The following is a 72,089-nucleotide window of genomic DNA, read 5'->3' as shown; positions in this document are numbered from 1 at the left end:
TTCTGTCATAAAAATAACAGAAAAAGATATGCTAAGAGCATGATCAACATGTGGCCTGAAATACTTCGAGAAGATCTACAAAACTCTGTTCCTAACGTGACGATCTCTTGTTTTACGTATTGAAACAAATAAAGAAGCGCGAGCGCGGGGGTCGTGGCCCTCAGAATCTCACGCCGCTAACCTGCGCCGATATCCAACGAATGTCAGGAGAGAAATGGACCTTCCACAATCATCAGGCAGAGAAGGTAAGTAAATCCTAGTTTTTCAGTGAAGTATATCTGAAAAGTTAATTAAATCTATTAAAACCCTTCTAGGCATATAATTTCGAACATAATAGGTATTGACACACTTTGTATTCTGCACTATAAAATGTTACCCGGAAGGAAACGACACGCATGTTGCATGCCGATATCCTATCTCGATGTCAGGTCCAAGAAGCCGCTGGCTGGACTCCATCGACGTGCATATAAATGCAGCATGTGTCTATGAAAGAACACCCTTATAATGTGCCTGTTGCAGTAAATGGTTCGTAAATCGTTTACTTCAGGTTTTTTTTTGCTTTACTTATGTACTTAACTATTTTTAGTTAATTAACGAAAATCACTCAGATTGAATCGTTTAATTTAATCCAGGTGTGCCTGGTAGGAATCGTTAGGTCCTACGACACAACAGCCATGCGTGTTACTTTGGTAATCGATGATCGCCTTGGACCACCCGTCATTTGCCAGTCAATGGACGTTAACGATCAAGAACTTGAACGGATTTCTGACGGAATGTATGTTAAGGTAAGCAGGAAACCATCAGATTTCAGTTATAGTGTAGAACGCACTCCTTAAGTTTTTCGTAGCTATCTTTGTGGATGAACTTTTCATTACGTCAATATCTATCATAATTTTTCGGACGTTTAATTTAGAGGCTACAAGGCTTTTCATTATCTAAACTAATGGAAGCCCACTTAGAGCAATCTTGCGTATTCAACTTCTAGTAATCCTTCATTTTCTCATACACAGATATTCGGCCATCTGCGCAAGCAATCTGTGAACAAAGAAGAGGACATGAAGGTGATGATTACGGTAATCAAGATCCGAGCCTTGTCCTCAATAAATGAAGTGTTTAAACACTCACTCGAATGTACCCATGCTAAGCTTTCATATCTTACAGTTGACAAACGTTCAGAACAAATCCTCAGCAAAGGTTCGTCATCAAACCAGCGTGAGTAACCTAATTGCATGCGAACAGTGAGGGTCTTTAATTTGCTAAATTACTAATTAATTATTAATTAATAATTTCACTCCTAAATAGAGGTAGACTCAATTATAAAAAGTATTCTGTAATTTTTCCTATTTGACAGTTAAAACGACTTGTTGACAATTACGTGTAATTGTATTTTAGGGCGAGTCCTATATGACACATTCGGTAGGCGGCTCTCAGATTCGGCTCTCATTTTGGCCACTGTGTTTTTCTTAAAGACAATTACCAAAGACGCATCAATATCCTATTTCTCTTTTTATTTTTGTTGTAGTTGCAATAGGAGGTCAAAGGATTGGCGCTGGAGGCACTGCAGCCAGTGTATCAACTATCGACCTGAGTTCCATTGGATCCAGTGGAGTGAGTGGCTTGAATCGGAACCAAGAGATGGTCTATTGCGCCATTCGTGAGGGCGGACCTCTCGGAATTAACATTGAAAAAGTACGTCTCCCGCAAAAACTAAAAATTTTTTTATAGAATGATGCAAGCATCATACTTTTTAGTACCATACTACTTCACGAAATATATTTGTTTTATTTCAAGTGAATACTAGTTAACTAGCTGTAAAAGGATTAGGAAAGACCCATACTAGAGCAACATAAAGCAAGCAAGTACAAACTTTATCATTTAGATACTTATTTAATATCTACAATTACGTCCAAATCCGCTCTTAATTGCTTGCGATAGGTTGCTACGAACTTGGCTGCTCACGGCCTTAAGTCTCGTGAAGTGCGTGACGCCGTTGAGTTCTTGGCTAACGAAGGTCATGTATACACGACTATCGACGATGAAACGTATGCAACCGTCGATAACGAATAAGTTCGTGCTCCACTAAAGGGATAATGGAACAAAAAAAGTGAGAAGCTGCGATTACCTCGATGACACCTCGTAGAGAGTGGCCGCCGATTTGTTAAATGTTGAAATATGAATAAAGCGAAATAACATGGTATTCCGGTGTCTGTCTATACTTGTGACTAGAGATTATATATTACCGATTGAATTAATCTAGTTCCTGTTGAATGCGCGAATTTCGGCGTATAAATATCTGTGTGCGAAATATCCCGGCACTGATAATATTTTTAAAAAAGGACAAGGTTTTTAAAAAAGACCTACGAACGAAGAAGCTTGTCGATGCAGCCAAATGGAGAGTTCGTTTTTCTTCAACCGAAAGACAACAAATGCATTGAAACCTGAGTTCTTCGACACTGCCAATGAGTCAGCCCTAGCGCTAATCTTTCACTCTGCAGGTATCCTTAACAAACAGGTGTTCCAACGAAGTGGTAACTAACTGAGCTATCGAAGCCAATAAAGCAGGAACAGTTTATGATCAAAAGGATCCTAAGAAATTTTGTTTCCTAAGTTCAGTTGTAATATCGATGTGCTAAACCGGTGAGAACGTGCTTACCACGGCTTTTTCTTTAAGACGGACTCCTGTATATGAAATGCAAGTTAATTATGAGAAAGATAAGGAACTTTGTTCATATGATTAATTTAGCGATTACTATACCTTAAGATTAGAGATATGATAAATTTGTTGCAAAAACGAGTAGCTATAGTACATCTATTGAAGTACGTTTCATGTTCGCTGGCAGTCGTTTTTAAGATATGAATTTATAATCCTAATTCTTTCTGCAGTGAGTCGAATCAGCCTAAAAGTTTCGGGCGGCCCGTTCTTAAACCTATAATCCTGCAAGGCTAATGCTACCAGCAAATACTGTCTGGATCGTTGTCCACGCTTTTTTTAGCCACTTGCTTTTCTGATTAGATGTGGCACCTCATTTAATGGTACATTTGTTTGCAGTTGTCCTACGGCGAACACGTATTATTTGATTGCACAACCACTTTGCATCGTCCTGTCAATTTGGATAAAACCATTATACACCGTAACAAATCATGATACTCATTAGTGGTAGGAAAATCCAAATGAAGGACGTGATTTTCATATTCGGCCTTTTCTAGCAATCCATGTCGGCGCACTGCTGTGATGCGCAGCATTTTATCTTGAGAATAAGAAAACGTTTGAAGACGAGTCGGTCATGTCCAGGTGAATAAAACCAGAAAATGAATTTGACAGTGGCCGCGGTATACGTTAGTATATTCAAATGGTACGCTATTCATGGTAGTTACAAGATTTGCTAAATATTCACTTAGAAGCAACTAAGAAGAATAAAAAGAAACGCGATTTAAACCTTAACATTTTAATGTTTGCTTTATTCAAAACAAACAAAAAATATTTATAGACTACTGTTACTAAAAAGTCAACATTTATCTGAACATGTAATCACTAACATTGAGCAGTAACATAAATGTAGGAACGTAACAAAAACGCCAGTTAGATTATACACCTAAGTACAATGTTATTTTTTATAATAACATTGTACCTAGGTGTATAAAAAGAGTGAACATTTTGAGAATGTTCACGCTTTTTATAAAGAGTTAACTTTTTGAGTGGGACATACGAAGCTACGAAAATAAGTTGGAACGATATTGCTAGATGATGATCATCCTTGAGGAGCAACATGTCCTTTGCTACTTGGCATGGCACATGTTTTGCAGACAGTTGTACAGAATTGTTTCAATTCAAGTTTGTCTCACAAAATAAATACACACACAGAATACATAGAGTATACTTACAATGCAGTCAGCAGCCGAGGTGGGTAAATTAGCATTCGTTATATTCGTTGATCTATCTATATGTTGTTCTTAACCCTGGTAGACGTACTACTAATGCAAATGTCTACCTCTGTACCTTGCATCTAATCTTAAAAGTTACACGACATACCCCTTATATTTTCTTTGTCCACAAAACGTATGTATACTACGAGACGGATATTTATAATTAAGTAGAAACGATGCAATCTAAACAGCTTCACATTACGTGCTTAAATTTCTGCCTAATTTAGACATCTGTTATTTAGTAACAACAATGAAAAACGGTCGGTTTCATTTCGATTAAATTAGGACGAAACTGTTTGTGCATTACTAGGCTCTTCCCACAAGGCTGACAACTTAGCTTGAACACATTTAACTAAAAACTGATAAGAATAATAATGGTAAAAACTATATATTCATTTTGTTTAGTAATATTGCCTTGTATCAACATTATAGTAACAACGTGTTGGACTGGGATGGATGCTAACATCTTGTTAAATTAGGGCGAGGGAATTAGCTGAGACGCTCAACAGTCGCTCACTTCATACCTTAACGAACTACAGTTTTCTGTTAATCCTCACCGGTGACAGTAAGTTAAGACTTCTTGTTAATATTAGTCGAAGCTCGAGCTCAAATGTTACCGTTTCATGGACCGGTGTATTATTTTGAGTCTACCTAGTATGTCTTCATTGTAGGGTTTAAGCTGATATTGTTTTGCGCATTCGAAGATTTTGTCTTCGCACGAAAAATTTTTTTCAAAGGAAGACTTTACCGAAATGGGCTCAACAACGGTGTTCGCATCTCTAATATAAAATCATGTATGTAGCTTGAAACTGCTTTCTGCACTTTCCGCGAGAATATGTACTTCAGATTTCAAGCCGTACACATACTGCACACCCTTCGTATTACAAAGCGTTGAAAGATCTCAGTGTCTTGTTGCGTAACTGCAATAGGCAAAAACGCGCCCGTATTTATCGACCTGTTTGCGCGTATCTTGGATATGAATCATACTAATATTATAATATCTCCAACAATTATTGTTACCTAGACCTTTAGTTGTTAATCATTACACAACAATAATTCTTGATCTATTCACGTTGGAGCATACACACACATTCTCAAAAATCCCTGATCAAGACAAAATAACAATTACTAATCATAGTACCGAATGAGCGAATCCAACTTCCGACTTCGTTTGATATCAGCAGTATAAATTGGATGATATTCGCTCATTCCCTTTTGCCTCTCGTTACCACGATACTAGTCAAAGGGGTAATTAGCTAAGTCAAAAATGGTTTCTTGAGTTACTCATCTCACCTGATTAGTTGTTTGTACTGCTTTCTCATTAACTACATACAGTCTGAACAGTATTGAGAGTCACAGTGAGTGAGACAGTTTTGACATACACGACATGCAAGATGTTGAAAGTGCGTTTCTACGCTGTCCTGAGATGTTTCGATACTCCAAATTAATCATTCAATCAGCTTAGAAAAATCTTTGGGGACCTTGCACGTGTGTATCTGTATTGACTAGTAAGATAGAGGGGAACCTCGCTGAACTGGTCAGCACTGACCCGCCTGAGGTCCGGGAGTAAGCTGTTTAGGTGTCCAGTGACCGTACGCAGCCCTATAGCAAGCAATTTATACAGAGAGGAAAGTCACTGAGTCTTACTACGTATTATCGTATGTATTAGTGATCTCGTGCCAGACACACACGCGCTTATCAGGAGGAGGATAAAACTGACACGTACATATTGAGATAGCATTGGAGAACATCTGCTGGACTTGGGAAACTATTTTTGCTAAGTTAAAAATAGCCCACTTATTTTTTTATACGATAGCACCTATAAAACAAAAATTGACACCTATTTCACAGTTTTAGAATAGATATGGTATAACAAACAAATACACCGATTTACATTACCGCACTACATTAGCCAAAAGCTAAAACGGGTTTATGTCCCTATCTGGACGCGTGTTGGATCTACAATAGGTGTGATGCGTAAGTCATTTTAGGGCAAATTCTATCTCCATAAGCAAAACGTGCGAGCCACCGGCCTTTTTTGAGACATTTCGGTGATAGCCTGACCAATAACAGAACTATTCTGAACGAGGTTTCAAGTATGTTGAAAGGCAAAAAACCCATGTTGAAACCCATGCTTTTTTGCATTTTAACCAGATGAAGTATTTTAATCGACGTTTGGATATGCTGCACCCTAGCGAAAACGTTGCTACAAATGGAAGTCATATGTTGGCTTCCCAGTAACCGTGTAAAGTATAATCTTCAATTTGTTGCATCACAATGTTCTGCCACTTATGTTGCAAGGGGACACAGAAAAAGAATTGCAATTCGAAATGTTCCTAATGGCCCCACACTATTAAAAGTTTAATTTTATCGTTTCACCGCAGCTGCAGCATCAATTGAGGTCGTTACGCATAGAAGTACATCTTCGAAAATCGCAAGTTAAATATTTATGTGTGCTAGTAACTTCGTTATTGTTTAGAGTAAACAATGTATTGACATCTTACTAACAATATAAGGCAATCACAATTATAATACGAAAGCCTAGTAGTGACGAGAAAATTATGTATCTATAACGCTGCACGGGCTTCGTTAAGAAAATGTCTATGACCTCGCTCCAATATGGCAAAAAGTGCCGAAGCTTGCTAGGGAAATGCGAAATGCTAAGCACGTTTGTCTTGTCATCATTTTTGTTAGAAGATGACGATTATAGAACGACCGATGGCTCCTAATTTAGCCTAGTTATAACGTCGTGCGAGTCAAACTCATGAATCCGGTCGAGATTGTCCCACCACTTCTTTAGCGAAGTCGCCAAGATGAGACGAAACCAGGGAGTAAGCTTGTTTCCGTTTTTTTCTAAGTTGTCTGAAAGTACAGCAAGTTGGGATTCGGTAATTAACTGAGATACTGACCTCGGTCTACTTTCAGGCTCACGTCGCTTGAAGTACGTATATCTGTACATCCTGGGATAATTAAAAAAAAAATATATTTTTAACGGCTTAGCCGGTTCGGACCGAAAACTATCTAATGATGCTTATTTTAGATGTTTTACATTAACAGCATCATCAGATAGATGACTTACCCACAAAGATGTCGACGTCTTTTCTCGAGAGGTATAGTGTAGATTTTATTTCGTTGGGATTTGGTTGGATTGTTGTTATGTCCTTCTGCATAAATAAAATGTAGTCGATTTCGTGCTCTCCCCACTGTCTATCCGATTCCGCCTTATACTTCATGCGCGTTACGTAGTGAAAGTCATCAAGCGGAAGCTACAAAGACATCGATCTATATGTGAGCTATAACGATATCAAAATATTTCCCTCTGCACAGACTCTGTAGTTTTCATCGATTACATCAACATATGACATCGTTTAGTACGTAAAACCAAAATATAAGCTGTAACCGTATCAATTTACCGAATTCGGCAATTCCCAATAAGGACATTTTGATTTAGCCTGAATCTCTTCACCGTTTAAAAGATGCTGCATATAACAGAGACATTATTTAGGTCATTTTCATATAATCACTATCATTAAATAGTACGGAGAAATAACTGCACCTCTTCTGGCGGGATTCCTAGCTCAATAAACATTCGACGTTGAGCCGCGTTCTTTACCCCTTCAATGGGGTTTGTGGTGAGCTCCGACGGAGTGGCAAGTGGATGAGAACAACACGAGTTGGTAAAGCACCCAGGAAATGTGATTTTCTCATCGGACCTGTATCAAATAAACGCCACTACAACTATAAACTACAGAAATATCCCAAATGCCTTTACCAAAAATTAACGAAGGAAACTGCAATGTCACCATCTAAAGATGATACTCTCTGACAAGCTGCAATTAGCAGAAATGTATTGGTTCTTTAAAATCCCGAAGCATGTGAAATCGGTATCACTACCTTTTAAAAAAGTAAAAGACGTATTTTATCGATAGCCTTATTAAATCTTTCTGCGCGCGGCCCCTCAACATCAATACTCACGTGGCAAGTCGAATACCTATGGCGCGGTTGTGGATTATTTCGAAGGCTCTACTGGTAGGTAGTTTTACACTTATGCCGTATCAACGTAACTGCTTGGTACTGATACTAACAATTCAAATAACTTGAAAAAATCACTAGATCTCAGCACAAAATCGAATTTAAAGCCTCACGGTTTCGATTCAAACGCTCTATACATCCTGTCAGTGATGTAGTAAATCTCTGAATATTGAGTAACGAAAAATACAAATATTTAATTATTTTAGTGTATTGTACGATGATTACCTTTGCTGGATAAGGAGATCTCCAGAAGAATTAAAAAGGAAGACAGAGAATGCTCGATGAAGAAGGCCTGCAAGCGAAAACACCGTCGGATGTGGATGCACAGATCGTTATTTTGATATTTCCATTCCAATTTCTCGTAAAGATGCTTAACTACAGCGATATACGTAGGAACAGACGTGGACCACGATAGTAATAACTGTACCTTTTTGAATATTGGACATGAGATGACAATCCTTTTTGCTGGCGGCTCCCGTAACACGGTCATTTTCGTCAACCAGGATACACTTCTCATTCATCAATGCGATTTGAGTGGGATCAAGGCCAGCAAATATGTCCGACTGGGGTTCGTTACCAACTGGCGAATAGTCGAGATCTGCATGGTTAGGACGCAACGGACTCGGAGGAGCTGACACGGCTGTCGACATTGCAACGGCTAGGGATCGACCAGCTGTGCGATGAAAAGGTGATCTGCGTTATCACAGTAAAACCAGGAGAATGCAAAAACAAAATCTATGTATAAACATTCATTGTACATTTTTCATAAAATATACACTAACAATTGTTTCAGAATATACGGTTAAAACAGACAGTCCTTCAGGCCTCAGCTGCTTAACGAGTGCGCAACCGGTCTGAATCACTACTCTTTCAATTTTTCGTTCGATTCTCATTCAAGGCGAGTTCGCTGAGAACAGGCACGCCATCGTTAATGATGGCTTAATTAACATGAAATAACAGCAAGGGAAGAATAAATAATACGACATGTACTCAACTCTAGTAAGCTAGTTTGGTACTAATTTGGCCATGTCTGTGTTTATGAAAAATTCCTGAATTCAAAAGGTTCATCGAAAGACTTTCACCTGAACCTGCATTTTTTTTACTGAGGTTTAATTAAAAAAATGCTTGCGGTATTTACTATATATAGTCTGTCTATGTGCTACAGTACTTTGCTATGAAATTAAGTCCGAGCACGATTTGTATTGGTTCCTGTAAGAATGAAACATAGAACAATTGTTTTTCTGGGGACCATCCGAATTCATTTAGGCTGTCCTCGTAATAATCTATTTGCCTGCTAATCTTACCGACACGTTATGGTCTAGGTTCGAACCAGGGACTTCGTTTCATGCTGGGAGCCAGCCATCTGATGGAGTCTGCCTACCACTGATACCGGACGTAAAACTCGAAGCAACTGGATATGGGTAGGAAAATCTACAGCTATATTATATTATTTTTACAGAGCAAAACACGGACGGTACCTAGCACGCTTTAACATAGTTAAGGCTTATATCAAATACAGATACACTTCGTTATCGATTTTATGAAACAATGATAGTTCTGGTTGCCATTTAGTCTCGGTACCGTAGCTTATGCGATAGTCAGAACTTCATTGTAATAAACAAAATTAGCGAACTAATTGACTAATTCTGCGAGCTCGACAGTATGTAAAGGATAAAATTGAAACTGTTAACACATACCCAAACAGATTCCCTTTGCTTGAGGTCGCTACGACTTGCAAAGGTTCCTCCGATTCTCGCCTGGGGAATAATTGACGTCCAGCTATATTCACAATGCGGTTTAGGGCACGACGCATGGTCTCAGTGAACGTAGAATCGGTGCACTATGCCTGGTTGCCAAAATAAATTTGTAGATTATGCAAATAATATATGTAGATTACAATAGATGTATTGTCGATGCATGCATCAATACCGGAACCTTTATTGTACAAGGTGTAGTATTTTATTAGTTGGACAAACAAATTCTGCATTAAATTTGCCAGTTCGACTTAACAAAAAGCATGTTTGTAGATCTTTCTGCTCATAACAAATTTCACCTTTGCATAAAAACCGCTGTCACGGACAAGCCACACAGAAAGCTCCTTTAATTTGAATAGTAGTACACGCATATACAAGCTCGCTGTCAGATATGTGATATCTATTCAACAAAAACGGGAATATTTTGTGTCACGCTGCTGTCTTCTGACGTTGTAAATAAGAAACATGGTGCATATGTAAAAAAACTATGCTAGTAATAAAAGAAAGACAAAGAACACCGACAAAATAGTTTCACCGAATATCGACTTAGCCTTGTGCAGAGTATAGACTGACAATAATTCGCAACGATAAAGATTTAGTCGATTTTCGTTGGCACGACACTTGGAGAACCTTGGGCCTGTAGTCGCCACACAATAGAAGAACTTCGGCCAGTCTTACTCTCGGTACTAAGTCACAGAGTTACAACTGTGGTCCATCCGCTCCGTCAGCCCATTTTGTTGGCACTTTGCAAATTTTCGGGTCGAACGGGAAAGAGTAAGTGAAAGAAGAGAGATGCCATGGGGGTGTCGGATGGCCAACATATACAAATACTGGAATCGATACTGTCGGAGCGCATAGAACATACAGGCATACGGAAAATAAACGAAATGCGCCGTTCCCTACTGTCCATTAGTTAGTGGAAAGGAAATCCTGGCGGTGATACACTATCACTGTCTCGTGTTTTTCTATAGAAGCTGACTGTCTGTCATCCAGATGAATACCAAGAACATTCGAACGTTCACTTATAGCTGAAAAATAGCCACGAGACGAAAGCGTCACGTAATTAGCAGTAATTTGGCACTAATGTTCTGTTCATTTATAATACGTTCATTTATTTAGTAAGAGTACAATAAGAATTTTTTTTAACGCCGCATTGCCTTTGCTTTTTCGCAGTGAATGTAAATTGTCTTTCGGGTGCAGGCGGAGAAAAGTGATACGATAAGCATTTTTGATAGACAGCCGGACAAGATTTCTAGTGAAATAGCCTGGGAGCGACACTGTCGCTGCAACGTGGCGTCCAGCCTTTTTTTTTGTTAAAACCGCACTAAATGAAAAGCGCTATTAAAGCCCCATAAATACCTGCAAGACACTGAAAACACGAGTCTAATGTCAGAAAACTCATAATAAGAACTGCACGTCAATGTGCACCCAAATCCTCCAACCACACAGACCACTACCCCTTGTTCAAACGATGTCACTGGCAAATGATCCTCGATATGGACCCAGATGCAAGTTCTGTGTGATACAGCCACCATTTGAAAAAAGAATCCCTATCGGTAGGATAGTGCAAGTTGACAATAAGTTGATTTCGACGTAAATTATGAACTACACATTAGACCTGTCTTATTTCACCCACCGGTTGTTCCTCCAATGTATCTAGAAAAGCCTTACGCAATTGTATTAACTAATCACGTCACGGAGAGGAAGCAATTCAATATTCCCGTAGAGGGAGACGAAGGCGACGAAACCTGGGCGCCGCCATCTTGAAATGGGGTTCGACTTGGCGCGCAAAATTTGACTTATAGTACATTAAGCGCTCAAATAATGACCGCTGAGCTTTTCGGCATTTTTTACAGAAATTGTTGTCTTTCAAAGAGGATATATTTCCACGGAACAGTGACTTAACACTTAGATTTCGTGTAGACAGGCACAAAACTGCAGGAAGAAATAATGTTTTTATAGAAGAAAGTAGCCGTTAGAACCGCTGTGCAATGTAGGCACTCAGTAGCGATTTAGGATGATTCTGTCGAAAGCCATACGTCTTCTGATACGTTAATATTTAATTAATACAATAATTAGTATTGATTAGTCATATGGTAAGATGACAGTATAGGCGTCCTCGGTTTGTTTTGCCTATTTTGTATTTATTCTCTCATCTTATCTAAATTTCTCACTATGTCAACGACTTTTTTGGGGAAATTTTAGTGATATTGAAATATAGTGTGAGCGTATTGGTTTATGTGTACAATGGATACGCCTATGAATATGTTTGTTGTAATGCGTGCTCATTCACTGAACACTCGCGTTGTTCATATTATAACTTGCCTCTAGGCTGCAACGGTATAAATCAGCGTCGTTCATTTTCACTAACCACAGCCGCGTGAACACCTTTAAATTACTTAGCTTAATAGCTGTTACTAGGATTAGGTTTCCGTGAGAAGTATAACATTATATCAAACTTCCGGATACGTGATCTATCACCAGTGACCTTAGAACGTGATTGCGTTATGTTCAATGAAACGTGAAAAGTGACAAACGTAGCCTCTGAACTATTCAGAATACATATACATTGGTGATCACACATGGCCATTAATAAACCAGAGTCGGTTATACAAGTATGTTCTCCGTATGAACAGTGGTCTCGATAGAGGCTAACCTCTGTATGCGGTCATTTTGGTTGCATTAAACCAGAAGATTTAAAATTTATTTTGAAATGTCAATCCCTAATATCACAGGTGTTAATTGTTTATGTTGTCTGAACAGCGGCGTGTATTTTTGGGAGCATCTCATTTAGAAATTTGCATTTTCGAGCGACTGTTGCCACTCCACATAGAGATTTATCACTAAACGGACACAGCCGTGTTGGGAACAATTCTGCCCCTAAATATGTCCTATCTTAATAGAGTCAAATAAAAAATATGCTTTATTCGTACGTTAATACAGCCAGTAGATCGACCTACCACGTCCATACCTAAAATACTTAACGTTCAATGGCACATAGTAACTAGTGAAGTTAGCGACTTTAACAGAAGAATGCGTAGAACTGTAAAATAATAATAGTAGTAAAAGCAAGTAAATGATAAAAAAGTGAGCGTAGATTAGGACGGTTCATCTCGTTGATCTGTTGAAATAGAGAACGTTGCACCCATGAAGAAAATGATTGACAACTGAAATATTGAATATTCGCGGGCTGATGATTTTTTTGAGAAAATCTGGGAAAGAGATCAAGGCAATGGGAGGTTGATACTCAGAGCCCTGACGTAGCGGTTAGTAATGAAGATTAGGAGCTATAAAAAAAGAGCAATTTTTGAGCATCGGAGGGATATGCGGACCTAGAAAATTCATGCTAAAAATGATGAAAAAGGATCTAGGTAGCAGTTGAGATAAAGGCGAAATTAACGGAGTTAGAAACTATGTGGAGGAATGTGAAGTGAGCGGTAAAGGGAGACAAAGTAGGCATGGGCCGTTTTGCAGTAACTGCATAGCCTTCTAGCATATGCAGTAGGTTTTCCTTCCCATAATCTTCAAGATAGTTCGTCATCAACTCCATTCCGTCGTGCCCGGTATCGTCTCTAGTTTCCGACTGATCATGAAATAGAACATCAAAGAAGAAGCTTTTTCGTCGTTCTTGATAGTGTCATTAAACAGAGTCTCTAGTAAAAGGCAAATTTGCCTCTTAATGCTGAATGAAAAGGAGTCTATTATGTGTTGACAGAGGAAATTACAATTTCTATACTTAGTGCACCTGTTTACACGAAGGCCAATATGAAACAGGATTTTCATAGCTGAATTGATAGACTTCCGAAGGCTCAAACGATTTACAAGTAGTGTCCTTCTACCGCGCTCCAGTGCCCATTTTATTCATAGCCTCTTGCTCCTGGCCGTGTGTCGATGGCGTTACTAACTCTATTTTTGAATACAAGTTGAAGTAGCATTTTAGGTAAGATTTAGTAGAATCTGAAATAAATCTATACTCGAAATTGATCCAGTCGGAAACGTAGATCGAAAGCTTAGGTCGGCGTCTTTAAAAGGTTTGGCTTATTATCTAATTAAGCAAACCCTGTTCTAGCGTCCTAAGAAAAACTTCCATTGTTCAATTTTTAGTGTTTAATGAAATCTTTAGAAATTTGACGGGTCAATATGTTAGCCGAGACCCGAAAATCTATTATATCGAAAATCTATATCAGAGAATCCATGTTAGAAACACATAGTATGAATACTTCAGCGACCAATGTGTGTTATTGTTTGAATTAAATGACGGGAACCAGTGAAGAGGTATTGTTCTTCAAACTCCTTAGGATACAATGGCTAGCCGTCGTCGGCTTCCTTGAAATCTTTAATGCTTTTCATCATTGTTAATTCTTGGATACAACCTTGTAGCCTCCGACTGTTGTGCTTAGAATGCAGGTGCGGACGTTTAAAGTTTAAATTTGGTCGGTGGAAGATTTTTGTTGATTATATCTAAAACAGTAAAATCATTTGTTTTTTTTTTACCAGTTAGGTTTTTCAAGCACATTGATTTTCTATTTTTTTGTTTGAAAAAATATTTGAACAGTTCAGCATGATATAAATAATCGATATTTTTTATGCAAAATAAAAATTCTATAATATGTCCTCTTTGTTTAGGTCAACATATTCGAAGATAAAAATATTTGGAAATCAATATATCCACGTCCAAACCTAACTTACTGAACGAATGCAAGCATTTTTTTTTATCTACTCCTATCACCTACAACAAAGTATTCTAAATTATCTATCATTCATATTCTACGGATCAGAACTATTTATAACTTGCTGCTGCATTATTTTATTATTGATTATTATTATTTAATCAAATTGATTGTTACGTTATCGTTTAATAAGTGTTCAATTTGTGTCGGCTGTAGACCATTATTGTTTTATGTATTATAGTAGTAGTATAGAAGCACTGCGATTCTGTATGAATCATTTTTTCTGCGTAAAGTGCTAAAACTATTTAATGCCACCTTTAATTATTCGAAATGTGACAGACTACACTGGCTTTTGGGCAAATAGTGTGTTTGTTTGAAAATATAGTGCGCAACGTTTATACCCGAGTAGTTGCGTAGGAGGAAATTTATGCGAAAATAGGTAAGTTAAGATACGTTGAAAGTGTCCAAAAGATATGCCATCGAGTCATACAGTAACATTTCTATGTAGACACCCGAACGTAAAGATGCTGTAAGTTATAAAATCTGCCCCATCATCCCAGGGGCGAATTCTACCACATTTGCTAGTTGCAAATTCGAAATATCTAATAGAACAGCTTAGGCTTGTGATTGCCTTTAGGACGTTGTCTCACTACGATATAGCCCGCCATATAAATAACTGAGTAGAGTGAATAGTCTTTTGATGAATGACGATATATTGGCTGATATCACAGTCATGACGAGGTTTGAAACGAGTGTCTATCTACAAGATGGCCGATGGAGTTTAAATTGTTCGCAGATACTTTGATTATCCGGTAAAGTTTGGTTGCTTTGTAGGAATTGCATGATATTTTTTTCGTATGTCATGAATAAATTAGATTGCGTTATTTTTTTTGCTGTTTTTATTTTGGAGATATAGAAAGTCCTGGGCACCTTTTCTGAGTTCTGACAATATTATCTTTTCTGATTTTTTACTGAATTTCGTTTCTAAAATGTTGGATCATCTAACCAAGGTAGTGATCTTTCAAAGTTTGTTTCAATTAAATTTTCCCTTACGAACATTTTCTATTTGATTCATATTCGCTCCATATGAACAGTGTATGTGCTCTAGCTTTGCGTAAACCATTGATTGATTAATCTTTCTACAGTGACTCTTCCTGTTTATCGTGCTTCGATTAAACCTTTCGGGTCGTTGCGAGCTTCTTCGGCTGGCGATCTCAGCTAGATTGATAATACGTACTGGACCAAGCTCATTTTTCGAATTCGGTGAAAATATCGTGTCCAGGGTTTTTTTTCTTTTTTTGTAGAGAAGAGTGAGGTGCTGTCTCCTTCTTCTCTATCATATTTTGTAATGAAAATATAACATATAATGAACAAATAAAGTTGCAAAGTGCCGATGTTTAGGGACGGAATTGTAAAAGGGTATTTATTTACCGAGAAATCGCGTTGTCGGCATTATAGATAATACATACGTAACGATATCGTTGCTGGCAGATGGAAAAAAGATCGATTCCACGGTAACTTGTGCGTATTCAACTATATATGAAATCTCTCATGTACCCGACTCGCCACTGTGGGGTGATCTAATACATTGCCATCATGTGCCAACTATTAAAGCTCAACTACGATTCATTATGTACCCAGTTATTTGAATTAGCGGGCTATTGTCAACCAATGAAATGGTTTCTATAGCAAAAATAGGTTCGCTTTAGAGCTTATCAGACAGGATAAATAGTTCATGATAGACCAACATTAAAACGCTATATCTAAATCTAGTGAAGGCTTGAAAGTCACTACTTACATTATCTATGCTGAACTGAAACATCCGTTAGAATCCCATGTTCCAAACAACGGATAAATTTAATTTGACTAATTGATTTTGAAAATGAACATTATTATTAACGGTTGTCAGCTTTTAAAATAATGCTTTATACGAATCAGAAAGGTTTACGTACGAGATGACAAACTACAAATTTGGAGGCTTTGGCATATTCAGTGTATAGTGTATGCTGTGTGTTTCTTTTTTCCATTAAATCAATATATATTGTACGAACACTATAGATGTTATACGACAATGTGTAAATAGACGAAACTGTCATTACGTGGGTTTAAGTTAACAGTTGACGTATACAGGTGCACTAGTACCGTAACTCCGTGTTAAATTAGTAACTATAACCAGTTCTAAACGCACTGCAATAATTTAGAGGTCCCAAAAAGGAGTCATCGGTCAGCGTAGATGTAAACTACCTTACCAGAGAAAGGCTAATTTTAACGTGATCGTACTTAGCCTATAGCTTAATAACATGCGACGGAAACAACGCTTCAATTGAAACGCGGCTTTATACAAACATTTCAGTTATCAAGTTATCTCGTGTGCAAGTCAGTCAAACTACTTTTTAAACTAATGTTTTAAGTAATTCTGTCCGTTCAAAATACATCTTCGTACTCGGCCTTTATGTAGTTTACGATGGCTTCACAAATCAATCTATTGAAAGAGGCCGCCCCCAGCATTTACACCTGCTGGCCCTCTCCCCTGTCGCCCTTCACTGAAATTCTTGATAATCCTGGGCCTTCATAAATACTTGGCCGAAATTCATATTTTACCTATACATAAGAATGAACAACAATAAACATAATTGCTTCGAGTGAAAAGCACATGTAGACATCAAACAGACTTGGGTGTTTGAGACAAACTCGGTCGACGTCAGGTTTGAACAACTTTTCAACTAAAGAAGGTCAAACAAATATCCTTCCGTAGTACCTCTGATTATCATAATTATTATCACACAAATATACAATATAAAGCTATAGAACTGAACACGATAAGTCTTCTTTACTCATTTTCGTATTTAAACATAGCTCGGTTGATTGACTGTTCGGCGCATTGAGATTGCGCACGTGCCGACAATGTTCGTTCTGCGTGGTCTTGACGGAATTTTACGCGCACTTTCTCTCTATTGCAGCTGCTTCATTCGGCCGCATGGATACAAACAATCGTGAACTTTAAGCAAACTTACTACGTTCTATGAGACGTTTCTTTTCTTCTGCTTCTCCTACCGTTAAAATGTATTTCACTAATGAATTGATTCGGGAGCATCATAGTTTCTTAGCAAGCACACATACGCTCACGCTCTATGATCAACATCTCCACTTGTAACAGCCAACACTGAATGTGACTAATGTTACTATAATAATGGCCGGTTAATAATGTAGTACATAATAATAATAATAATAAATAAGAGTTAGTTATTGTCTGACGAAATAACGTGAATTTATGACGGAGATAACTTGGAAGGTTCAATTATAAAAAGAAAATGACATGCTCAAATGGCGATAGATTGGAGAACGCATGATACGGACACTACAAAATGAACTTCATATTCTTCCAAAACCTCAAGTCCTGTCAATAAAGAAAAATAGTCGAGACGGTGTCTATGATATATTCCTTGGCCTGTCTGCTTAGACATAAGCGACAATAAATTTGCCGACGCCTTCTAGCTCTTTTGTAAAGCACAATAAAGATTGTTTCAATATACGTTTCTTATTCTAGCTATGACTGGCAATCATATATCATTTATGTTATTTTGTAGAAATAGACATACTTGTAACATTGCAATGGCTCGTGGCGCCACAGTATAACGAGAGACACACTGTTGTCACAGCATTACAAACTCAGCGCTGGTGTCGGCGGCGCTAGCTTCGACTCTCATCATTAGTGCGACTGAGCGCTTCTCACACTGGATAATAAGGTAAGTTTCGAAGAGAGCTCGCTATTTACCGGGAATATGTGATGACAAGTTTATTCATGCATGCATTAAGTAGCGCAACGTCGACCTAATCGTGGCGGGCTAATGTAATCCGATAGCGTAGCATTAGTGCGTTACTACATTTGGGTTACAGTGTAATGATCGATCTTTCAAGATGGCAGCACCTTACAACGGCGTAACATTTGTTTTCGTCTTTTGGGAGGTATTTCTTCTCTTTGAAATCTCAGACTACTCATTCGGTCGGACTTTTACCAAGCGAGTCATGGTGACAAAATTCTAGTGGCTAATGGAAAAAAGCTTTTAGATCTACAACAGCGAGAACACTTGCCGGAAAAACGTCGTATTCGACAAAGGTTTCACAACCCTAAACACCGTAAGCCTTAAGCGCGAAAAATTTTCTTGTCGAAAATTTGAAAGCGTGTCTTGTGGAAAGTGTCTATACGGAAAGTAAATAACGAAGAGACTAACCCAGATAGTAATTTGTAATTAAAAACTGATTATTTAGGATAATGGCAGACGGTCGTAATAGTGAGTCGACGTAACCGAACCAATGAGGCATTATCTTAGGTAAATGTACGGCTGCAAAGGCCTATATTGTCCATTTAGTAGATTACTGCAGGTGTTATTTAATACAGCTATAGTCCATCAACTATGGCTGAAGCATACTGTCAAGAAGTGGAAGAGATGATGGAAAAGTCCGTGGACAGAGACATGATAACGGCCAACCTTATACAAAGCAAGAAATATAATAGCAAAAATATAAGAGTTTCCACTACCATACTCGATAGACATTGCCCCAACGAATTACCGAAACTTCTGTACAAAACCACTTCATATATATATATATTTGCGGACGCATTGTAGTGCTGCCATGATGTGCCAGGTCGTATGAACAGTTGCAGAAATTTTCGTAGGAACAATTTGATACAATTGAATGGGACTACATCTTTGCTTTAAAGTGATGTTTACATGTCCTTTGATACATGCAGAATATAAGAGTTTTAAATATTACCTAATTAGATATATAATATTTGCGAGGCACGGTACATTCGCGCTACTTTTAATCGCGTTATCTTCTATTCGTTAGAAACAATTCCTGTTATAGCGCTTGCTTTCTCAGCTGACTGATCGACTACACACTTGAAGTTTACGAGTTTATAAATAACAAGTTATTATTTGCCCGTTGCGATTATGATTGTTTAGTTATTAGAATTGTGTTAATATCACCTCCGAACTCTGATTTCTTCATTTCCGAAGCCTGTATTATACCTCTAATGAATGCATATCTCCATCGTTGTTCTCTTTGCTATTAGCTCCTTGAGACCCTAATCAGTATGGGACGCTGCTTTTGTAGCCGCGGAAAGAAGTATGGCCAACATAGATTTATCTACGCTCGATAGAAGTTCGTACATTACATTTTCGATTTATTTGGCAACTAAGTATAAGAAGGTATGCTAGCAAAACTTTTCATTCAACTCCTTCGTTATACTATTCTCCTATACTATTATGTATATCTATACTATACTTGTACAGCTTCTAGAGCCGCTAGGCATATGGCTCATACGCGACAAATTTAAGCCGTGAACGTAATTGTTCTTAGATTTTCTTCCAAAAAAAATAGCGCATCGTCGTCTTGTCCTAGCTTTGCCGTAGATGACCCGCCGATGCTTCTAAATAACGTAACGTGTCTTTGCCGTTAGTGGGCCTTTTTTAATGACGCCCTTGTTCGAAATTCGTCTGCATAATTTGACTAATGCCTTATGCGTTTACTTAACTTGGCTATTTGAACATTATTCTCCCATGTACATTTTGTCAGCTGACGATTTAGCATGTGGCAGTGTTAAATGGACGTCTATTCTTATAAATTGGTCTTTTTTAAATATGAAATTGAATACAAAAAGGGAAACGCCATAGTTGGACTCACTGGACCCTTGTTTCTCAAGAAGAAGGAAGATGAAACGTTACGAAAATTTCAAAACAGGTTGGAGCATCTGGGAGATGCATCTTAATTCATAATAAATTACCTTAGCATATTAAATATTGTGCGGTAACTTCGAATCGATAGCTAAACGTTACTACTTACATTTATGCAAAAGTGTTTCTATGGGCAAATTATGCGACTTTTATCAAATGTTTAAACACTCGGTTCGCATTCGAGAGTGAATTACATATATTAGCTATTATTAAATGATCTAGATTTAATTTCATTACGAGGATTCCGCTCTGGTAATATAACAGCATGCAACAAGATGCCAGGCTTCCATATAACAGGTAGGGCAGTCTTCAAAAATGATCTCTATATGGATTTCAGCGAATGATTTCTGGAATTAGCTCCCTGGGCTTTAAGAAAGTTGAATAGTTTCAGGAGGTGGTAAATGCATCTTATGGAATGATCACAAACTCATTTGCCACTAATTGTGTGAAAGTCGTTTGTCCTGACACACTGGTCACGCTTAAATGATCGTAAGCTGGTAGGCGCAAAATGAACAGTAGTAGTAATGGGCAGGCTGGTAGGCGGCTGGCGATAGGGACTGGCTATTTTCGGAAACCTTGATGATCAAAACATACAAAGCTCAGTGGCAATGCGCAGTACGCTGTTGGGGCTTCTCGCTGTGGTACTTACTAAGCGAATTCGAAGTTCCGCGAAGTACGACATGGCGGTCGCTCTGGAGCCTGCGGCGATGCTACGTACAGCAAATTTACTTCCGGTGTGTAAGGGCGAAACTTCAAAAACATGAGAGTGATTTATAGCAGTGACTTTCGCAACAAGATATACAGCAAGATAAAGATGTGCGACACAGCTGTACCTCATACCTACCCCTTATATTTAATACTGTGACCACTGGCGGAAAAGTAAACTTGCCTTGTGAAAGTATTTGTGTTTACAGTCTTTTTTTTTCACTGAAACTACAAGAGGATCGTAATGAAAGAACTTGCCAAGACGCCTGCCCAAATATGGTTTTTCTCCAAACACTCGGCTGAACAGTGTAGGTAAGCAGAATACTAACGTATGCATGCAATAAAAAAGCGCGCGGTCTTAACATAGGCCGACGCCACTGTGGGCCTAAACAATTAAATATCATCTGAGATATAATCATTAATCGATACGGATATCGTTATATATTTTTCGACTCAAACCTAGAAGTACCACGAGACGACTCCCCCGAACACTGTCTAGAATCTGCTTAGAAGCTTATAGTAGCTATTATTATATCAAGCTTGCATAACAGCTCAACAGGCCGTGACAAGTATCAAGCTAACCACGCGCACTAAATAACAAATGAAATTAATGCCAGGTCGCACTCCGATGGATATTACATAAAACTGGTTTTGTCTTTATACCTACGTATTACCAAAGCACAGCTCTTAGAATGCGGTGCCACTAACAAATCATAAAGTTATTGCAGATTAGTTCATTGACTTCAAAACAAAAAAAAAAAAAACAAAAAACTATAAAGTACATGAATACATAATTATTAGCGATCATATTAGCACTACGAATGATCATACGCGGATATTGGGCTTACCTAACGCACACACAGCAATATCAATGTCAGTATTCACAAACGACTTGTGCCTGGCTGGCATGCGAAGGGTGAACCTTGTACTTGATCTGACACACTCAGCCTATCCGACGGTGCGTGATTGATATCGTTGTGATGCATTGTCCTTTTGTAACAAAATATGAAAATTCAATAACAATCAAATTTATTCTCAAGTCGATTTATCAAGGTTTTACCGATCAATTCATCAATTGTGCGTTGTCTTTTGAAGGCGTCAAATCGTATCACATGGAGAAGTATTTGCCTAAAAGCTCATCAAGTTCAGGATGAGTGCCATGACTTGCAACAATAAACAGTGATAAAGGTAAAAGCAATACAATTGTATCATCTACTGTGGAATAGAGAGTCAGTGAGAAAGAGGGTGGAAACCAACCTATGTAATGCCCTGTGTATTCTTTAAAATTTACAACCGCAATAATAAAATCTTCAACATGTCATATATTCAACATGTCTCTATGTGGTGCGGTAGACCGAATAAGTTTCACGTGGCTATTGGTTACTATATTGGTCTTCCTATAATCTTCTGCTTGGCTGCTTGGAGTCCATTTGAGGCATTTAATTCCAGTGTCTTATATTCCATTTTAGATAGATGTAACCGCTGCACGGGAACAGACCAATACTGTCTTTTACATATATTCTCAATATTTTGGACACACTAAAGTGAGGGGTCGGTTGTTGGGATGTATGGTTAGACGGGCCTAATACCTAAAACATTTCACTGTTTGCCTGGTCATCATGGTCGATGTCATAAAGACATATTGTGATCGGACTGTTCATCTAACCAATCCAATAGATAGCTTGACATTTCTAATTATAATACAACACAATCACATTGTTATGTCTAGAATCAAGAGAAATAAAATGAACCAAATAAGTCATCTTTTTTGCTATACGTAATTTGTACTTTGTTGAGAAATAGGATTTGCATGAACGGTAGTATTTCAGTTAATACGGAGGTCTAGAACTCAAGCCAGCATCCTGTATTTGCTCTTATAACGCGTTCTATAATGGTTTCTGCTTGTCTGCGTTCAGCACTGCTTTGACCTTGGTTCTGAAAGATAGCTAGAAACAACAACCTTCCATAAATTTTACATGTTTTAGTGTAGTGTTACGTACTTGGCAATAATTCAACTATAGCTAATTCCAAAAAAAAACGCGAGATTCCATTCTACGTTTCCGTCTTTCGTAGGTTCGAAGAAGAAGACCGGTCCACCCACTGTAAAGTGAGGTCTGATTTGGTCGAAAGAATAAAACAACAACGGGTCCGTCTAAATTACTCAAATCGATCCGATGGATCTCTTATTGTTACAAGCTACGCAGCTCATCCTTTTTGGCTGGCAAGCGTAATTTCTACATTCTCGCCAAACGCAAATATGTTGAAAGTCTTTGCCCCTTAGATTCCTTCCCTAGGCCCGAACCGTTCAGCTTAACAGCTGTAAAATGCTGGAAGGCCGCACGGACGGCAACAACACCAGCAGCAAAATCAACAACCGCAGTAGCTAGCAAAAAAAAACTTATTACGAAGCAAAGTTTTGCGCTGAGCCCTTCGTTGCCCGTATGTTGCTTCCGTGTTCCCACACTCTTAGCAGTGCATAACGCTCTTGCGAGTGAGGTATCAGGCGCCACCTGGACATTAATGCGAAGACAGAGGCGAGGTGTGTATGTGCATAGGTGGAAAAGAGACTGCTAAATTTGGACCTAGGCGACGATACCACACGTCTGGACAGAGGACAGTAAATCCGAAAACAGCAAGAAGAAAGTCACGACAAACAAGTTGCTGCTGCTGGCGCCCCTGTCGCCGCTGCTGTCCAAAACATTGGCAACGCGAAGGCACACGCATAAATGGCATGCACGAGAGTATTTTTGAATTGACACTAAAACTTGAACCCTATGGATAACGATAGGCGAACAAGGTAATAATTATAAGTACGCAAGCGCTTGATGATTAGTGGAACGTTAGAGCGTATCAACTAAGAGAAAATTGACATAACATACACTGAAATGAAATTGTTTACGTATCTGTATTTAGTCGGCCCTCTAGTAATAATTGGACGATTTAGCGAATTCATCGGACATACCATTTACGATTATGTCTATGCATATATGCAACACCTTCTCAAACGGTTACGTTTTACGTCGAGAGACTGGTAAATGTGACAGTCTATCCTGACGTTTTTGAAACGGGCGTGATTCTCATATTATTAAAAGGTCAATGAAGCCTTTTCATAAATGAGCTCGTGTGCGTCACGAGAGGTTCACGAAGCGACTGCTTTTCAAATGATGTCATTATTTCATTGCTTTATAGCTTGATGGATGTTATCTATTCACTTTAGTGGACTGGTGCTTCATTGAAAGTTACTGAGAATTTCCGTGACTCTTCTTTGAGCGGGTTAGAGAAACCTTTTCCTTAACCGGATTAGCGTGATTATTAAATTACGTGACTGGCCAAGTAACGAGGGTCCTAGAATGGGCAGCGTTGTAGATGACTGCAATATGCGATCAATTGTTACCATCCAAGCACTAGCCGTAGATTCTACGATATCTTGAGGTTGATCTCTTTGTGCCATGTTGTCCTTCTGTGCCGTAATCGTCACATCTGATACTTCTGTGAAAATTCGTTATGTGATTTGAGATAACTCATAGGTAGTAGTTTTTGCGTCATTGTGGACCCGTAATTGTTTAGCGCCGACTAACTTACGATTCTCTAAACTCGAAGTTTTGAATCGACCATGTAAAACCTATTCAGTTGAGGTTTGCGCTAGCAACTGGTCTTAGCATATTTAAACTCGCTTATCTCAGAATTACAATTTACGCACAATGAGCGCGGTACTCTGTTTTGGCATAAAAAAATACATAAAAATTGATCGAGAAACCTGGAGGCTATTAAATTTCAAAAACGCAAGTTGGCAATTGTTTATTAGAAACAGGTTAAAGAGCGCGAAGTTCCCTTTTCTGATATACAGTATCTCGAAGAGGTTCTGTATAGTTGAATTGATTCTTTTTTTAGTGAACAAACAAATGGTAAGCCCTGTGTTGAGAAATTTCCATATATAGCTAGGATCTGGTTCTAAAACAACTAACAATTAGTCCTCGTTAAGTCGATCAAATCTCAACAAATCGATAAAACCTGATGTTTGTAAATGGTTCAGCATGTATGGTCCCCAGTCATTTTTACCTAGACGTTCAATGAGACCACATAAATACGAAAATATTCCTGGACGAGTAAGGTTCTGTACACCAAATAGGACAAAATTCATCTAGGCAAATAGTTTCCATAAAGCAGGATCTCTGGCGCTCACATATAAAGAGTTACCGTTAGCGAAGGCGTAGTTATGTCTTTGGTAATTAGGAACGGTACAGGTACGATTAGCTTTCACTGGCGTAACGGTTATGTTACGTGATCGATTAAGGTCATATTCATAAAGAAGATGTTTATATCAGACAGGGATGAGCGGCTTAGTCAGTTAAATGCAATTTTAAGGACTGCAACGTTTCGGCTCAAAATTTGTGTACAGAGGATTATCAATAGTGTATTTATCGACACTTTAGTATAGATACTTCAGTCGCGCCCGACCAAAATTGATCCCTGAAAAAATATCGGTTTTTATTGTTACACCCAGATTTTCGATGACGCAAAGTTCAATGGCGGCATGATAACGTTTACATGTGTATACTTTAAAAAAATTTTGCAAACGGCCAAATTGACCGCTAGTGTTAAGTTTAGTATTGATATACAGTCAATAGTAATTTTACGTATCCCTGAAATAATGAGTGGAGAATTCCACTTGAGTAATATACTATTTCATATTTTGTTCAGATAAATGCGTCTACGTCTCTACAAACGACCCTTTACTAAATCAGTTCAAATCAAAAAAAGCTTTTGTAGCGTTTGTCCACTACAATAATCACGTTCTAATACCAAAACGTTAACATATGTAGGCTGCACAGCCCGGAAACACGTCGTATTAAGTCACATCAGAAAGGACCAAGGTGGCAAGTGGTCAAGCACGATCGGCTCTAAACAATATACTTCCATATATATCAAATATACAAGAATCATCACCCTGCTTTAAGTACCTATTTGAGAGAGGGGTAAGATTATAAGATAGCAGTGGTACATAGGCAGGTCGGCCCACCCGAAGCCAAATAATTCAACAACGCGTAGCCTTACTCCGGCGCTCTCAAATGAAGGCCCTGGAGTTGGAGGACAGACTTAACTCCGGGTCTTTCGGGCCGTCAGTTGTCGTTAGAGTCCACACCGACTGTGTTCCTTGAAAGACGGCAAGTCAGAAAGGGAAGGTAAGGCAGAGCGAGAAAAGCAAAGAAATCGGGGGGTGAGAGGCAGATAAGAGAAATCGTGGAGCTGATCAAAACTGTCGTAGTGTTAAAAAGGATGACAGAGGGGATCAGGGTTTTAACGAAAGAAGTGCCACGGTATGTAGCCGTCTGCTGGCGTAGAAGGGAGACACCAGCCGGCGCCCGGCTGAATCTGATAGGAACCATCCATAATGGGAGCAAAGGACGCGCAAGAATGTTATAACTTGACATCCGTTGGTAGAAGGCGAGTAAGCAGGCATGAGGCAAAATCACTGGAATCGCCAGTTTAGCAAGAGGTATCGTATGGTGTATATGTTTGCATCTAAGTCGACCCAGGTGAGGTAAAAATGGTTAAGTTGTATTCTTAGAAAGCATCATTCTAGCATGGATTTGTGCTTGCGCATCGATTGTTTATGAAGTAATTACGGTTGCAAAAGGGGTTACGATAGATCTAATAGCATCGAAGGCAAATAAGGGAAAAGTGGAACCAGGCCGTTGTACAGCTACATAATAGCTCTTTTTGCTACATATTGCCGTATAACGTTTCCGTGCTAGCTTGGCAGGACATGTGACAGGGGCGGAAGGATAAGCTGGGAAGAAAACCGAGTACACACATATTGTCGTTGTAGTGAAAAATGATCGGCGCAACAGTAACGCGCCGCTCGCTGGCATTTACCCAACTGAATTGGTAGGCAGTTTGGTAAGGTGCGGTCTTAATGTGACATGTAATTGAAAAATCGTACAATTAAGAATAGGTTATATAATTTCGAACGAAAAACAATTGCGAAACATGTGGAAAGAAATGTCTTAGGTATAGAAAAATCAAAGAGAGGAACAGCAAGAAACCCAGCATGGCAGTGGTTAGCCAGAGCGTTTTTCTGTTCAATGAGCCGACGACTGACTTAATGCTGCGTGACGGGGAAAGTGCGGGTAGATGAGAAGGCCATGACGCTGGCTGGAAACAACGTGAAGACACATGCACCGCTTCTGCTTCTGACGACAACAGTGGCGCAGCTACGCTATTGCCTTTTGCCTGTCCTCTCTCCTGCCGTTCGCTGCTTGACAGCTTCTCTAACGAAACCTTCATCAAGTCTCTCCTTGGCTTTTGGTTTGATTTAGCCCCGGTTTATCTACCTAAGGATCCACTGCTGCAGGAGCCTGCTGCAGAAGGCCCAGACGATCCGGCACCACCACTTTTACTATCGCCACCGTTACGACAGCAGCAGCAACACTGGGATAAATGAGCAGAAACCGGATGATGTATGAGTGCTTTGCCTTGACTTTTTGCAGAGGTGTTCTATGTTTACAGATAGAAAGGCACCACTACTGGGCAAAGGTAAACTATCCCCTGCTGGTTAAAAGCGAATGCCCAACACGCCCGCTCGACTGCAAGTAAATGCTGAAGCGGGCCAAAGGAAAAGAAAAGCAGAAATGGGGACGCAGAACGAAGGCGAGACAGAGCGAGAAAGGTGCGTGTCAAGTAGATGGAGTCCACGAATGGACGCGGCATGCCTAATCATATCAGGCTGTAGGATTGAAAACGTGCGAATGGCGAATGAAGATGTTCACTGGTGGTTCAACGAAACACAGAAAGAAATGTAAGCAGAACACCCCCGAGGCGGTGGAGCGGCACGGGAGCAATTCGGGTAATGAGGGGGGTGTAAAAGAGGAACTAGAGGATTCTCGTTCTTGAAAAGGGCGAACGGCCGGCATTAGCACTATGAAAAAGGTTAGGGTGGTATAACGGAAACGGGCTATGGCCAAGACGTACCGTCAAAGGTAGCAGGAACGTTAGGACATGTGTCTCGTCGTAAATCTTAGTCTTAAAGGGTGTATGCATGCTTTGATGCGTGCATGTGTGTATCTGAATATGTGTGTTTATGTGGGCTGTGTAAGTGTTGCCGATGAGAGCATATGAGCTATAGGCAGTAGCAAGCTCCCCTGAAGACTATCATGAGGCCACAACAAGTAGAAGGGCAGACTACCGCCATGGCTTGCACGACAGCCCAGCAGCTGAAGCGATGAGTATGCCGTAAGGGCCCACGTCAGTTCCAAGCGAGCCTGTTCCAACTAATTATTTTCACACGAGAATATAACAGAGTAGAAGCAATCGTACTGAGTAGAGTATGTGGCGGTAGTACTCCGTAAATTAGGCGAATTTTATTGTGCGTACCAGGTTGTTTCCAAGTGGTAGCCGCGATAGTATTAGTAGCTTTTCCTCAGGCGTACCCCCATTAATATAAGCCATCGATTCTTCCTTTCTAAGCAAACCTCTATATGCGTGTCTTGGTTAGTTTCACAAACAAACGCCTGACATCGTTGAGTTTTTACTTGCTTTCCCACTCATGTCATTGTGAGTCGCGGTTCGTGCCGAAACTCTTTTTTGGAAATCCATCTGCCCCATAGGCTTGCCGTCTAACGAGGTTTGCCGGCTTCTCCAAAGGCCCCTTTCTTTAATTTCCGAAGGAAGCCGATATCTGAAATGAGTAAACTTTTCGACAGAGCAGTATGATGTAGCATGAACTGGGTGGGCTATCGTACATAAATCAGAAGTTGTTCCAAATGTCGATGTGTCGACATTGAAACTACGTTGAAGAATATTAACCAGTACATTATTTATTACGATGGAGGGCTTATACGCAACCCAGCATATTGTTGTCTGTTGATCATTGGCGATGAAAAAATACAAGATTTCTATATGTATTGCGTTGCTTTCCAGCGTGAAATTTTTTTCTACCTTGAAGAAGGGGTACTAATATACGAATAAAAAAAGAAAAACAAAAAAAAAGAACACAAATAAAAGTAATAATCATTCGATGGACTGAAAGGTTACGAAATGTCATACGTTCGATATACTTAATCAATTTGTTAACTATATTGATTTATGGTATTATCTATTACCTCAACTTCAGTTGAGCTCTTACACTCAGAGAAGGCTAGTTGCGGTAACTGAATACTTCCAACATGAAGTATTATCAATGCAATAGCAGCACCTAATCTGGAATTTCATTGAGCATATATTGCACTTAATCTGAACATAAGCGTGCAAACATATGATTTATATTATGAGTAAACGAAAGCTTTGCTTTTCTCTATATTCATTTGAAATGTTTAATTAGAGATAACGTTCACGTGAGTGCAACTCGTACTAAGCTGTCAACTGTACAGAAGAGTTATGTCGAGCACACAACAGTCACTTCAAATAGTAACATAATCGTATGTTAATATATGCATATGATCTTTATGCCGACCCTAATGCCGTATACGATGTTTTTCTATTAAATATTTTTTATCTAATGTTGATTCCTATGTAACGGCTGCATGTAAATCACTTAACTGTGTACAGGATCAGTTTTTGCGAACCACTCACACCCGCCAACTTTAAATATGTTAGTTGACTTCTTGATGATTGAGTGGTAATGAGCTTGGCGCTTCGTGATTAAAATCATAGCAAAACGCTTTCTGTACTCTCGCAAACTTGTTGTTTACAATAGGTAGCTGTTTCCGTGAAGGAAGCATTGGATTATTTAGAAAGAAGGCCTGCTCGTAATTTACTGTCCGGTAGCCTGCGAAGTGCCTCAACTCGGAACCGATCGCTAGTTACCAATCATTCAATGTGTTTTTAGATATTTCATCTGATCGCGTTAATCTTTCTGGACAGATGCATGCTAGGGGATCACGAAGCTTTTTTAGATTAGATTAGGACAACGACGCGCCACATTATATCCCTACTACTATTATTATATCCCTAACTGATGCGACTACATCTTGTTATATTAATAACATGATTTATGCGTAAGAACACTTCACAACAAGCGAGCAACAAATAGCAGACCTATCGACGCATGAGTCGTTGCTTCATTCGACCTTTTCTAGTTCTTATAACCAAAAACGAACTAAGGAAGAGGTTAATACTCCCAAGAACCTCGTTGGATAGGTTAGCGAAAAACAACTGAGGATTGACGGAAAGACAGTGAAGAGCGTAAAAGCTCAAGAGAAAGAGTTTCCCAGAGGCTCGGTTTAGTCTGCCGAAAGAGAGGCAAGGGCAAGAGCAAGCGTCTGAGCTAAAAAGACAGCAGAGACTGCGGGCATTGGTCAGAAGACTGGCTGGTTGTTCTTTTGCCCTATCACAGAACTGCTAGATTCTGCTTAATAAAAGCTTTCGGCTTTTTTCTCGTTGGTCTGCTTTCATCTCGGCGTCCGTTCCCTCACCGCTGTTACTATTGCTGTCTCCAAAGAATCCTGCGGTCTGTGGTGGGCCCTCTGTTCCTAGGACTGGTTGAACTACGGTAACGATTACGGCCGGTTGCCTGTTTCGTTGGGTGACTAGCTGTGCGGGTGCCGACCTACGCTCACGGTTCTTACTAAGCCGGTCAACCCCCATTGCTTCCCGCCGCTTGTCTCCCCTTATCTCCTTGCCAACCCTTGTCCTCCTCGGTGCTAGTAGTATTAGTAGGTCTCTCTGCTGTCGGTGGTCTTGATCAGCGAGTGGTCTAGTCCACTGTTATTTAGTGGAAAGAGCAGATCTCCAGAGCCGGTGGTGATACGTGAGTGCGAGTTAAACAAGTTTATCTTCCTACTAGGCTCCTAGGTTCTTGTTGGGTCCCTTGGTTTGCCGATCTCTTTTTCGTTAGCCTGTTCCTGCCCCAGCAGACGCCCATTGTTTGGTCCTAGTGTTCGCCTTTCGTTTGAGTCTATCACGATCCTTCTCCCCTCTTTCTCTTTCCTGCTCTGTCTTTTCTCTCAGTGCTTGCGGCCACGAACAGGCGTGGAAGAGGGGAAGATGGCAGGCAGCGACGAAGCAATGAACCAACATCCGGAGCGTACGCCTCTTTCTGCCTTCACCGTCACACTCTTCTGGTGCTCCCTTCCTTCCTCACTCCTGTTGGCTTGCACACACCGGCATACACAAACATTGCCGGACACGTACATAGCCACTAAGGCGCGCGCCTACCACCATACAGACTGATACACACGCACACATACACAAACGCACACAGAGGTGCCCACACATGCATTTACAACACCACATGCACTAACACACAGAAACACAACCTCTGCTACACCCTATAGTACACCACAGCAGGATGGACATACTCACCAGCGCTATCATCGTCACTACGGGATCCGTCTCGGGGCTAAAATTGTTTTGACTGACGACCGCCAGACGGAGCCACGGTCATTTGTTTCGTCTACGTAGTAGGACCAGCAACTGGAGAAGTTAAGGCAATCGTAAGGTTTAGCGCGCACAAAATGGAAAGAATGAGAAGTGGGTTATTGGACAGTAGTTGCAGTTAATGAGATGTAATTATGATGGTCACGATAATATGAATGGATTTGCGGGGCAAGACTACGCGAGCATACCTATCATGCAGAAGTTTCATAGATGGAGACTTATCGAGTCACCTACATAAGTGTCTGTATGTACGTGTATGCATGTATGTGTGGGAAAAGAGTAGGGGACTCAATGTAGCCAGTGATTTGTTTTTTAATCGATTTACCACTGTAAATTGAAACTATTAAGCTTGCTCGAAGAGAATTGGGAAGTTCTCAATAATTGCATAGAATACAAAATCGGATAAGTATTTAATGTTGAGAGCCATTGTAATGATGATCACGATAATGTGAGTGTCACCTGAATTGATACCACGGGCATGTTTATTCTAGATAGTAAAATATAAATTGCCTGACATAGAACGCCGATCTAAAGACAGTCTCCGTTGTTTGTGCGTCGAGGGAAACAAATGTTAGAACAACAGCAACATAAGTTAGATATCATAGAAAACGTGCGCAATCTTTTTACCACCAGGTATACACACAATACTAGTAATACTGAAAGAGCGTTTGGACAAGGAAATAAGTCGCTGTATTTTCTAGGATCGATCGACGTATTAGCTCACCGTTTATCTGTGCATGCTTGATTAGCATTTAGTTTGTGAAGCTTAAGAGTAACAAGTTCGGAGTTCATTTTAGCTCTTAGAACGGTTGCTTATGGAATGGTTGTAATGGTAGTTATGAGAGCCGCTGTTCGCTGTCACGGTCTTTTTCTGTTTTAGGCTGGTTCAGTTGCTGCTTCTGAATCTGTCCGCGTCATCCCTAACCGTCGTTGCCGTCGCCGCGCCGTCTTCTTGATGCAGGTCATGCATGCTGTCTCGTAACAAAACCATGGGTAGCAGGCAGGCCTCGCAAACGAACGAAACGACAAAGGGAAGAAGAAACAGAAGACAGGAAGAAAAAAGAAGGACCTTCAACAGAAGCCCTAAATCCCCTGCGTTGTTTCCTTCTCTGCCGCCAGTCCGAAAAGGCCAAAAGCAAAAATGAGGCGAGGGCACTGACGAGACGAACGCAATGAAGAAGAAGATGACAATAGCTTTTGCGTAGTAGCTGTGGCGGTTATAACGAGAAGGACCATCGCGTTTTCGGTCTTTTTCATCGCTGTTGGGTCGCTTGTTCGCTTGCCCGTTCGGTTGCTCTTCGGCCGGTCGTCGGCATCACCACCTCAAAAACTAGCGATGGTGACGACAGCTACCGCGACAACGACTAGGATGAACGGCCCTGGTGATGGTTGAAGAAAAAGCGATGAGAATGTACCAACAGCCGACAGCAGGCTTGGAGCGCTTTGGGATGCTGGGTTTGTGATGTACCAACTAGGCCCACTTCTTGACCCCCATTTATACCCAACCAGTTGTCCCCTTTTTCGATCCCTTCTGAAGGCTCGCTTTTGCCTACGTCGAAGAGACGAAGGCGACCAAGAAGGCAGCGGCAGTAGCAGCAGCAGCAGCAAAGGCAAAACTTCGATGCTGCTCCTAGAGCAAGCAGGCTCTTGTGAGTGAGGAAGTAGATGGTCTTTCACACAATAAATTGAGCTCTGCGGCCCACACTGGAACCCACGTTTTCTACCCACTTCTTCAATCTCCCTTCATTCTTTTATATTTCGTACGTACTATAGTAGTCGCTGCGGTCTTCTCTCTTGCTCTCTTTTTTCTATATTCTCCTTTACTTTCTCGTTTGTTCGTTCGCTGACTCGCTGGTTCGCTTAGCAGTCGTTTGGAGCTCTATAAAGAAAAAGGAAGGGGAAAACTTCAGAAGAGTGGGGATAGACGAAGCTGGAGCAAGTGAAGGGAAAACGACTGCGACTTGCGTGCTCCCGGCGCGTGCGCTTGCTCTAGGATCGCTAGTGAGCAGCCGGAGCAGAGCTGGTGCTGCGGCAATATTTTAGGGGATAAAATGGGACGATAAAGGGGACCGCAGTTGGGCAGGATCTCTGACTTAGAGCAGATGAAGGAGATGGCCAGGAAAAAAGAGACGAGCAGTAGCAGAAACAGCAAAAGCAGAAGAGAGATCCGACGAGAACAGGAAGGCGAGTTACAGGGTGAGAATAGGGAAAGGCGAGGGGAATGAAGGTGGAGAGGACGGTTGGGTCTGGGAGTGCAGGATGGCCAGCGGTAACAGAGGATGAATTGCTGCTAGCTGATTCTGCAGTAGCGGCAAAGCAAAGCGAGTACAGAGGGTGCCGAATGGAAGCTAGAGGGAACCGCAGTAGCGTTCCGGCACCATGGGCAGTTCCGAGGGCAGGAAGGACAAAGCTACATTGCGGAAGAACTAACACTAGCTCGGGGCCCAGTCTTTCTTCAGGGCGCTGTGTAGAGAGAATTGGCGGGGTAGCTCCGGGCTCGAGGAACTGAAGCTTTCGGACGGCCTAGCTTTCTGTCGGCCAGTCATCCAACCAGCGAGTGATGGCAACGGTGGCGAGATAAACGAACCCGGTAGCAGATCTTCAGTCAGAGCAGAAGGGGGTGCTGTGCAGCTACACATGGATCTCACACACACGGAATATATATGTCTGCGTTAGGACGCAGCAGCAAAAATACCACAACAAACTGAAGTAATAGCATAGAATAAGAAGCTTATATGATCCAGCCAACCTTCTAGTTGCTACTACCCCAGCAATCACTAGCTAATGGAGTTGAAGTTAACGCCGAGGGAAATCAACAGGGGTGTTCGTAAAACAGGCTATTAGAATGAAGCGTTGTTGCAGCGTTCCCGCAAACTTGCGGCCAAAGCGCAAGTCGTCAATGTTCTTGAGCTCAAAACAAGAACAGGTCATAAAGACATTGCCTTCAAAGGTAAATGTGTATGGCTATAAGCGTGTGTGTGTGTATTTAGTGGGTGTGCTTCGTCTGTGAGGCCAAGTCTGCGTGTGTCTAACTGCGCAGGCATATGTTGTGCTTCGCTGCCAGATTCAGCTGGATGGTCTGCAAGCCACCCTCCTTAACTAGATAGAACTCTGGTACTGCTAGCCCTTGAGCGGCTTTAATCTAGGGAAACGGGGGGCAGAGGCATAGGATTGTTTCGGTTGACGCTGGTGACCCCCTTTTTCTGCCTTTAATATATTCGCATCACGATATCAGTCTCCACCCCCGCCTTCAGCACTTCCCGACGTCTAGCAGAAACAGCGGCATGAGCCCCTGCCTTTATTCCTTCGTACCTCAGCCTGCTTTATGTGCCTCGAGGGAGTCGGCCCTCAACCCTTGCCTGAACCAAGCCGTGTAGGTTACCGCGAAGGGACTAATTGTCGCTCTGTTGGTTTAACTTAAAGGATAAGAGAGGGAGGGTTAACAACGCAGTGGATGATGTTAGGCCGCTGATCAGCAGCTGCTTTTGTCGGAAAGAAAACACCTAGCCTGATATGACTTATTAAATTTCAGTTTGAAAAATAACAGCAGAAATTGATTTGAATCTTCACAGTAAGCACTATTTCGTGATTACCGCGATAATAATAATAATGATTTGCAGATGGCTTTGACGGCACAATTGATTCGAAGATATATCTTAATTTGATGTCGAGCAGGATGTTGTAGGCTTTGAGCTTTATTGAGTAACCGGATCAACCTAGGCAAGCAACAGCCTGTAGATCCTATTACACGCTATATTACGCCACACGATAACATAATTAGAAGAAGCATCACTGCTGTTCTCTGCGATCGTAATTGTACGATAGTGCGCGTCCCTACTACTTAACAGCGCGTCTCAAAGAAAAGATAAAAGAGAGATGAAGGTCTAGAAAAATCATGACCGCGAACACGACAAAAACCTCTAGACCCTGAGGAAAAATTCGCTCGTGCGGCTTACGTTTTCGGCCAAATCAATCACCACAGCTCTCCCTTAATATATCCTCCATGCCACATACTTAATAACTCATCCGTCCCATTATTTCTGCAGACCTACCCAGAGACAAGGTGAGTTGGTGACACGCGCACCCTCACGTATGTCTCGGCCCGATAATGGTGCTTGTCGTCGTCGTCGTCTTCTCCTTCTTTCCTTAACGCTTCGAGTGCACGTTAGCAGTAAGCAGCAGCAGGTCTTTTCGTCGTCTACCAAATCGTGCATTTGCACAGCATGCTTCTTTAGGTTAGTTCTGGGTGCCTACGTAGCATAAAGTACTCATTTAAGTATCGTCCCAGCCAAAGATTTTGCATGCTTGATCTGCTGTCCTACCTGAACCACCTTGCTTCACCACTGGCCAACCCATGGATCGACTTAAACCGGTCGTGGTGGCAGAGGTCTACAGGATTCCGCATGCTGCTTTCTGCCGCAACTGCTGCTTCTGTTAGTTCAAGATGCTGTTGGGGCCAGAACCACTACATTACTCCAACTGCTCAAGCCAAGCCGTCGAGTAGCCGAGGTGCCTATATCACCAACTACCCCTCACTGCCGGTTTCGAAGGGATGTGGAAATGCGATGTGTGCCCGTCTACATCTGCGTGCTGCCTGGCTATCTATTTGTCTGCCTACTTACGCCAACCCTCACTCTCACATAATTACTAGCGTTGAGGGAAGTGATAAACAACGCAAGGAAGAATGGGTTACGCTGGTTGGATGTTGGCGGTGATTCTATAAGAGCTTGTGAGTTTCCTCCTGCAAATTTGCCCCAAGATCAGGTCCTGTGATGCGCGTTGGGCATATCCACATCGGCGACCGTAGCAAATGCAGCCGCTCACAGTCGGTACTCAATGGCCATATCCCCCATGTCATGTCTAGGTTTGCTTCACTCTCTTGTGCTATGGTTAATTTGCTTCGTTAGCTGGTAAGGGTGGGGGAGAAGGGGTGAAACGTTCAGCCTGCCTGATGGGAAGCTGGCAAACCGTTACGTTGCTGGTGCTGTTGAAAGAGCCAAACTCTCAATGAAATAATCGCCGCAGCCGCTGTCCCCGTGCTCCTGTTATGGTGGAAATAATGATATGTGATGGTAGTGAAGATACTCCGTAGCAGCTTTCGTTACTGTCACCGTCATTATCGCCACGGTGCCGGCAGCGGCTAATTCTTCATCGGTGCTCCCCACTGTCAGTTTCTGTTCCTCATTTTCCGCTTCCTGTTCATCCCCGAAGTAAATCCTGCTCATCCTGTCGCTGTCTCAATAAGCGTCAAGCGTCCGCTGTCAACAAAACGCGTAACCGTGGAGAGAGGTACATGCGTGTTCAGGAATACGTTTACATACGGAGAACCAAGTGGACAACCAAATGCAAACATAAACACCATAAAACCAGCAGATAACAAGCGTGTAACGTATAGACGCGCTGAGTAGCAGGTAGACGAAAAACTGAGCTAAACCGCGGCCCCTCAGATTTCCTTCCCATTCACGGAAGACATTCTGTCCAACTTTAGGGAAGCCAGTATAGCTGTAGCTGTCACCACCTTCCACTGCGCTTCTTTTTATGTTTCACTCGGATCTGTTGCACAGAACGATGACGAGTTTCTTCCACTAGCAGCTACATTGATGATTACTACTGTTAGTGACAAGTATTTATATATGCGGTTTTGAGGTTTTCCACACTAGCTAAATGAGCTATACATGTGAATTTAACGACAATTGTTCCTTTTTTCAAAATGTGCCCTTGTTTATTATGTCATCTCGCACTATGTAAGAACACGGCCGCGTTCTTTGAAAGGTTTCGTCTCAACCCCGCGGGATGATGCGTAGCTGGGCATACTGTTGGATGGCTCCCTTTAGCTAGAAATACCTCTTTGCCTTTGAAAAGACCTTCTCCCCCGACACTTCTTTTTCGAGCGATTCTAGATCAGTCACACACGACGTCGTATAGATACGCAGTGCATTCTACCGAAGCTATTTTCGTGTTAAGCCCCTCAATGTTATCTGTTCGCTGACGCTACCTGCCACTGGTGAATCATACGTGAATAAACAAAGGCGTAGGACCGCCTAGCGACTCCTGCGACCGACCGACCGACGGGCAAAGTTGGGCGATTACTAAAAGCATAACGACCCGCAGTGACATCAGAGCAGATCCATCGAGAACGTTTCGATGCATTGAGCTTGCAAATAGAACGTCTTACATCGAAGGTACCTAAGCCCAGCTTTCCCTCTTGGCAAAGTGTGGAAAAAGCTCGCTGTCCGAATCGATTCAATGGTGACATACCGGCATAAGCCTGCTGCCGGACTCCTGGCCTCAAGAGAGGTAGGATCCAACACAATGTGTATTGGTACTGTAGCCAAAAAGAGTCACCAGATGAGAACAGCGAACTAGAAAAAGTCGACTTATTGTTCCTGTGTGGTACAACTTGTTGAGTAGAAAAAGGTCTAAAGAAGTGCGTCGAGAACGACGCCATAACTGGTCCCTGGCCTTTTCGTTGAGCTGTGTGCCCCTTCCGTTCCCATGTCTTGTTTTCTCAAACACACACTTACGCTTGCTGAATTCGAGGTGGTCTCTTCTGGCTCACTTCCCCTACCCCCGCGTTCCATTTTACCCCTTTTACTCTTGTAACTATTTGCTACAAGCATCTTGGCTCTTTTGCTTCTATTCCTGGCTGCCTTTTCTATCCAACCTCCGCCAGCTGTTCGCTCCTCCGTCTATCGCCAATAGGCTCGTTTTCTTTGTATGGAGCAAAGCGCTTTCTTATTTTCCTTTGACTCGCCTCTACCCTGCCGTGTGGAGCAGTCGATTGCTCCACTTCGTTGCTCTCCTCTCTTTCTCAATCCCTCTCTTCGTCTCTCCTGGAGCGTATGACCAATAAAATAAGAAGACTGCACAACAACAACAACAACAAAAACAACAACGACAACGATAACAACAACCGGCAAGCACAAACAGGCAAGCAGCCAGCAGGAAAGAAGCAGCAGGGCGACAGTGCGCTGTGTGGACAACATCAGCAGCAGAGAAAGAAAAAGACGAAAAGAGAACGAAGTTGGAGAGTGCAGCGGCCATTCAAGTCGACTGACCAAGCGACCAACCGACCGACTCGGAACCAGGCAGGACCATTCCGGAAAGGACCGGTCTTGGCCTGGGCCAACTTCAAGGGAATAGCAGTAGTAGAATTGAGGCCACTCTCGCTCTGTCGGTCGTCCGCTTCAGCTCACCCTTTCAGTTCTCCGTCGATGTTGGAGTTGGCTGAATGGCTCGGCCGGCTGGCAATCGCTAGTTAGTCGCTTGACACAGAGCACGACAACTACAACAACAGCGATGACGACACCGACAACGAGGAGGACAGTTCCTTCAAGGCGTTCGCCTCGTTCGCTGCTAGTGTAAGAAAAAGAAACAGTAACCTTCTCGTCTAACTCGGCAATAGCAGCAACGATGCCTTTGCGACGGCTGTTGGATGGCTGCCTAGCTCGGGAGCGGCGATGGGCAGTGACTCTGAGGGACTTTGAGCGGAAAGGGTGAGGAATAAAGAAGGGGTAGATGGGGCAGTGATGGGTAGTGGAAAGTTGGGGATGGCAGCGAAGAAGCCTAGATAAAGGGCGAAAAGAAAAAGGGGACAGGCGATAATGGGGACAGATGACCATGACGACGCGGGAAAACTGCTCCTTCTGCTGCTGCTGGTGCAGCCCATGCCGCCATGTAACTCCAGCAAGCAAAGGAGGTAAAGGGCTATAAGAACGAAGCAGAGCCAGATTAGACGGTAGGGACACGAGGAAACTCAGAAGCGGCAGTTAGCCCAATTTTCGCTTAGTGGAAAGGGAAAAAAATCGTCAGAGAATGCCAAGAATGGCAAAAGGAGCAGCAAATGAAGAAGAAGCAGTAGCCGGTGTGGAAGCCCCATTGCAAAAGGATTGACTTTAGTTTTGTTTTTTGAGACCCCACATTGTCTTTGGGGACTAATAGCGAAGAAACAGTAAAAGCATATAGATGATTCAAAATTTTATACTTAGCACCGATGCTGTGAATGTGAAACTAGCACTTATATGTTTGTATAAGGGAAACTGTATGCGGAAACTTTCGTTGATAGTGAATTAAGATAATCAGCAGTAGTAGGACACCAATGTAGTCAAATTGTATCCATCAATTTCGGTAATATTAAAAGTTATACGCTCATTTAAGCCAATTTTAAGACAAATTTTGCTCTATAATTAAATAACAGATATTTTCTTTAACATGTACAAGCTATTATCTCGTCGGAACATGAAAACTAGATAATTCTCATTTTACGGGCTTAAAGACATTGGGAACAGCCGCAGCAAGTACTCCAAACTGCGACTGTTGATGGTAAGACAAGCCTAAGATCGGTGAGAAATGGAATGGCGTATATTGTCCGTCATATTACACATTTTCCGAATGTTTGCGGCAGCGATGAACGTCTTTTATTCGAAGCAGTGGTTTACATGTACATATACAAATATGTAAGTAATTAAGTTGCTTATCAAAAAATGGTCAGTAAATTGTTAAAGTAAACGAATGTAACCCAATACTAATAATGATATAGTTAGAATTAAATAAAACAATTATTTTATTATTATAGTTAGAAGGTGAAAGAGGTAACTCGCTACAAGTGAAAAAAAAAACGAAAAAAGAGGTTGTCCTTCGGAATTGACAAAGCAGTGGGGGTGTGTCCGCATGGTTAGTCGTGGTACCTCTACAACTGCTCCTAGCGCTACTACTACCAGCACTACCCTCTCAACGGGCACTTGACACCAGCAGTTTGCGACATGCCGGCTCCCTCTTGTCTCTTGTGAACCGTCGGGCCAAACGGCCCCTCAAGTCCGCAACGTTCCGCCCCTCCTTTTTCCTGCTCAAGGGCAATTCTGAGCGCCCCGCTTTATCTTCTCTCCCAACTTCTCTCATTCCTCCAATTTACTCCACCCCCTTTTTTCCTGGCTACCCCCGCACACCAACATACTACATACTTTATAGCCCTGAAACGTCTGTGTCTGAACTGGCTGCCATCTCACCAAACTATGACACCGGCTCCTGACGCTCCCGCTCGACTTGGGTCAGCCACCCGCTGTTGCCTGTCCTCCGGCGTCATCTCCAACCCACATTTCCTCTCTTTACCCCCTTCCACAGCTGCTCTATATGAATGTGCCTATGATGGCGGGACTAAATGGAATCACTGACTGCATTATAATTAGTGAGTGCTGTAGTCCGTTGTGACTTGCACCGGAACCTATACTGCCGCTGCCACAGCTGTACAATGCTGTTATACACTACGGTCGGTCGTTCTACCCTGCCGAGTCCGCTAGTGGGTCTCCCGCCATATCCCTCGCCGGCCTTCTGACTACCCTTGCTAGACGTGGCTGGCCATTAACTCCATGCGCAGAGACTAGCCAGCGCTGATGATCTCTGACCGGATCCTCACTTGACCGCAATCCACTTCTTCTGCCACGTATCGCTTCTATAATACGACCACTATTGCCTATAATATGATAAGTATCGTTAGCGCATGATGCTTGAACGTCGATCTGAGTCGGTGCTTTACAATCCACTTTACCGTAAGTGTCGTTTTCATCTGAAATGTTTGTCCTTTGCTATTTCCTGTAGCTATGAATTGTGCAACTATTTTTTGATGTATAGACTAGAGATACAGTTTGTAACAGTACTACTAGCTAATGCACTGGCTTATTGGAGGCACGGTAAGAATGTTTGTGATGTAGATCACCATGCATCGTATAACACTCTACAATGCATTTTAGTTTACTGTATGTAGTGACATACGACTTGTTCTATATAATCCATGCCATATCACAGTCTTGACGTAAATAACAAACAAAATAGCGCGAACTCAATACAGGGCAAAAGTCAGTTCTGAAAACGCTAAGTAGATATAACCAGATTGATAATTGAAACGCTCGACAAACCCCGAAGCAGTTGTTCAAGTCCGCGCCTTCCGAGCCGTTATGCGAATCCTATCTATGCCTGTGTTTTTCCCATATATACCCATTGCCTTAAATTCGGGCCTGCACTCCTGTTTGCATGCCTCATTCGACTCTCTGGCGATGGTAGCGGCGGCACTAGCCAAATATCCCGTAGACATTCTGGTACCTCTTGGCTGACACCATAGGATCACAACTCCACAATCGTTTAACGATCGCCCAATCAACGCGAACCGCTGCCTAGACACTAGTCTTACAATCTGTCTCTTTTTCTATATTGCGAAACTCCATAAGCTTCCAGGTGCTGCCCTCTTGGTATCGAATAACTAAGCAAGCCTGTTTCATCTCCCTACATATACTAATGTTCGGACCCAATGCGTCCACCTTTGGGCTGTAACGATCCTATCGCTGCTTTGGTCCTAATCAGCGTGGTAGGGCCAGCGCGCGTTGACCCGCTTGAACGACAACGCAGATCAGTCGCATCGAGTCGTCCACCATCTTGCTACTCATATAGTTGAACCGAGGAGAACCCAGGCGCGCTTCCGATCTGTGTAATACAAGCGACTGCGTTGCTTAGAATGATAGGACAGGGCGCAGCGAAACTCGTTCTAACAAGGCAGTAACGCCTCGTTCATCTCCTGTGACCACTATACGCGCAGATCCCTTTCTCACGTCAGACATCGACGTCGACTGGCTATGGTGAATCCTCCCAATTTGCCCGATATGGTTACGACGTTACATAGAAAGTGTAAGTAACACTATCACCTCGTCCGAACTGACACACTGTGTGGGTCGCCACGCAAATCGTTCATATGTGTCGGTTTCCATATATTAATACTACGCTTCTACAACTTCGTGTGGGTTCTAATTCACAGAGATACTATAGAGCTTAATCTGTTGTCACGTGATTAGATTAGCTTGGGCCAGTACAACAGTTGAGAACGGTTACCATTTTTTTTTTCCGCTATAATTTCCGCTAGAAAAAGAACCAGGGCTGTAGTTGAATAAAGTAGCAGACGATACATAACTCATCCTGTCACAATCATCATTGCAATATGCACAAGGACAGAAAACATTTCCGTATTAGTCAATGCCGGATAGAAGTATGACCGAGATAATTTGCACAACACTTTGCGCTACAGAGAAACGCGGCCTCTCGCCTTTGCTTTCGCCACGTATCTGGTAAAGGACAGACAGAAGCTAATCCTCAACTATATAGAGCACGGCTGTTCCATATGACCTTCTTATGCGCTGCATAAATCCACTATTCATAGATATTCTTTCTTTTTATGTCAGTTTGTTTATTTACAGAATACCCATAAATGCCTTGTAGTTGCAAACTGTAGGCTACAACTAGAAGAAAACATTCATGCGAAAGCTATATTTCATTATTACTGTATCATAAGATCCTAATAACAACAATTTAGAACGTACGATTGTGCATCTATGCAAATACTGATTGCACGTTGCCTAGTCGAGTGGACATGACCAAACTGTCACGACCAAAGCCAGGACGCAGGATCGTGAGTTAGAGGAAAAACCGGCTAGTGCACGTCTAAAGAGCACGCGGATTTCTTCGTTTTCTTCCGATGATTTGCTGCTACTGTTGCTCCTTCGTCTGATTAGCTCGTCCGTACTTTTACCCTTTCTGCGCAGCTGCTTCCTCTGCAGCTGTTTCCGCACGTATGGTACTGCCCATGCCATCAGCTGTTAGGGCTGACTGCATCCCTGTCAGTGGTCGCTTGCTCGGTGCAGTACTGCTGCTCCTCTCGCTGCAACCGTGCCAGCTAAATGCCCCTATCCTCCCTTATCCACTGGTTTCTCTTTATTCTCGCGCTGCTCTCGCACCCATCGTAGTCGACGATGCTTCGAAAAGTGCTAGGTAGGACGGCTAGACGGCGGAGAAGGGCTCCGAAGGCACAGAGCGGCTCAGGCCTTTTCGCCGGCCCGCCTGTCGGATGCGCTTCAGGGGGTGAGTGTCCACGAAGAATTTCGGGTAGTTTCTCGGGGGCATGGCCCGACCGATAGGGTAGCACGGGGAGCGATAGAAGGGGGCAATGATGGGGCTTTATAGGGATGGAGAAGGCGAAAAATGCAAACGGAGGATCTGCTAGCATACGCCTCCCCGCGTTCCTGCCAAACCTTTCGCGACCCGAGTGCTGCCGAGCCGTGCCAAAAAGCGCCTGGCGCCTCACCAATGAGAAGGAACCACGATGACGACGACAGCGATGAAGAAAAAAAGCAGATGAAGAGAAGGAAAAAGAAGAAGAAAGGAACAAAGATCGTAGCGGTAGCAACAGCAGAGGGTCCTCTTTCTCCTAGATCGAGGTCGAAGCGGACAGGAAAACGAAGCCCGGAGGAGCAGCGTGGGGTAAGCTGCAGGGTCGCTCCGGCGTGAGCAGACTGCGCTGTGTAAGAACCACTGTGTGCGAGTGGATGGCGTGGGGATGTATAAAGGGTCTAGAGAGGAGGTGTTTTTGAACGTTTTTATATCTCCACTACCACTGCCATCGTTATTACCACCCACCAGCACTGCTGTTTTCCGCCGGCCTGCCTGGCAGCCATATGGCCCTCGGGCCATGGTTGTGGACTCGCTGGGAGGTTGTGCAAACGAAGTTCGGGCACTAGGCAGGCAAAAGCCCCTGGAGAAGGAATCATTGCAATCTCCACTGCAGCATCAGTCTGTTCATTCCCCCTAAAGCTGTGCTCTATACTTGGTTCGTCCTTACATGGGGCTCCGTGTCGGAGCGGCTGCTGTCTCTTTTCCTCCTTCGCTCTTTGGGAGCAAAGCAGGCACACAGAGGACCTGAAAGCTGCTGCTGGCTTTGGGCTCTCCTTTTCTTCTCGTTCTTTTCGCTTTTTCCCTAGTTTTTTCTTGTTCTTTCCACGTTCCTTTTCTTTTTCCTACGATTGTGCTTCTGGTGCAGCTGCCACCGCTGGTGCTGCAGCGTTCAGCGTTTCCACAGGCCACATCTTTGCTCCACTTACACCCCTTGTACGAGAAAGTGCCATTATGTACGCGGCAACCAGCCTGCAGCAGCAGCGACAGGCTTGTCGCAAGCGTTCCTTTCTGTCGACTACAGCGCAAAGCGGCGCGATAAGATTTTCCTGTCTCCCCTAGCTGCATGTCGGCATCAGCTCTTTCCTCCCGTTAAAAGGACACTTCTCTCTATATTAGGTACGCGGGCGGTTACATGGCTGCTGTAAACGGCCTGCTGCACCAGCTCCGCGACCGACAGGCCCGACAGACCAAACGTGAAGAGCCAATATTGCAACAGCGGCGCTGACAGTAGCAGGATTCTGCTTCTTTCTACTACCTCTTTCCTGAAAGAAGAGTCAAGAGGAATGGAGACTGAATGGAGAGTAGCGTAAAGGCGAGGACAGTGGCGGCAGCCACCCGGCCGTAGGAAAAAACAGAGCAACAAAACTGGTGATAATTTTTTCGAAAAGATGCCATTTGTCCAGCTTCACCGTCTGGCTTATCCCATTTGCTCTGTTCGGTCCCGTCCCTAGTCAGGCCAAGTGGGGCCAGTTCGGGTTAACGCTTACACTTCTTCCGGTATACCTTTCGTCCCAAGCAGGTTAGGCAGGCCCCGTGTCTTTTGAGCTCACACAGGGACAGCCAAGCCGGCTTAATTGTCGTAAAATGCTATTGACTCGAAAAAGAAACAGGACATAGCTGCAGGGTGAAAAAAAAGGTGGTACAAGTCGGCACACACACCACACACACCTATACTCGTACGCATACGGACCACCCTAAGCTACGTAGGCCACCTAGCATACGTATACATGAAAGTAAACAGGTTATACAAACAGTGTTTAGTCGACCATTATGGAGTAGCAAGAAGAACACGTTCTCGATCTATTATATCGTATTGTAATTAAACAACCCTATATTAGCAATTTTGTACAAAATTAGTGCTGTTGCGTTTCACGAGACTTCTTTGTTTGGATCGGTCTTAAAGCTCAAATTATTATAGATTTATAGATTATAGGTTGAATTATGTCGCCATCATCACCCGAATAAACACACTTGCACAACTCGATATTACTGAATAGCGGATGTTCTGACCCATAGTCATGTCTAAATAGAATAATCCAAGGTGGGTTGGGTGGACAGAAAAGTTGGTCGAAAATAAGCACTAGTATATCTATAGGCATAATCTGTAATCTGTCAATATATAGTCAAATAAATACAACTAAGTAATGTCCAACTAGCGTTCACACGGTTATGGCTAAGCTCGTTGCAGCATTTTTTTTTTTTAAATTTCCTGTTCAATTTTAACTCCGAGGTATTACGATCCTTGAGAACAGAAGCGATGCATATTTTCAAGTCTCATCAACTGCTATTGCTATTCTCGTACTGCAAATTCCAAATTATAAACAAATTTAGATCGAATCTGTATTTCCTTATTGTTTACGGCAACAAGTCGTTTTAATTCAACAGGGAAGGTTCGTTTCAATTAGTCCCACCATCCATATCTGCGCGCAGCTTTTCAACATGATTCATACATGTCCCCGTGTATACATCTAAATTAACTAACGATGCCATGAATACGCCTTCTGCCGAATCATCTCCGAGCCTGCACGGGCAAGGTATGAATTTAGAAGATGGAATTGCGTAGTTACTTGACTTACCACCCCGGTACTTCACTCTTTCCTTTTACGCCCTCGTCCTCTATCGCGAAGTGACATTGATATTTAAATTAGGCTGGGATTGATCGTCTGTCATAGACCCGACTACATATACGGATTATAGGAAGATGTATAAAAAGAAGGAAGACTGCATGCCAACGGGATTGTTGGAGTATCTTATTGTTCTTAGTTAAGAGGAACGAATCGATTGCCCAAACCTCATCACGAATTTGGCTAAGATGGAAGAAAATTCACGGCCCTTTTCGAACAGCGTCCGTTTATGTTATTTATTTTGACAACCACCCTAAAGCTCACTGTAGTTGGTTGCTGACGTACCACAAAACCTATTTTTTCCTCCTTGTGTCATTGCTATAATTACTGCAACAAACTGATGTATACTATAGGTAGCTTCCTACAAAAAATATCGTAGTAGTAAAGACCTATGTCAATGTTTGTACACAACGCGAACGCAAACTCAGCCATCACGGGCAAACACTGTGAGCCAGACTTAGCCAGTCACTCCAGTCTAGCAAATCTTTCTTGCTGAAGTGGAATATTTGTACTATTTTGGCGGGGCCATCAACTAGCCAACCACCGTATAGCACCGCTTCTGTACTTGCTCCTCCTTAAGCCACGCAGGGGTCCTCTCCTTTCTCTCACCGGCGACGATGAGGAGCAGATCACGTCAGCCGACCTCAATCTTCACTATCAGCGTCCTGTCCCTTCTTCTCCGTTGTACTCCCGTCACAAACGCAGCAGGCTCCATAGCCTCCACGTACCCTGCCTGCACCTTAGTGGGTCCTTCTCCGACCGGTCAAGAACCGTAGAAAACCACCACGACCGTTTCCTCCTCTTCTTCCCGCTTCTTCTCGTCTGCTCAAATGCTACTGCCACCGCTGTTGCCCCAAAAGCCAAAATTGCCGTTGCCGGAAAATACCCCCTCTTCGTCGCCACCGACATCCCTCCCCCCGCCGCTTTAACCTCCTTCTGCCATCCGAAGGCAAGCAGACACCCCACACATACAGCTCAGAATATACAGCGGGATGCACACACAGAGAGACATACGCGCTTTTCCTTACACACTCAAGCTTCTACTTTCACTACAGTCAGGCGAATATCTTCCCTATAAAACATACATACAAAGTTGAGACATTCACGCTTCCTCGTACGCACACATGCACACACATGTACACCCTGACGCATGCCAATAGACCACACAGAGAGCGGCGTACACAGTCACTCGGTCTGAGTAAGTGTTGAATCCACAGACAGACACACAGACAGATAAACAGCGCTATCGACCGACCACACATGCACACAACATAGTGGCGTACACAGGACCCCCATACAAGCACAAGGTTGATTCTCCAATGTTTCCTACCCTTGAGCACTGGTTAGGCCGACGCGCGCTCGCAGGCATAGAACGTACGAAAGCGAAGGCAAGGGACCCGTCACTGAATGCTGCTGTGGACTCTAGCTAGCTACCAAATGGATTTCGGCTTTAGGTCACTGAGGGCGCCACCAACGACATTTGGCAGAGTGCGAAGTTAATTTAAAGACGGAGCCGGTGCTGCTGGCTGGTACGTCGTGAATTGAAAAAAGAGGGAGACGAGGACGAAAGCGTGTCTGGTGACACAGAGGAAGGGAACTAGGGGCTGAGTGAACTGAGGGTAAAAAGGGAGAAAAAGGCGGTGTGCGAATGAAGAAATTCTAGTGAAAAGGACGCACAAAAAGTAAGAGCACAATGTGAGGTAGAACGATCTGAAGCAAATATGAACAATCAGAATGAACATAGAGGGAGCTTTGAGAGGTGAGGAAGAGACTAAGAGTGGAGGAGAGCTACTTTAGCTGTGGCTTCCTGTCAAGGTGGAAGCTGTATCCACTAGTCGCCGTGGCCTGTCTGCCTCTTCGCAGCAAAAACGACTTCGGATAGTGAAGGGACGTTAAATATTTAACCTAACTTCAACAGCCACATCAACAAGAGCAAAAATACCCCACAATATGCCCTAAATCTTCTTAAATCTATCACGCCAAAAAAGAAATCTATGCAATGGTAAACCGCTGGCTCTGTTACGGCTTTGTAGACATGAAAATAAACTGAATAGGACCGTGGGAACCTTAGAAATGACGTAATAAACAGCTTAAACAGCTTCTTCGTGAATAGATACTTAATTATACGCATCCATGCCACACGGCGCATAAATAGATACCTTTACTGGAGTCACAACCCTTGCAAACGTTATAGAGTCTTTTTGAACGGCGGCCACTTAAAAAGAACTCAGTCACTTAGAGTTAAGATGAAAGGTATTCATCTGAAGTATCTTAAGTACCGAAATGCACCAGGATATTGATAATGAGTATCCGCAAACACGGGCTAAAATCGAGCGGGATTAGTTTTTATTAGTGAAAAACCACAACGCACTAGTGTTGATCATTTAGTATTGATTTGCGGACAAAAAGCTTTGCCTTCAGCTATTTCGACTGCTGCTCGAGATGTCATTGACGGTCTTTCGAACAACTAATTTTTATAAATATCAGTCCCCCACTAGCCGAAACATCACAAACAACAAATAATCTTTCACAAAGGTTACAACAACAATATATTCTATGGCATATATCGCATGATCCTACAACTAAATTGAACGTCCTCTAGCAGTAGCTAATATTAGCATATTGCATGCGCATATAGCGTTATACCTACAAGTATAGTGATCATTTATAAAATGATTAATCTTAAATTCACGTGTCACTAGTCTCCATATGAACCTAACATGATCCTTTTTATCCACATGCCACAACCGCGTATAACCTCTTTTGTCGGACGTTCCTGCTGCTGTTGGTGATAGCAGATGATCTATATGGATCTGGCAAAAAGCTGGTGGAGATATTTGTGGTAAAGCGAAGAATGAGCAAGCAGTCCCCAATTCAGCGATCTGCCATGGATGCCTCAATGTTTCTTTTCGCCTCATACTATTTTTCCGCCCCAACCCATACTCCATCGTCCCCGTTGTTGCTGCCCGGTTGCTTTTTTGCGTGGTTGGCAAATAAGTACCTTCTTCCTCTTACCTCTACTGCTCGTGCTGTGGCAAAGGCAGCGGCTTTCCTTTTTCCCTCCGGCGTTCATGTAACACTTACAAACGGCTCAGCGGAGCCGCCAGCCCGACACTGCTCATGCACACTGCGCTTCACTAGTCAACTAGCAAAGTCGGCCCGGCCAGGCACGACTAAGCTGAACTGAGGCCGACGGTAAACTGGGGGTACGCCAGGTCTGTGGGGTAGCCGTGGCATGGAGGCCAGTCGAGGGTTGATTCCCAGGGGGCAGGGGAAGGGGGCGCTCTCTTTCTACTTTTAGCCCTGTCTCTCTGCTGCAAATGCGGCAAGAGTTTGTAACACAGTAGCCGTAGCAGCAGTACCCCCATGGCGCAGGAATATGTAAAAGTGGTAGAAAAGACGTCAAGAGCTGTACAAGTAATGGTGCCGCTTCTGATGCTGCCGCAATAGTGCGACTGACTGCTGGCAGTCCTCCTTACCAGGCGGTTGTTGGCGTCAGTAAAGGAACCACATTTGAACGAGGGCCGTTTCTTTGTTTCCCTGCCTTGATCCAGGTTCTCTACCAGGACTACCAGAACTACGAAACGAGAACTGAAGGAATTCGGACGCAGGACAGGGCCTCATGGTGGGCTACCACGCAGCAGTAGCCGCCGCAGTGCAAAGCTAGGCCAACGAGTCTGCAAGCGACTGCTTGTCTACTTGCTCGAACAAAACGAAAAAAGGTGCTGTGACGAATAGAAAAATTGCGCTTATGATTTCTTTCCCGTTTGCCCTCTCCACCATTTTCCGCACCTCTTCCTCTTCAATGCTCAGTACCCGGAAGGGCCAGCTGCAGCTTTTGGTGTGAGGGCATCGAGTATTATTCGGGACCGTAGAGAACCGCAGGCCGCGGGGGACAAAAATGCAGACATATATCCGTATCATTTAAGCGGCGGTACCCTCACAGTTACAAGCGTACTCTCACATAGATAAATCCACACCTACAGAGCCAGACGGAAGCTAGCAGGGGACTGAAGTGCAAGTATTCCTTGCAATATCACCAACAGCACTTCCACTGGCTGCCGCAGCGGTAGCTGCAGCAGTTTCAATGTTGCGGGCCTCTGCAAGACTCCTCTGAGGAATTGCCGATATTCGTTTCCTCCCCGGGTGGTCTAACCTTTTAACTTGCATTCCCCGATTGAGAGGTCGACCGGACAAACGGTTGACGAACCCGGTGCGACGTGCACGAGTCTTCAGCTGGGCACGAGCGTGCACTACGGCTTGTACAGAAAGAGGCGAAAAAACGGAGAGGGGATAATAGAAGAAGGAAAATGATGACGATGACGAGGCACGAATGGACGCGCGGTTGCCAGGTCAGAGCGACGGCGTTCTCTATCACTCAGTTGAAATCCCTGAACTTTTTCTGGTATTCAAATTCTCTATTTATGACAAAAGCAACGAGAGTGCCAGCCAGGCTTGCAAGATAAGTAATCGTAGAAAGTGGCTTGTTTTCTCAATGTCGGGTACTGTTTCTCGATTCGATTTATGCGAATACCGAAAAGTTGAGTCGCAGTAGACGCTAACTTGAGTGTATCTAATATATAGTAGAATAATCGCATACTTGAGCGCTAGACGAATTTATAACATTCTAAAAATTTGACAAGTTTACTTTGGATGACAGATTACAGTTAGTTGAGGATTTTTCTGCGTTAGTCAACATATCTAATTTGCTATTGTTGACGTCTTTCAAGGGCCTTCTGGCGTTCCTCTTCGTCCAACTCAACGTGAATTACGTTCCCACGGCTGATCGTCAATCTTGCTTTAATTGCTATCAGTATAAAGCTTAACCTTAACAATTACTCGTGCATTTAGCTTCGTTTGTTACTCATGCAGCGTAGCCTGTTGTATGGACCAAAAACACAAAGGTACTTTGTCTAAAATGCTTTCCTACACAACAAAACTATGTATGCGTGTTCTGCCGAATGAACATCTTCATCGGTAAGGACACACAGTAACGAATTCCGTATTGCTTGATACATATAGCGAGAGCATCATATGTGACCCTGCCATAGCTACGAGATAGATATTAGATTTAAGCGGCTCTCCCTGGCTCTTATCGGTTCGTAACTGGTGCATTATATTAATTGTAGGAACGCATAAATTGTTTTCTAGAATTTTAACAATATCTAACTTCGAAAACAAAACCTTTTTTCTGTTGGTCGTAATGGCTTGCTGTGAAAGTCGTTTATTGACTTTATGAATAGCCGATACTGAGATGCGATTAGGTAAAATGTAGTGACTTTTCAATCACAACCACACCGATGCGCTGGGTCTTCACCCTCAAACAAGACCTCCGGAGCGGAGAGCGAACAGCACAAGACGACAAATCGGAACAAGTTACATTGTCTGAATGTTTTTTTTGTTTGACGCAATAAAACAGTGTTGAACGGCACTAGTAACCGTATAGAGTGATCTCTGGTAATGATATTAACAAAATTACAGCAAACAAAGGGTGAAAATAAAGCAAAGTTGAAAAAGTTAAAACGTCACCGTCTCCTCCAAGTTGGCTTTGACTCAGCAGAATATATGGGCGGTCTGCCGTGAACAGCATAACTAAAAACTGGGTCTTAACAGTTAACTCTAGCTTATTCACCTGTCACTCCTATTGGTTTATGAATTGTTGGTTAAATAAATTATCTTTACTAATGAAAAGCGCGAGATTTATCTGTATTAGCGAGCTACAGTTATTATACCGTGCAAAAGCAGATGGCAGAACTTTTCCCTTCGGTCAAGTCGACCACTGGATGGGGCTGAGGGAAGTTATAAACAGACTGAAACAGCGGATAAGCTCCGGAGGGTGCTGTGCTAGTGGCTCAACACATAACGAATGGTAACAGAAACCGCTCCGAACACCGCTGTCGACATCGTGCACCAAGAAAGTACATGACCCAAGTTGTGGGCAGGAGCTTCAATTAACTGGTAGTTAGAGCCCGTCGATACCACTCTGCTTCATAGTGGCAGCTATCACTACGACGGCAACGCGTGAAGAGCGCCAAACAATTTGCTAAGAATTAACAAAGGAAGTGTCGGGGGGCAGAGGCCGAAAACAGCCAACAAAGTGTGACGCAGAAATTACCAAGAACGAGTTGACAGTGACAAACATATCCTACGGTCGGCATGCGTCTCATTTTGTTTCGGTATCGAACCCCACTTAGACGACTAGCAATGATTTCGTCTCTGAGATCGATATCGAAATAGACAAAGAAGGAAATGCTTCGAACTAACCAATATATCGAGCAATTCATCCCTGTAATTCTTTACCCTTTCAGTATATGTTAGCAGCAAATAAACAAAGACGGCGTCGCACAATAACGTTCAAATACTGAAGAGATAGAGGGCTGGTGTTGTCGAAAAACTATTTCTCCAGGTGGCTTTATAGGAAATTTTATAATAACTACAAGAAACAAGACGAATCTAATGAATAAAGTGTACATAAAAAAGCGAAAGAGAAAATATGCGGGAGAAAAATTATGTTTATTGCAAAATGTCAAAAAATGTTCTCTGGAAAAATGCACGCTCTATCATCAGTTTTAGTTATGTAATTATAATGTTACATTTGTGTGACAACCATTTGTATTGATATATGAAACTTATAGTGTTTTCTTAATCCCTCTTGTTTTTTTTACATATTCTAGTATAGTTCAATGCGAGGAGGTTTACATGAAGTTCTGTTATTAATTAAATTTTATGTATTGATTTCTATCTAACTGTTTCCGTTTAGTTCTCGAGTTAGTTAGTTTTTTTAGCAGTGCCTTTTTCTATATTCAGGCTTTAGACCTTGCAGTAGCTTATGCAGGTTCTATTATTCGTCGCTCGTTGTATCATCGTTCGTGCATGATTCCGATTCCTAGCACAAATTTTCTCTTTAAATTATTCATTTATTCTTCAATTGGCAATGAGAACCCATTTTTTAGTGAATTCATCGCCGTTAGTATGTCAAGTGTCCGTCAGATGGCGCCACTAGTAACGACGAGAAGTTGATGACACTCAAGTGGCTGGAAAACGAAGCTGATTTTAACCAAGATTGTTATCTGACGTTACCTCTTCGAGAATTACAAGGGAAAAAGAATTTATGATAATAGGTAACAACGTTTTCGTATCGAACAGAAATTTTCTATGGGGGATTATCAAAATTATTATTACCTAATCAAACCTCGTTGCTCGTCATTGTTCTAAAGGAAAAGGTAAGTAATATAGGAAAAATAACTATCATCTTATTTAATTTACTCATAACGAGTTGGTTATCGTGTTCCCTATCGTAGTCGGTGTATTAGCTGATTGTATCAGGAAATTACGTCCATATGAAAACGTCCATTTTCCACCAATTCAAAATGTGCACTGTATTACAGCGTATAGTATAATAATTTCAAGAATTACTTTTTGCCAATATAGCAGCGTTACATTTGTTCACGCTAGATGATTGCAATTACGAACGGAATTGTATGTCCTTATAGCTCTTTATCAAGTAAAGATTTGGATTGTAAGTTATCGATTTGCAGTTTAATTACACCTACAAAAAATTATTTTCTCGACATTTCATGACAGAAAAAATTTAATTTTCACTTGTTCGATAGTGATAAAGATCTAATGATGCACACGTGGGAATCCATTCGCTCTTATGCATCCACGATTAAACTGTGCCATGGACTACAAGCTCTCTACTAGAGTTTATTTGAACAGCTGACTTCCAGCGAATCCAAATTGCCATTCACCTGCGGTGTGGTTGTCTCTTTCCTAAAGCTATGGCAGTTCATCTAAAGCCTTAGAAATAAATGTTAACACCAAATGCAAATAGATTCAGAACCGTCGTATTTATGGTCAAAATTTCATAGAAACACCTAAAGTTTTTCTCCATGTGTAGCAAACCCATTCAGTTACTAGTCCTTCATCTACTGTAAAAAAACTAACACGTTGCAGTGATCTGCTCGCCTTCTTTTAACCATAATGCTTGTTCTCTTCGTTCGCGAATAATTAGCAGTGATATGCAGGCTGTTCACACAATTTGTTCAACACTTTTCCTGTTTAATTCAATTTTTTTTATCCCGTCTTGTTCCGATATGACACGGTACGCACCATTCAGCGCTATATAAACATACATATAAGCAAATAAATAGATCCAACAAAACACATTTCGAGCAACACCCACTCAGCCAGCCGTCCCGACCAATTCAGAGCAGTCAGCCGCTACCGCACTACCATAGGCACATATAATAGTGCTCACACAATGAGACCCTTTGGTGTTTCCCTTCCTCCACCCGAGCTGTTTCTATATGTGAGAAGCGCAGGCGCATTCGGTAGCAGGCCAGCCGTTACCGGCCCCAGTTCTTGTGCCAAGCTCTTGGTTTTCTTCCACTTCGTCTTTTTCGCTAGCATCGTTGTCTGCTGCTCCTTCCTCTTCTTCTGAGAAGATCAACGGCAACAGTGGCAGCGGCCGCCATTTCTCTGTGCTCCAGCAGCCTTCACAACCGCCCTGAATCTTCTTCTACTACGTCTGCTCCTTCGACTCCTGTGATCCTGTGAGCAACACAAGGAGTATGGGCAGGAAGAGAAGAACGAAGATGACGACCAACGACCGAGGAACCTAGCCAGCGACTGAGCGGCAGGAGATGGTTGGAAGGCTCGTCGCGGAGGGCGTTGTTGGGAATGAATGCCTCGGACGTGCAAGGACTTGCAGGGGCAGTCGAGCAGGCAGGGAGAGGAGGCAACAAAAGCAGGCAGCCCATAGCCATGGTCGTGGCGATGGGTTCAAGCAAGTAGGCATGCCAACGCAAACCGAACCGAACTAAGGCAGGGGACCTGCGGCGGCTACCCTGAACTTGGTTCCCAGCAACCCGCTTATGCTGGCCCGGTGTTAGGCCCCTGCGCCCTCTGGGTTTCGTACCACGTCTTCGCTTCTCGCGTTCCCGTTCTCCATTTCCCTTTGCTGCCTGCCACAGCAAGGCTGTTTCTACTACTGCTGTTCCTGCTCATGTTGGGAGCGGTGGGGTAGTGAAGTGCTACGGACGCTGTCGCTGCCACAACCGCCGTCGCTCCTGCCGCTGGTGTTCCTCAGCATGGCTGTCGTGTCGCCTCCTTGTTCTTCTCCAGCCCACCTCGATATGCCCATCGGCGGAACCCAGGCAGCGGTAACGGCAGTTGCCATCACCCCAGGGTTTTTCGCATTCTCGCTTACCCTGCTGGCCGGGCCGTTCGTCTACCAGTCAGCCGCTATAAGTTCTCCCCAAAGATTCTACTATCCAAGGGAATAGCAGCAGGAACAGCACATCCGACCCTCGGCCCAACCAGCTTGAGCTTCCTTTTGTCGCTGCAGCTTCCCCTGTGCACTATGAGACTACAACTGCGATCCGCAGCATTACCACTGCTACAGCTGCCATTGTTGCTACGATGAAAGCGAGCAAGCTATGCCAAACGAGCCATGACCGTATCTTGTGGTCGAACCAACGCTGCCATCCACCGACTGACAGTCACCATATGGGACAGACAGACAGACAGATAGACAGGACTTGAAGTAAGACAAATATAGAAACTGTATGAGGGCCAAAAAACCGGATTCGTTGCAGACGGGCGACACCAACGACTGTAAGGTCATGTAAATATATGATAATTCAGAATAAACAATAACTTAAGTGAGTATGGGTTAGAGTGTAGCTACTCTAGGCAGGTGACAATTAGAAACGCGTAAATGTTAATGACGTCTTAAGTTTATTGGGCATAGCTGTTTAGATGCGACTTTTTTTTTGTGAGAAGATCGAAATGCCTCAAGATTGTTCTGAAAACCTTTAGCTGTTGCTTCTTTCTTCGTCTGAGGCAATCCGTCTCAGCAGGGTAAACGAGGCTGCGTTGACCCATGTCCTGGCGCTCCCAGCGCCAACCGTTAAGTTTCTACATGCGATGCTTCTTTTAACGTTCATTTCTCAAAACTTCTTTATTTATTAGTCATGACATTTCAGGCCAGTCGCCCATTTGTCAAGACAAAACTCCCAGCACACAGTGTTGCAAATGTTCGCAATAAGTATAATTGCTAGAGTTTTTCCTTTATGATTTACCATAACAATAATATAATAATATACATATATGTCACCGGGCGTGCTAAACAATTGACTTAATAACGAACCTATGTATAATACTATTTTTTGTATTGTCGCACGAATGACTGAGGCGCTTAAGTAACGTAAATAGTTTATCTGTTGATTGAAAAGTTTAATCAATAGTTAAGAGAGACAATTCGTTTTCAAAATTTTTCCCAGGAAACTTTTGGGGCAATTGCCTCCGCTAATCAGATTAAACATCTTTCGAATATCGATCAATGAAAAATTTCCGTTTTCGAAATGGTATGCTTCTAGCAAGTGCTATCAAAGGTAACAACTCTCTTATGCTTAATAACCTCTAACCCTAATAGGTTCTTCTAACAGAATCTTCAAGGATAATAAAAAGCAAGTATTGCCAGACTAACTGTGTCTTCAGCATAGCTATATCACATAGTACTTGCTATAACGTTCGTAAAGGCGTAACTTTATCGAGAATTTAATCACAGTTTTTGTTATTCTGAGACTAACTGACCAGTTTGTAAAGCAGTTAAGCAGGTTGATAAAAGTCAACATTTTTAAGTAAATCAAATCCGTTACGAAATTATAGTCTCGCAATGAACCTTTTTTCATAATTACCTTTACGAAGCCATAATGACACCTAAGTTACCTATGATTAAGCCGATAGTATCCCTACTCTGGTTGGTACGATTGGTGCATTTACTCGATACGATATTAATAACAGCTGTAAATATAGGTACAAAAACTTTGCCGCAAATAGGTTAGCACCTATTTGATCACATAGTGCGTGACAACAACAAACAGATAACGGCACAATCATACAGAACAGACTACACATGTATGGCCTTCTACTACGTCCTGTCTCGTACCCATTTACTCTGGTACTTCATTATTCTTTCTCGCCTTATCAGCCGTAAGCCTTTTCGCTTGACATAACTACTAGCAAAAGCGCGAAGTGACGCCGTCTCATCTTCTAACACGCACCACGAAAAACGGGTGCGTTTCTTCGACCTCCAGCGACCTTCGCACACAACCGCGCCGGCAGCCACAATTACAGAGAAGAAACTCAACTGGGCACGGCCTTGACGCGGTGATTCGGACGCGCCTGGAGGCCCGTTTATGAAAAGACTTCTGTCTGGTCTCTCCCCTGTCCTTCCAATCCCTCGGATTCGTCAAAGGCATTGACCTGACTCGACAACCATCAGCAAGTCGCCGCTCCCATTCTAATCTTTCTCTTTCTTTTCAGTCTTTATTCTCTGGCTGCCCCTCCGTGAGGAGAGGCCCCTCTCCCTATCCAAACCCTATGCGCCATGCGCTATCTCTTTCCAAGTGATTCGATCCCTTGCCCACTCGACCGGCCTCAGCCCTCATCCCGAACTCCATCGTAAGCACAACCCAGAAACAAGCTATCCAAATGGGTGGCGGCCGCCGCTGCCGCTATTGCCACAACTTTGATTTGGCCGTTGTCGACAAGTGAGGGAGTGAAACGAAGAACAGTAGATTCAACCTTAGCTATGCTCTGCGCATGTCTGCCGGCAGCCACGCCAGACCAAATTGGGCAAGTTTGGGCCGCCTGTCAGGTCGATTTGGGCTGGGTTGGTCTTTCGCCGTGGAAAAGCTGCTATGGGCTACTAGGACAGGAGTTTCTCGATGTTGGCTTTAACGTGTACCTCCGAGAAAGCTCCCTATTACTCCCCATTCTACGCCCATCTGTATCCCCCAGTTGTAGCTGTCGCATTTCATGTCTACCTGGCTGCCTGCCTGCCTGCCTCACTGTTAGTCGCTGCGCTGTCTCAGCTTGAGCTCCGAAACTGAGAGGTCCAGGTGCGACAGAGCTCTCGAGCTTCGGCGGAGACACGAGCACCGATTGATGACTACGGCAACAGTGGCCACGGCAGCCAGGCCTACAATAACAGCAATGAGAGCAATAAAGACGAAGAATGCTTTCTTCTTCATCCTCTTCTGTTACTCAAGTATCCAATAGGGGCACCGGCGGTAGTAGTGGTTGGGGGTAGCGGCATTGCCTCGAGAGATATGGGCGGCAACTTCGCATCCTAAGCGGGGGTCGAAAACTACTCAACTTATGCGCTGCTATTGGATATAGCTAACAAAGAGCTACAGAAATATCTTAGTCGGTTCGGTTTACTAGTAGCAATTGCGAAGTATTATCATTTAAAATCAATAAGCCTGGGCTAACAAAGCTACGACGAAAGAAAAGATTGAATTTACTCAAACTTAGAAATGCTTTAAATAGGATTTGATACAGAAGCATGCTCTTTACTGTCTGTATATTATCTTCAGTTATACTCCACTTGACCGATTATTTGTGGAGGACACTTGCTTTTATTGTATTCATTAAATAGATAAATGATGGCTATAAAATTTGCAAATGCATCCAGTCGCCTCATGATTGTCCAAGAACATATCTGAAGTTTATACTATGTCTATTATATGTTAGTGAACCAATGGGGATTACTTTGGTCCATTAAAATTTATCCTTTGGCAGGTGCACAATAAGTTACCAATTTACTTGCAACTAGTGAAAAATCCCTACATTATACAGCCATACCTGACATTCAGCATGCTCAACCGATATAGCCTAAATATGGGACTCTTTACCTAATGGATAATTGAGCAATTCTAATTGCGCAGTTGCCATATCACTAGTCGCTAACCCTTTTTCTTCACCCAGTTTCTGCTTCCTCCCGCCCGTCCCTTTCGACTATTGCCTCTAGCCAACGAACCCTTCAGCCGAATCACCGCTGCGCTCGTCCCCTCACGCGGATCATCGGGTTAAAACGCGTAACTATTGCACCTTTGGACATCCCCCCCTCTCTTTTACATCATCTAATACTCGACGGCGACGTTGATCGCTACCAGCTGCCGGCATTCCAACTGCTGTTTCAAGCTCTATTCACTCGACGGTACTGGACCACTAGTTTACACCTCCGATTGCTTTTTTCCTCGCTTTCTCCGTACGAGTATCAAGTATTCCGAGCTTCTCAAGCGGCGTCTGCTCCACTTTATCTCAAACAGTCGTTTCCCACAGCATTTATTGTTCGCGCCAGCATCTTCGTCGTCACCGCCTCAGCGTTCTCGTCCCGCCGTTGAAAACCGCATCTAAGTTGGCTCACCCGTTAAAAAGCTCTATTGCTACTACTGCTAGCGCCACATTTCCGTAGCACGCTACTGCGCCGCTATCTTACTGTAAGGCCGTCACCGTTACCCCTTGATATTGCCGCCAGCCACTCTAGCGCTCCATTGCGCATCGTCGTCGTCGTCGGCGGCGGCAGCTCCCGCTCTGCACACCTCCGCTAGCCGCGGCGCCGTATCAAAATTTATACACCAATATACTACCACTATCACATAAGTAAGCCGGCTAAACATAAGACACTGCTGAGAAAAGCAGAGCGCAAGCACTGCCGGCAGCAGAACCCCTCCCCCTCTGTTTCATTCTCACTCTCGCCCGTCTCCCTTTCTCGTCCCCGCTCTTGTCTGTGCCCAGTAAATGGACGGCAATAGTGAGAAGAAGAACGGAGTGAGCGTGAAGAATGCTAAAATTGAGAGAGAGAAGAGATGGCAGTTCGTGAGCAGCACCGGCATCGGTTAGCCATCCAGCGAGTCTCGGCCACAGCTGAAGAACAATTGGGAAGAAGGGAGACAGTGTGTGGGTTTTGGAGAGACTGCTCCTAGCGAAACGGGGGATGGTTTTCAGAGGGGAAAACTTACAAGGCTTTGCAGAGCGAGAGCAGCTAAGAGAGTGTTAAGAGCGAACCACGAACAGGAGCAGGAACAAGAAGCGGTTGTTTGAGTGGCCAAACGACCGGCCACCAAGTGAAGACGGCGATGAAGGCGCACGGGGGGCTGCAGCAGGCGCTGACAGTACCGTTGTTTATGCCCTTCTGGCAGGCGACAAGCGGCTCTCCGGCCTGATTTCATCGCGTTGACGGCAGCAACACAACGGTGGCAGGCAACGACGGTGATGGTGGCGGAGCCGTGGGCCATGGGCCATGTCCATCCAGCCAGCGAAGAGAACTTAGCGGCGTAAGAGCTTGGGTTTCCTCAATCCTCTCTCCAACCCTAGCCCTATTCTCCTTTCCGTTCCCCGCTAGTTGCCATGTGTTTCCTTGTGCCTCTTGCGGGCCTGCCCCGCCTTCTTCATGTCGTCCGCCACTCGGCCGACCGGTTGGTCGCGCCACCTCCTGTTCGTTCGTCCATCTATAGAGAACTTACCGTCCTGTCTCCAGCCGCCGGCTGCATGTTGCTATTGCTCGGTCCTGCATGGCGCCGCGCGCTTTTCTTTTCTCTCTCATGCATTCGCGTTGTTGTCGACAATGACCGACCGAGGGCGCCACCCGTGGCCTTCCGCCATTTGACTGCTCAGCTGTGCAATGGGAAAGCCGATCAGCTGGTACGACGACGGCGGCGACGCAGAAGACAAGGAGTGCAACAACAAGGAAAGCAAGCACCACCGGCTGCCGGTTAACAGGCAGACGAGCTGCTGCTGGTCTTCACCGAGAGTGTGTTCGTGTCTGTGAGGCGCGTTGACTGAATGTTCGTACGCTTTCTCACTCACGCGGAGGCCAGTGGTGAGACGAAAGTGAGGCGATAGAGACGGAGATGGCGGTGAGAGCGGAAGTGGCAGCGGCCGCGGCGACTTCAGCAGCGGCTGTGGCGGCGGCGCCGACAATGGCACAGGCACCAGGTCACGGGAGGGAACAATTTTGGCAATGGTGAAGGGTGCTATCCGCCCGCCTGCCTGCTTCGCTCGCTCACTCATTCGTTCTTTCGCTACTAACAGCTGTACAGGGAGCTATCTTACCCCCTCCCCAATCTCCACTCATCCTCTACGAAGACGAAGACGACGACTATGACCAGAGTGACGACCTACTGCCGGTCGTCGCTCGCCCTGGGTGAGCATGGCTATGTTATCGCTGTATGCGTATCTGTGAATTTGCCTGCCGTTCTGTCTGGCTGTTTATCTCTCTTTTGTGTGTGTAAGCAGCCACCGCCAGCAGTGACGTCTGTGTGGCTGAGGTGTGTGTCTGTGTATGAAGAACCTTTGGGCGTAGAACTGTGTATGTTTTAGCGTATACAAGAGCGTGGCTGTTTCGGCAGTGTTGGTCTATCGTCTTTGCCTGCCAGTCCGTCGCTCTGTGTACATATCGCACCGGCATGTCTTTATGTATGTGTGACTACACATGTATGAGTGTGGCTGGGTCCCTAAGAGGCTGTGCGAGAAAAGGGAGAGAGGAAGAGTGAAAAAGCAAAGGGTACAGGAGTAACTATGGTGGATCTGGCTGTGTCGCTGACTGGCCAGCAGCCAAGGGCGCCGGGGCCGGCCAACAGGATCATCACATGTCGATCCTATTGCTGCTAGCGGCAGCTAGTCGCTTTTGGTACACACGCCTGTGATCGTATCTCGTATGGGTATCCGCTGTGTGTCACGTGTATACGGGTATTCACAGCGAGGGTCTATGTGTGGGTGTGTGTGTGCATGGCTGTGTGAGTTTATAGTGTGCATGTGTGTGTGAATGTGTGTACTGTGTCTGTGTGTGTGTTGTGTTCCTGCGTGTGTGAGCATGCATGCATGCACGTGTGGGTGCGTGTGTGGCTGTGAATATTGCCTTGCTGCATGTGTGCTGTGGTTGTGTAATGCTTTAGCTGTATCCGCTCTACTGGTCACGACTGAAAATGTAAGAGGATTCGAGGTGTAGTAGAGTCGAGTGTTTGTGTGTTAGTGTATCTTTGTTTGGTATGGATGTCTGTGGATATGTAGACCTCTTTGTATGTATGTATGTATGAGTGTAGTTGTTTCTGTGTGTGTGAGAGAGGAACTTGTCTTCGGCAGACGCATGCGCTACCCCAGTGTATTTGGTTGACGTTCGCCGGCTGCAGGCTGTGTAGCTACTTTCGCCGCTGCCACAGCCTCAGACTCCTGACGGCGCGACCGTCTCGCCGTGCTCGTCTTAGTCAGTTCAGTTGGGTTTCAGCCGCTGCCTGAGCTGTCTGCTGTTCGGTTCTACGTGGCAGCGATAGCCACGCGCCTCATCGCTTTGCCTGGCCCGGTTTGGCCTCAGCATGCCCTACCGTAACAGGCCATGCGGTGAGTACCCTAGACCTTCTCCTCACCAAAACAGCCCTTTCCAACTAAAGCAAAGCCGCGTTAGCTTACGTCGGTGGGCACGCTCAGCAGGTTCGAGTTAGAGGCTGATTCTTTACCGGCTACTGCCTTCGCCTGCTTTCATTGCTGCGGCCGCCGTCGCCGCCAGCTTGTTGTTGGGGTGACGGTAGCGGCAGCAAAGGGCTCCTTCTGCTACCGAAAGAAAGAAGCTGCGGGGGGCGTTGGTTTAGCCTGGCAGGGTTTCTCGGTTGAGGTAAAACGTTTTGCTGCAGAAGGCAGTTGGCTGGGTAGATACTCGCTTGGTTGGTTAGCTGTATTCTTACAAAGTTGTGGGCGCTGGCTCTGTCCGTCTGTCTGCGTCTGTGTGTCTATGAATGTCCGCGTATAGGGGAAACTGGCCGATGAGGACGCGCGGAGTCGGCAGCGATCGCGGCCAACAGCGTGGAAAGGTCCCCGGCAAGAGAGCGAAAAAGAAGCCGCTGCTGCCGTCGTCTTTTACGAAGGGAAGGGGTCAGCAGAAAAGCTAGTCGCTGTTTGACTGGTTAGAAGCAAACGACGAAACAATATGAGCAAAACACACTAGCCGCTCCAGAAACAGTCGGAACGCGCCGACGGCGAGGCGGCAAAAAAAGAAAGTGGGCAGGAGGCAAACACATATTTTTTGAATCAAAAAAATTTGCTTGTGATTTTCATTGATATGATTATCGTATGACTCCTGCTACAACTACAAGAGGCTGCTGCTTTTCTTTTGGCCTTCCCTGTCGCGATGGGTTAAGTTAACAAAACCGAATACGATTGCCAGGCTGCCTGTACACTTGCGAAAACGATGCTTGAAAGGAGCTAGCTATTTAACTAGGTAGACGGTCGTTGACTCAAAACACTCTATGCTATTGTACATATACTAGAAAGAATCGGTAAGGTAATGCTGCAGGTAGATCGTTGCCGGTTGGGCCCCGCTTGGATATGTATTAGGCATTCGGATGCCTGGCCAACTAGTGTAGTACGTGCATTAAAGGAAAGGGCTATTGGAGAGTGGTTGGGAAATGGTCAGAACTATTTAGCTTGGGAGATGAAGCGAGGGATGACGGGAAGCTCATCGCTTTTGGTGTTTCTCTGTTTCTTTGGCTTGGCGATTCGGCGAAGGGATGAGGACTTGCTATAGAGGCAGCGGTAAAATAGAGAGGTTGCAAAGATGAGGCAGAAAGAACGGCGAAGAGCGGCGAAGCAAAACTAGGGGAAAGCAGATGGTCCTGTGGGACAATTTGAAAGTGTGGCAGTAACTCGCTTCCTTGCAATGGCGGTCACCGAAGTGGGTAATTGGCCATTCCCTTGTCTTCTTGCTGAACGCAAAGTGGCGCGACAATTCGAAACAAACCGATGCAAATTTGAGACACGTAACAATATAGGCGAGTAGTCAGACAGCAAGGTTGGTTGCAAGTTAGCTAGATTAGCTGATTAGGGTCTAATAGCTTTCAGTACTGGTCTTGATATTTTTCCCATCTTCTCACCGTCCTCTCGCTGGCCTGCCTACGGCGCGCACGGTTTGGCCAGGGCATACAACCGACACAATGCTTATGACGTGGATGAGCCTGTCGTTATTACGAACTAGCGAAATCAACGGGGCGTTATTAGAATAGAGGGCTAGTTATTCAGGCGGCATTTTCTAAAAAAGACGGATTAGTTAATATCGTCGCTTAAGAGAGGAAATAGATCGAGGACTTACTTGACAAATTATATTGACTCATGCCACACTGACTCGTCCGGTGAAGGGTGGCAGGGAACGAGACAAAGCAAACGTCTATCAAAGTCTTCTCGAATATTGAGTTCTTATAATCGTAAAAATAATTTATGTTTTCGATAGAAACAAAGTGGATTACTAAAAGGGAACAAATACAAACATAAATAATATGTATTAGAAGCATGATGCGAAAGCAGTTTGCTCTACAATAAGTAGGCCTGCTGTAGTAGAGCACCTCCTTGTGTGACTACAGCGAAGCCTGCGGGCGGCGCGTGTGCTTCCGCGCACGTGCATCGGGGGACGTAGGGGAGCATAGGATTCTCGCTTGCTGCGTGTGTAACGAAGTCGCTCTCTGCTGGAGGAGCAGTCAAATGGCGTAAATTTTTAACTAAGTACCATCGGAGGATCAAGCGACAAGTTTTGAGGCGAAGAAGGTTCCCTGAGTAAAGTCGGCAACCCCACCGACCGATGTAGAGGAGAGAGAAAGGAGAACAGAGGTAAGGTAATATGAGAGCAGTGCGTCGAAACAACGGCGGAGAGGAGCCCTCCGGAGGCGACTTGTACGAATTCCGTGCTAGTGTTGGTCATGCGGAGTACAATTCACGCACTGTTGGCTTTGAGCTGAACCCGGACGATACGCAATGCCAGATACGTGTCGTTTCTTCCACAATCACCATCGTTGATTCCGTCGTTTCCGCCACTGCGACCACCCCCTGTTATAAGCGTTAACTACCAGGCTGCTTCACGAACTGACGTCATATTTCCCTCTTAAGCTTTATTTGAATATATAGGAATGACAAGATACCAACACCGTGGCAATGTTATCCTGCACCATGTCCTCTTATCGTCCGCTCATAAGTTTGACCTCCTGAGCTCGTGCGACTCATTCGAGACTTCTGAAACATGCCTAACCCGCAAACTGGTGCCCGGTAGAGCTCTGCGTTGGCGGATGCGATTGTGAATGCAAAACGATTCCGGTGGACAAAATCGTGCTCGTCTGCTTTTAACGTTATATGTTCATAGCAAAGCAACCATCTTACCACTTATCCAACAGTAGTGGTCCTGGCATTGAAAAACCTGAAGAAAGATTCCATGCCTTGTAGCCTACAGTTTGTTACACAAAAAAGGAAGTGGGAAAACTCGAATTTTGCTGTTAGAGAGGCGGGGGTTGAGTCGGCTCGATTAACTGAGTTGAGTCCCGTTTAGCTAGCAGGCACCTCTCGGAGAACTCTGTGACGGTACTACGATTACGAGAAGTAGGAAGGGAAAGCCGCGTGGGTTAATAAGCTTGTAGTAACGTTATCACAGTGCCCTGGATGTCACAGTGCAGTGGATCTGGGCAAAGTGAGTAACGAAAAGGAAAGAAAGATATGTCGCTTCTAGAAAGATATTGAAGGCGGCCGCGGTCTCAGCAATGGATGTCTGTGGGTCGGGAGAGCCAAGCAAAGTTGTTCTGATTGAAGGTAGTAAGTAAATCTCGAACAGAGGGTACTAGATGCAGGCAACAAGGAATTGAGACGATGAAAACGAAGCGTCACTATTTATCTGAAATTAGCTTCTACACTAAATGTTCAAAAGTAAACCCGTTCACTTGCGGTAGATGGTGGCAAAAGCTCGGCCTTTTTCAAAAGCATGGTCGCTGTAAAACTTTAGCTGTATGAGCACGGAAATCTGATAGAGCGCTAGCGACCATTTGTGTGTACTCAAAATCGTGCACATACCTATATTTGGTAGCATTGTTTGTATTATTTGATCCTACTACGCTGGCGAAATTATTCCGGACTGAAATCAAGGGCTACCTATTGGCGAGAAACGTAGAGAACGATAAACTTCTGTTATAAGCGAAAGAAACATCAATGTGAAAAATTTTAGTAGCACAGGTATCAATAAAACCTTCTTTATTATACACTTACGTATATATACGTTCGCCAACCTGGCGCTATGTTAAAAGCGCTGACGCTGAATATTTATTATTGTGAGCTAATGGAGTCGTACACCGTGTGTTGTTTGTTTCCACTATCGCCATACAATAGACTAATCTTTGCTATGAAACAATAGTCAAACGATACTAAAGTTGTCATTAATTAGAACTTAAAGGTAGTGAAAGAGAATGGAGTGATCTGAGCGGTGGACAAGGATGGTAATCGACCGAGTGCGTATCTTAAGAGCAAGGATTAGAGCACATTCTGTGCGTGAAGGTATGTACGAATATTCGTAAAGGTATATAATGAGAGATGACAAAATCTACACTGAAAAAAAAAAAAAAGGGTCTCCTGCAAATGTTGAAAGTAAGCGACCCGTGGTGGTTGGTTTTGCCAAAATAGGATGATTTGATAGACGGAAAACGGAGGTTTGCTTTGGGTGATCAATGAATTGAACGAAAGAAAGCAAAAAATCTGTTCTTCCAGATAGGCTGATCCGTCAATCTACTATGAATGAGATCCTGCCGCCGACGAAAACTGCTGGGGTTGGTAAATGGTAAAGGAGTATTCAATGACGGAAAGGTTTTGCCTAAATAGATAGACAGTTCACCTTTTTTTAGCCGATAATATCAAGAGTATATTAATATCTTGAATGCGGCTAATTTGACAGTACGTTTGACTTGATTTGTTTCATGGCCAATAAGTCGCCTTTTATTTCTCCTCCGTTCTGGCTGTTATAGGCGGTTAGTTACGGAAGCGTACGTTGCGGAGCACAAAAAAGCCGTCTGTCTGGTTCTTCTGTGCCAGACAAGGATGGGACGGGCTGGAAAAGGGTTAAGCGGTCATAGAGGGGAGCCCTCGGTGACGCCGACAGAACGCCATCAAGTCAAGACAATATGTTTTCGCCCCTGATCCATGCTCCCTTTTCTTTCACGATCCCTCTACGACCGTTAACAAGACAAACTTTTTTTGGTTGTGCTGGTGCCAGCGTTCGTCGTTTTTGCCTGCGCTAAGATTACCACCGACTCCCCACTACTACAACTACTATGGCCACCGGTATATGTCCTATCTTGGTGTACCACTTTGCTATTGGGCTCTGACATGCCCCAAGATCCACATGAACGAAGGGGTACACCAACATACTTACAGGGGCAAGCGCCTATTCATTCGCTCACTAGAGAACAGCCAACCAGACATTAGAGCGCTACGTGTATTTTGCACAAAAGAGAGAATATTCAAAAGTGATAGATTTTATATAAACAACGAATCATTCGTGAATGTGTAAACCTGAATGAATGCAAAGAGAGATGGAAATAGAGAATCAATGAGATATGTGTATAGCATATAAGGCTGAAAAATACAGAACCTTATGAACCGAACGATTACGTTATCGTATGAGGTCAACAGTCGGAAAGTAGAAGACTACTTCATGATCAACGTGGCGTGTCATTTCACTTATCAGCTGCGATCTGATATAATACAACAGATTATAGGGAAAAGTATTGAAAAGAATATGAAAAGTCAATAGAAACTTGATTGGGAGAGCCGCCACGGCTCGGTTTAAGAGACTTGAAACCATTGGAAAGCGTACTTCCATAGCATTAGTATCTCCATATAAAAATGAAGAAAAAGAGGAAAGGAGCTCATATTGTTACTAGAATAACTTGTAATTACTGCAAAAACATGAAGATGGTTTGCTATACAATTACGGATTTTCCGAGTGATTCAGTGTAGTCTTTGTGAAAGCAAAACTTTCTATAGTCGAGACATAAACCAAAATAAGTTAACTATCCTGATAAGTGCAGAACCTGTTAGGAGTTGTAGAAAAAACAGCTGTTGAGCTTTAAATAAATAGTGAATTATCAGTAAATTCAAAAGGCAATGATAAATATAACTATAACGTGTATAAATAGAGCTTGTGAAGCTTTTTAGGATTGGCCATTTGCCTCTACCGTTAGAAAATCATAGAGCCAAACAACGCAGAACTTTTTTTCGTTAGCGGGATACTTAGGGTTAAATAGTTATTTCGAAATTGTGCTGTACTTCCTATCGCCATCATTAAAAACCGACGTTCTGTAACTTGTAGTGGCCGCATTTCTCCCACTGACCCAAGCCTTGCCGCTTGGCCTGTGAAATTGCGCATTATTCTTGATGGCTATTATATAACTCTATCGATCACTAACGTTCTAAGAAATCAATCTCCAAGCCACCATGTTGGGCATGTAAGGGTAACATAGTTGTCAGGCGAAGGCATACAACGATTAAGATGTTTATTCGAATAGTCTTGTTCCACCTGTTTTAATATAACAATTCAGGTTAGCAGAAAGCCATATAAACATTAAATATGAAATAGAAATTTTACATTGTGTAGAATTAGGCTTGAACGCAAATTTGAACTCATATTATTATAGCTATTAAAGACGAACTAGAGCGGTTGGCTTCAAACCTGCCCAAACTCAAAAGTTTACCATCGTGGTTAGAGACTACAGTAGATTAAGGCCAGTGAGTTAAAAGCTCCCTGTGGGTACAGCTTTGAGGCCACTGGAGTCCTTTCGCCTAAATTGCCGTGACCTCTTTTTCGGGCCGAGTACTATTGTACTGGGCTGATCATTTGGAAACAGCTGCTGTAGAGGACACCTTAACGCAGAAGTGGGCCATCTATATATAGTGATAATGTGAAGGGCGCAATAATTACGATGATACCCTATTAATTCAATAGAATGACTTGTGCTGCCTGGTACGGAGTCCTCTAGGGCTGATTCATCTGTCACATGCCAGTGCAGCGCGTTATCGTTTTAAATCAAGCTTGAATGAGCGTACTGAAAAAATTAGAAATAGAATTCATCATTTTGTATGTTATTTACAACTGTCCGTATCATTTTCTAATTGTGACGTCTTTTGTTCACATTAAACATTTTATGTAGAAAGTGCATAGTTCTAATATATCAAACTTGCCTTCACACTTCACCCATCGTATGATATCCTTATGCAAACTAATTATATAATTAAATAATAAGAAAACTATCGACAGAAGAAGAAGAAGCAGCCCAGCCCGGCGCAGCAATGGCCCCATTTTGTCATAATGTCTGCCGGGTCAAATCAGATCATTCCGGCAGAAGCAAGCACCTCACCTCCTGCTCCAAAATGTTGTATCCAAAAGGTCTGGATGAGTTAAGACCTTCTCTTCCTTGTAGTGCGTGGTGCTACCTTTCGTACAGGTAACCTTAGCTCCTAATCATTTTTATCACCATCAACGTCACCAACATCGTAACATCGTTATAGGCACAGTTTTGTCCTCGCCGCGTAAGCGATAAACCGCTCGCCGTCGAGGCCCACCTCGAGCGACGGAGTTCCTTGCCGATTCCAGGATTCACCTCAGGCTCTGCAGCTGCTTGCGCCCGCCACTAGCGCTCCCATGACAGCGATAATTCTGTTCATTGGTGCAGGTACTTCGTCCCTTCTACCATGTCCCCTTTGCCTAACGTTCACTGATCTAACTCGTTTCTGGCTTCCGCCATCGTGGCGCTGCCATTTGCGCCCATGAACAAGCCCTTTACACCCCTCTTCTCTGATCTCTCGTTTAGCAGCAGCGGCCGCCCTTCTGCTTCCTGGATTGTCTCTCCCAACGTTCGTGATGCTGGGTCGCCCATAACTGTACACGGTGCTAGCTGCGATTTCAAAGTTCATTGCTCGACTCGCTCTAAATGCAGCCCTTCAGCTCGACCAAAGAGTGCATCATCACTTTACGAATTAGTACAGCGCCAAAGTGGGCCATGGGCGCTGATCAAGTCGGCGATGTCACTTGTAAGAAAAGATGTAAAACTAAAATTGTAACTTGGGTTATACTTCATTCAAAAGATTGCAGTTAAAATTTGATTTCAATATAGTGGTATCGCAGAGGATAAATTAGTGGTAGGTTCTTCTAATCTTCATTGTTTTTTTCTGCTGAGAATAAAAGTTAGAAAACAAAAACTCGATACTGCATAATTGTGGGTCCAGCACTCGAAGTGCGTTGCTAATAGAATTGTTACTTTTTCAGAAGCACAGCTTTTGATGGAAAGTTAAAAATTATTTACCCGGTTCTACGACCCGTTCAGAGTTGGCTATTATTTTGCACACCCAAGAAATAGCTGTCATCTAACTTTTTGTGCTGCATCGCTCGGGTCGAGTAGAATATTGGGCTGTTCTTCACAGACTGAAAAACTAAAGAAACTTTGAACCTTTAGTGACAAACATAATGAAGGCAAACTAAGTTAGTGCATTGGCAATGTTGCCTATTACGACATAAGCTTCATATATATATGGCTTTACTTTTTTAGTGCGCGAAGAATAGCTTGATATTCTACTCGACCTGAGCGATGTACCACGAAAAAAGATAGGCCAGGTAGCCTCTTCTATCTAAAACCCGTTTTTAAATGAAGTATACACAAGAAAAAATAGTTGGAAAAACATTAATTTATTTCAATTTCCGCCGATTGTTCTTCCAAACGCCGCAAACCGCCAATTAAGCGACGGTACATAGTGAAAGCGCGAGTCAAAGCTTTTTCGGAGAACCCTATTTTATATGATGTAAACCTTGCTCTGAAAACAGCAATACTAAAAAAAAGACCGGCTAATCTTTGATTCTCACAGAACAGGAGTTACAATTTTGTAACGTGAAATGTAAGTTAGTTTTGTTAGGAACTTATGATCGAATGATGTGCGGTAATGAATACAAAGCCCCGGCTTGTAGATAGAACATCGTGTAAACGAATATCAATTTTTTTAGTTTTGTTATGCTATTTTAGTTAAGATTACAATCCAGGCATTGAGAGGCAAATCCTAAATTTTGAATTCTTAACGAGCTTCTTGAAAAATTTCTACTCGCAAGTTGAAAGCGGTGGGCAAAACTTCGGAAGATATTGCTTATTATTTAGGCCGAGAACACTGCCTTCGATTGTTAGTCGATGTGATCTTAATCTACCTGACTGAACATGCCCGTGTAAATGTAAACAAATTGTGGGCGGCTGTAAGGTCGGGTTAAAATAGTATGTAATTATTATATTACTTCAATATGCAATATAAATAAATAATCAAAGGCGCCAGCTTGAATATAGAATTCAGTATATTGGGGAGAATTAGCGGAAGTCCGAAAAGCTCCTAATCACAACATTTTGACAGCGGCGACATGCGGCCAAACCACTTTTGAATAGCCTAAGCTTGCAAACACTTATACGATGCAAATGGCGGTCAAGATATTTACCTTTATGCATTTTTGTCATTCTAAAAGATGCTTAAGTTAGAGAATCAAGGAACAAGTACAGGCAAGCTCCTCGACACCATTGCCACCACGGCCATTACTGCTACTAGTAATCTTTATTGGTAGAAAACACACACGAATGGAAAACAGGAACTAGTCACAAAAGCAGCGGAACAGACTATAGAGAGAAATGTCACCCTGCTGCGCGAAGTCGCTCTCGCACAGCGGCCCGAGTACATTTCGGCGACTGTCGATATAAACAGTTGTGGACCCATCACGGTGTCGTGGTGGGGACGTTTTTATTGTGCAGCTATAGCCGCTGCTGCTATTGCCGTAGACCCTGCTCCAGGGAAAAAGGCAGCTTTTTTTTTCTGTTGTCGTTCTCTAGAACGGTCGAAGAAGCCGAGGCTATAACGTATTTGTTGTTACGGCGAACACAAGCGTGTCACCTGGCGTCGCGATACGTGACAGCGTTGGTTAACATCGTTGACATCGCACAGGCAACACAGGGCGGACGGCCGCTAAGGTGAAACTCACGTCTCGTCGCCACCGCCATTGCCGGCAATGATAACGTTTGACGCAGCGTTCATACTAAACTCACTTTTGCTTCGGTCATGTTAATAAAGCCATGAATTTTAAGTAGTGAGGTTATTACCTCTGAAAGATGTCAGGGCCCGGTGCAGGCACAACCGATACAGGCGGCTCGATTGGCTCATGGGCAGGGTAAAACGGAAGAGACTCTTGTCAAGGAGATGTGGAGTAGCTGATGATGGTAGGTAAGCAGCAGAAGTGAAAAAGGACTAGATGAAAACATTATCTAGGCAGGAGGCCAAAGAGCTGACCAGACTTTGGCTCGTGCCAGCCTTGTGAGGTTTATGATTCGGGTGGCCTGCTGACAAAGTCCTTTTTTAGGAGTAGTGTGCAGTGGCAATAAGGCCTTTGCCTACATTCAAGAATAGGCAGAAGCTCTCGCGATCCGTGAGCAAAGAACAGAAATGGTCTAACCAAATGAAACATTTACGGTTGGCTGGCATTTGCGAATATATTGGAAACCTACGATTTACGGCGATCCAACCTGCTGTCGGTAGAAAGAGACTAAACGCAAAACAACGCGATTGGAGAATATTGGCGCTAGAAAAAGTCACGCCATCCATACAGTAACACGTAAC

At 43.3% G+C, this 72,089-nt stretch overlaps 2 protein-coding genes and 3 long non-coding RNA genes across 12 annotated transcripts in view; 3 read left to right on the top strand and 2 right to left on the bottom strand.

Moving 5' to 3' along the window:
- Positions 1 to 2,197, top strand: part of RPA2 (Replication protein A2) — a 3,040-nt gene extending 843 nt beyond the window's left edge. For 2 of the 4 annotated variants that reach the window (XM_022853237.2, XM_022853240.2), the window contains exons 2-6: positions 135 to 245; positions 633 to 785; positions 1,011 to 1,212; positions 1,523 to 1,689; positions 1,936 to 2,197. In XM_022853237.2, the coding sequence (XP_022708972.1) occupies positions 135 to 245; positions 633 to 785; positions 1,011 to 1,212; positions 1,523 to 1,689; positions 1,936 to 2,067 (765 nt within the window). In that variant the 3' untranslated portion in view covers positions 2,068 to 2,197. The remainder of the gene's footprint in view (positions 1 to 134; positions 246 to 632; positions 786 to 1,010; positions 1,213 to 1,522; positions 1,690 to 1,935) is intronic. The other 2 variants (XM_022853239.2, XM_022853238.2) reach the window with 2 other exon arrangements.
- LOC111272058 (isopentenyl-diphosphate Delta-isomerase 1) lies at positions 195 to 11,474 on the bottom strand. 4 transcript variants are annotated; one of them, XM_022853233.2, is made up of 8 exons: positions 11,347 to 11,474; positions 10,614 to 10,738; positions 9,654 to 9,802; positions 8,384 to 8,649; positions 8,182 to 8,248; positions 7,481 to 7,637; positions 7,004 to 7,190; positions 3,431 to 6,786 (listed from the first exon to the last, which is right to left on the bottom strand). In XM_022853233.2, exons 3-8 carry the CDS (start codon positions 9,767 to 9,769, stop codon positions 6,650 to 6,652), a joined length of 930 nt encoding a protein of 309 aa, XP_022708968.1. In that variant the 5' UTR covers positions 9,770 to 9,802; positions 10,614 to 10,738; positions 11,347 to 11,474; the 3' UTR covers positions 3,431 to 6,649. The 4 variants fall into 4 exon arrangements, with proteins under 4 accessions (XP_022708971.1, XP_022708968.1, XP_022708967.1 ...); XM_022853236.2 differs by lacking the exons at positions 3,431 to 6,786; positions 10,614 to 10,738 and adding an exon at positions 195 to 278; XM_022853232.2 differs by lacking the exon at positions 10,614 to 10,738.
- Positions 11,475 to 40,602: 29,128 nt separating this feature from the next.
- Positions 40,603 to 52,306, top strand: LOC111272056 (uncharacterized). Its single transcript, XR_002687301.2, has 3 exons — positions 40,603 to 40,745; positions 41,428 to 41,874; positions 50,543 to 52,306. It is a non-coding gene; the product is annotated as an uncharacterized LOC111272056 (long non-coding RNA).
- LOC147751902 (uncharacterized) lies at positions 52,305 to 60,804 on the bottom strand. Its single transcript, XR_015315595.1, has 2 exons — positions 60,131 to 60,804; positions 52,305 to 52,846 (listed from the first exon to the last, which is right to left on the bottom strand). It is a non-coding gene; the product is annotated as an uncharacterized LOC147751902 (long non-coding RNA).
- An 888-nt stretch (positions 60,805 to 61,692) lies between these two features.
- LOC111272054 (uncharacterized) lies at positions 61,693 to 67,558 on the top strand. Of its 2 annotated transcripts, XR_015315594.1 has the most exons (3): positions 61,693 to 62,003; positions 65,848 to 65,957; positions 66,422 to 67,558. It is a non-coding gene; the product is annotated as an uncharacterized LOC111272054 (long non-coding RNA). The 2 variants fall into 2 exon arrangements; XR_015315593.1 differs by lacking the exon at positions 61,693 to 62,003 and having other exon boundaries at positions 64,844 to 65,957.
- The last annotated feature ends 4,531 nt before the right edge of the window (positions 67,559 to 72,089 follow it).

Source organism: Varroa jacobsoni, unplaced genomic scaffold (assembly GCF_002532875.2).
Source record: "Varroa jacobsoni isolate VJ856 unplaced genomic scaffold, vjacob_1.0 contig01503, whole genome shotgun sequence".
Taxonomy (NCBI): domain Eukaryota; kingdom Metazoa; phylum Arthropoda; class Arachnida; order Mesostigmata; family Varroidae; genus Varroa; species Varroa jacobsoni.
This window is presented reverse-complemented; position numbering and strand designations above follow the sequence as displayed.

Bases quoted from the DNA above. Each gene is read 5' to 3' on its own strand.
- LOC111272058 (XM_022853233.2), bottom strand. From the start codon at position 9,769: ATGCGTCGTGCCCTAAACCGCATTGTGAATATAGCTGGACGTCAATTA. The intron at 8,650-9,653 runs GTATGTGTTAAC...GTGATAACGCAG, and splicing joins AGCAAAGGGAATCTGTTTGG to ATCACCTTTTCATCGCACAG. The intron at 7,638-8,181 runs GTAATCATCGTA...TATTTGATACAG, and splicing joins GATCTCCTTATCCAGCAAAG to GTCCGATGAGAAAATCACAT.